The sequence below is a fragment of the Vicia villosa genome, linkage group LG6 (assembly GCF_029867415.1).
Source record: "Vicia villosa cultivar HV-30 ecotype Madison, WI linkage group LG6, Vvil1.0, whole genome shotgun sequence".
Taxonomy (NCBI): Eukaryota; Viridiplantae; Streptophyta; class Magnoliopsida; order Fabales; family Fabaceae; genus Vicia; species Vicia villosa.
In genome coordinates this window covers 132,142,792-132,207,951 of record NC_081185.1, presented here as the reverse complement: position 1 = coordinate 132,207,951, position 65,160 = coordinate 132,142,792, and the positions used below count along the sequence as shown (strand labels likewise).

At 35.1% G+C, this 65,160-nt stretch overlaps 5 protein-coding genes and 1 long non-coding RNA gene across 6 annotated transcripts; 3 read left to right on the top strand and 3 right to left on the bottom strand.

The window, feature by feature from the left end:
* Positions 1 to 20,065: 20,065 nt before the first annotated feature.
* On the bottom strand, positions 20,066 to 21,469 carry LOC131614698 (SCF E3 ubiquitin ligase complex F-box protein grrA-like). Its single transcript, XM_058886258.1, has one exon. The coding sequence runs from the start codon at positions 21,467 to 21,469 to the stop codon at positions 20,066 to 20,068; it is 1,404 nt and encodes a 467-aa protein (XP_058742241.1).
* Positions 21,470 to 23,258: 1,789 nt separating this feature from the next.
* Positions 23,259 to 25,289, bottom strand: LOC131612414 (uncharacterized). The gene is made up of 3 exons (XR_009287374.1): positions 24,768 to 25,289; positions 24,266 to 24,367; positions 23,259 to 24,178 (listed from the first exon to the last, which is right to left on the bottom strand). It is a non-coding gene; the product is annotated as an uncharacterized LOC131612414 (long non-coding RNA).
* A 2,200-nt stretch (positions 25,290 to 27,489) lies between these two features.
* LOC131614697 (uncharacterized mitochondrial protein AtMg00810-like) lies at positions 27,490 to 28,260 on the top strand. The gene has a single exon (XM_058886257.1). It carries the CDS (start codon positions 27,490 to 27,492, stop codon positions 28,258 to 28,260), a length of 771 nt encoding a protein of 256 aa, XP_058742240.1.
* Positions 28,261 to 29,879: 1,619 nt separating this feature from the next.
* Positions 29,880 to 31,664, top strand: LOC131614695 (uncharacterized). Its single transcript, XM_058886256.1, has 8 exons — positions 29,880 to 30,017; positions 30,137 to 30,190; positions 30,253 to 30,324; positions 30,441 to 30,708; positions 30,794 to 30,906; positions 30,993 to 31,092; positions 31,436 to 31,515; positions 31,605 to 31,664. The coding sequence occupies exons 1-8, from the start codon at positions 29,880 to 29,882 to the stop codon at positions 31,662 to 31,664; spliced, it is 885 nt and encodes a 294-aa protein (XP_058742239.1).
* An 11,274-nt stretch (positions 31,665 to 42,938) lies between these two features.
* LOC131612413 (MDIS1-interacting receptor like kinase 1-like) lies at positions 42,939 to 46,540 on the top strand. Its single transcript, XM_058884206.1, has 2 exons — positions 42,939 to 45,841; positions 45,974 to 46,540. The coding sequence occupies exons 1-2, from the start codon at positions 43,198 to 43,200 to the stop codon at positions 46,390 to 46,392; spliced, it is 3,063 nt and encodes a 1,020-aa protein (XP_058740189.1). The 5' UTR covers positions 42,939 to 43,197; the 3' UTR covers positions 46,393 to 46,540.
* A 720-nt stretch (positions 46,541 to 47,260) lies between these two features.
* LOC131614694 (uncharacterized) lies at positions 47,261 to 48,772 on the bottom strand. The gene has a single exon (XM_058886254.1). The coding sequence runs from the start codon at positions 48,770 to 48,772 to the stop codon at positions 47,261 to 47,263; it is 1,512 nt and encodes a 503-aa protein (XP_058742237.1).
* Between the last annotated feature and the right edge of the window lie 16,388 nt (positions 48,773 to 65,160).

The window sequence follows — 65,160 nt, the reverse complement described above, 5'->3', positions numbered from 1 at the left end:
AATCACCTTGAAAGCTTACATAAACTCCACAAAAGACCACCTGCAAGGATCGAATTCATCGGAACTGTAATTTGAAAGTCTAGAGTACCAACAGTTGCAATATTCTTTGCTAGAGGACCAAGTTTTACAAACCCTGCAATCCTTAAACTTGATGTCATAACTCCAGGCGTCAACATCATTGCTGCATGACCTCAGAATCTTGGTCCAACATGCTTACCAGAATAAAAAATAAGAATGAACTTCTCTATCATGTCAGGTACCTCAATATCATTTCCTCATGTCAGCGAAATTGTACCTCAATGTCATGTCTTTATGTCAGCAGAATTGTGGCTCTTCAAATTAGGAATATACCTGACTTCAGCCAACAACCTTATTGACTCATCATAGAGCTTGAATCTCACAGATTCAATACCTGCAATCTTACAAGATTTGTTGTTTCCTAGTAATATAGACCCACCATCTTGATCAGATAGTTCCTCGAACAAGTCTTTGTTCGGAGTCATGTTCCAAGTGCAACCCGAATCCATAATCCACTCCTTACTAGAGTCACTGCTCGAAACCACAAGAACATCAGAAGATTTGAAATCATCTTGAACAATGGTTGCATTTCCATTGTCCTTTCCTCCATGATCTTTCAGGCGTTCAGGGCACACCTCCTTCTTACAATGATAGCATCGAATACCAGATGCTTTGCCACTATAAGACTTCAACTAACTTTTATCCGTCTTCTTGTCAAACTTACCATACTTTCACAAGAATTTGCCTTTAACGGTCAAACCTTCACCAACAGTCGAAGTTTTATACTCCTTTCGTTTGTTCAAGTCCTTAGCATATAGGGCTGGTTGAACTTCTTCAATGGTCAGGGACTCCCTTCCATATAGGAGAGTTTCTCAGAAGTGTCATACCTTAGTGCCATTGGGGCAATCGTATACTTTGCTAACTATACAAGACCTGATATAGCTTTTGCAGTAATTTTACTAGAAAGATTCAGTTCATGCCCCACAAAAAGACATTAGAAAGGAATAAAGCATATATTTCAATATCCTCGAGGTACACCTGATCTTGGTTTGTTTTATTCTAACAATATAAAACCAGTTTTTCTTGGTTATGCAGATGCAGGATATTTGTTAGATCCACATAATGATACATCACAAATTATATATATATATATATATATATATATATATATGGTAACACTGCAATATCATGGAGACCGCAAAAGAAAACACTTGTAGCAACTTCTTCTAATCATGTTGAAGTAATTTCCCTTTATAAAGAAAACAAAGAGTGTAAATGGTTATGATCGGTAAGTCAACATATCCAACGAGCGTATGATTTACCAACTGATAATAATCAAATAATTTTTTATGAAGGCAATGTTGCATGTGTTACCCAGTGTAGCAACCTGCCCTAAAAATTAAGCTTTTAGAGTCGCCACCTATTCTGAAGGGCGAATAGGAAACCCTACGCAGTATAGAGATCAGGGTAAGATACTATATTCAGGTCGAGGGAAGGTGTTAGGCACCCTCAACCCTTTCCTATGGCTTTGAATCTAAGGTCAACAATTTTATGGCTAAGAGTATTAAGGTAAGGTTTATGCTTTCGAGGGTTAAATAATTAAGGGAAATAAATCGGGAAAAATGAGATTTAGAAGGAAGGGGACTCGCCTTGTTGCCAAGTGCCTACGTACCTCCTTATGGAGGATCAGAGTCAACGTAGTTCGGGGAGGGTTGTACGCCATTAGAATTGAATTTGATTAGAAATGTTTTCTTAGAGGCTTTTTGAATGGCCTTTCGTAGCTTTGAATAAGGATGAAAATCCGTGGTTTGATATTGTAGTTTGAAAGGTTTGAAAAGTGTTTTGAGGTTTGGGCGTACAACCCTGATTTGATTTAGCACTATTAACCGCAACGATCAATAGATTCAATCGCCATAGTTAACAGATTAATGATTTGCACCATTACCAATTCAAATCGATTGATTCGATTATCACTAATAATGAATTAATGTATTTTATTATTTTTGTGAATTTTATTTTGTATTGTTACCCCTCATAACCGATTAACACGATTACAAATAATAACAAATTAAATTTAGAACAAGGGAGGATTAATCATCACAATCAATAAGATAATTGCAACCATTTAATCAAATATAATTGAATTGCATTTTAATTAAATAATCATTTTAATTAAAATTATTGTTGACCATAGCGATTAATCGATTTAATCGGCACGAACAACAAATTGGTATTTTAATATAAATGTCACATAATAATTTATTTATAAAAAATAATTATTATTATATAAATAATATATTAAAAAGGATTAATTAAAACATGTAATTAATTAAAATTAATTTGGTTTATTAGGGTTTTTATTCAATATGGTTGTTAGTATAGTACATGGTATGGTCATCAGATTTGGAGGCGTTAGATCTAAGTTAGTGGTGGCTGGATGGTCCAGATCTGACGGATCATGGTAGGGACTTAGAGCGTATGCACATAGGATCGCATGGAACAATTCTGAAAAAAATATACAAAGGGCCAGGGATCGAACCCTGGACCCTTAGGGTACTCACGAAGCACGCGCGCCAACTCAACCATTGTCACTATGCGTCAATAAAACACACCAATTCAATTATAGAAAAAACAAGAAAGCTAATAAAACAATGCGCGCGAAATTCAAAATAGCCAACCCGGCATTGACAAATCATCATCTTCCCCAGCACACCTGCAACAAAACTGGAAAATTCGCTACGAGTTCGCTACGAATTCGTTCGTAGCAGAAGAACTTAAAAAATAGCGAACAGCATATACTCCCCAATAAATATTTCGCACCTGTCCTATCCTCTTTGTTTCCATCGTACGAACGTGTTCATGCTATTAATTCAACCTAATTTCACCTCTATTGAAAAGCCCCAATTATGAACCCTAAAAGCTTAAATCGGTCAACAATGGCAAATCACATATAGAGCGCCCAGAAATCCAATTAATCGTGCCCACACGTTCGCAACATCAAATACAATCATAATATATCATCAAAATTCTATGAGGATGCGTGCAACAGCCTAATCGATCCAGTTTTTAGAGGTACATACCTTGGCTAATCGGAGATAAATCTGGGGGTGTTGAAGTGGTGTGAGTATCCAGACACGTTCTAAATCCTCCAAAGAAGCTTTTGCAACCTTCAAATTGGATTGAAACTCCCTAATTCTCTGAAACCGATTTTGAGTTTCTTGAGGAAATTTTGCGCCCTTGCAAGCTCTTTTCTGTCCAGATTTTGTAACCCTTATTCATGTGCATAGCCTCACTTACTTATAGACTTCTATTAGGTCACGAATTGGAGGCCCATTGATCAATAGAATCTCCTTTGCCAATCTTGGAAATTTGATTTATTCTTGATTCATAAGTTACCATATTTGGCCTATTTTATATCAATCTTTTCCCATTTAATTATGCACGAAAATTAGAAGATATTTGATCATAAATATTAATTGGAAACAATCAAAATGCATCTTTTGCCAAAATATTTGATTTTCTATCTTAATTAAATCATTAAAAATGAAATAAAATTCTAAAAAATCAAGTAATATATTTAAATTCGTGGCATATGGCTTTGGGTAGCATAAATATCTTGTGGACTAAGTTTATATCATAAAACCATAGGCCCATTTGCAAAATTTCTCAATTTGAACCTTCTTTTTTCACATTTGGTCCTCCAAAAATCACCCAACTTTGATCAAGCATATCTCACTCAATTTTTTAGCTATGAGGGAGTTCTAATACTTTTTGGAAACCTCAAGAGGTCCTCTATAAGCCACTTTGGAATATATTTTTCATTTGGAGCTTTTATCTTGATCATATCCTCTTTGGGAAAAAACTACTTTTGGAGGATGCCTGAAAATGACCTGTAATCTTTTGCATTGTATCTCTCAAATGAATCATTTCTAGCCCTGGCTTGTGAGAGACAAAGTTGTAGAGGATCCAATTTCCTTCAAAATAGGCTTTGAGTGAGGAATTTTTGATGTTCCATGTGAAAGTTATGCCCATTCAAAGTTGGGTTGACTTTCTCCTAAGAAACCCTAATTTGAACCTTTTTGTATTTGTTCATCTCTGAGTTTCTATTAATGGAATCATGATCAATCCTTGATCAAATGATGGTTATGCACCTCTATACTTGATATTTGACCAATGATCATAGGTTTGAATCATGCTTTGATTGTAGTTGACCTTCAGGTTTGAATCAGTTGACTGTGGATCTTGGGAGTGTTTGAGCAAAGCTTTGGAGTTGAATCTTGAACTTTGAATCATTGTGAATGGAATATGGAAGGCAAATTTTGGGGTATGACACCCAACTGAAAGAAGGTTACATAAAAAGTGACAAAACCAAACATATTGCTCCCAAGTTTTTCTCATTCACACAAGAACTTGAAAGAAACAAAGTGGTTGATATTCAGTATATTCATTCAAGTGATAATATGACAGATCTCTTCACAAGGGCACTTCCTACATCAGTTTTCAAAAAACATGTACAAAATATTGGAATGTGTCACATTCGACATCTTTAAAGAACAACTATATGTGTTCTGTTGAGGGGGGCATAATGTTATACTCTTTTTCCAGGTTTTTATTCCAATGGATTTTCCTAATAAGGTTTTTAGCGAGGCAACTTAAGTTCCCATAGGATTCTCCTTAACAAAACTTCAACGGAGCACTGTGATAATAATTTAAGAAAATTATTATTATTATTTAAAATTATTTAAAGGGGGGGTGTTATAATAATTTAAGAAAATTATTATTATTATTTAAAAATATTTATCTATCTATCTAAATAGTCAAATTTAAAAATAGTAATGACAAATTACTGGTTATGTATAATTTGTCAAAGATAAAATAGTAATACCAATTATTTACTTAGTATAATAGTAATATTTCTACTAGTATACATCCCTTTTGATCATGTAAATACACCAATTTACTTTGAAAGACATAAGTGTTATCATTCTTCTTTCTTTTTCATTTTCTTTTAGTTTGATACTATAACTTCATTAGTAACTAATATCATCATATTAATTCACAGATATTAACTAAGTTAGATTCAAATATCTGACTTTTCTCAACAAACAAGACTTTGTAACTCATTAGTCACATATTCAATATAATTAACAATTGTGTTTAAATTAAATTAATCATTTAATGTTAAGAGTCTCACATTGGAAAATATATGGCCGACACATGTGCTTATAAATGGGGGCAATCCTCACCCTAAGCCGAATTTGTAGGGATGAGTTAGGCCCAACCATATTTCTTAACATGGCATCAGAGCCTCGTTTAAGATCCAGTAGGACACCTATTATGGTTTCTGCTATTGGGTCACCCACCATTTATTTCCACGCTCCAGTTATGTGTTCCTGGGCGTGAGGGGGTGTGTTAAGAGTCTCACATCGGATAATATATAGCCTAAACATTTGCTTATAAATGGGGGAAATCCTCACTCTAAAAGCTTGTTTTGTAGGGATGAGTTAGACCCAACCACATTTATTAACAATAAATAATATTCACTCTTTCTTAGTATGATTAGTTATGATGTATGAGCCTACAATATGACATCAACGTGTAACCCTTTCTTCTTTTTCTAAATATTGTTTACATGTTTTTTTTCCGCTGTTACTAATATATTTTTAAATGTTTTAGTACTATGAATCACATATGCAAAGAGAAACTCTTATTACACCCCTTGTATATCTCACACACCATGTGAGTTATATAAAATGCCCTCCTGCTTTCGCAGATGTACCTCCGGAAGCACCCTTTTTTTATTTAATGTTGTTTTGTCGTAGATGTACATACAAAAGTTTTCGTAAATGAATCTACAGAAGCATTTGATGTTATATTTGCGCTAGATTCTTCCTCTCCCCATTCTTCACTTCCAAACAAGTTGTTTTCTTCCTCTCGAGTTCAGTCGATAACGTCAACATCAACTACCAACACATTTCAACAAGTTCCAAACTCCATTTAATCGGTAAATTTTTGACGTAGAAATGATTGAGTAGTGTAAGAAATATGGTTTAGAGATAATGTAGGTACTGTTTCAAGTGTAAAATGGATGACCAATCCATTAAAAAGGGGGGTTTTAACCCTCTGCAACAATGACCATGCGCCATTGTTATGTTTTGGAGATTTCATAACCTTCCGTAGATGCATCTACGGAAGCGTGGAACGTTGGGTCATTCCGTAGGCACCTACGGAAGAAACCCATTTTTTGAAATGTAAGATACTTCCGTAGATGCATCTACGGAAGGTTCTAATATTTTTTTCTTCTTTTTCTTGTTATAACTACGTAGTAACTAACTCATTTTTATTAAATCACAATGCAGACATTATGACCGACCATCTATGCAAAGTTATACATGGGAGGACTGCACAGTGTAACACCCCACTTATACTCTTATACGAAAATCAGAGTTTCAATTTTGACATACACATGAGATGTTACACTTACAACTTGAAACAACGACAATTAATCACATTTAGCACATAGATACATAGCACAACATACTTGGATGAATCTCAAACAATCTGTATTAGTCTTTTTGAAAACAAGCAACTTATTATTACTACGCAGCAGAATCACAATATCATAATATCATATTCATCTTTAATTCACTAAACTCTGTTTATTCAGCAAAACAACTTCAACTTTTAATTCAACATCTAATGGTAATAACAACGGATGAAACAACAAAAGAACGACTATCGTTCATCTCCCGAGTGCTACGTATCAGAGCAATTACACTGACTCGACTCACAACAACTAAATCTTCACTCTCAACTATCACCTGCACGTTACCAGTATAAAGGCAATCACCAAACAACAAAGGGTAAGATATCAAACCATATAAATAAAGTTATGATATACAATATATTCAAGTTATAAGTCATAAAATCATCACTTCGCGGTGTAATTTGTTGCACTTCAATTCACATCGTTATTCCAACCAAAACGATACACGTCACAATATTACACATGAATTCATGTTCAAGTCAGGGCAATTCACATAAGTTCATACATCAAGTCTCACAAATTCATAATCATACAAAATGAAATGCGACTCTAACAAATGCACATGCATGTGGTACCCAGGGTTTCAGCCCCCATCGCCAATTGCCAGTTATTAGAGACATCAAAATAGGCATAAGCCTTCGTCACTATTTGTTAATACAGGCCGTCACAAAAATGCATATGTATGTGACTCGATGAATGCAACATCACATACACAATCACAACAACATCGTCACGAGGCATACGCCTATACCACAATTATTATCAATAATTAGAGGTAATACATCGTCACATTATTTCCTGCACTTCGCAAATATTCACAAAATAGTCACTTCACATAGTCACTGGCCATAGGCCTACAACATTGCGTCAACACGTCACAACAATTTCCATAGCAACATAAATCAATACAATCATTTCACGGCAATTCATAAAATTAACAGCATCACAATATTGCAATACATCACCACAACAAATCATTGACAACTAATCGACACAATTAATTTAGCGGCGATTCACATATTTTCAACAAGTGTTCGACATCACAATTCCATCAAAACAATCGACATGTGTTCTGTAACTATTTGGACTACTTTTTACTAAAATCAGTTAGTTGATATTTTTAGCTAAAATATATTATCTCTATATTTTTCTACTTCCGAAATCGTTTCTTACTTAGATTTTTACCAACCACTTGATTTTCTGTTATTCTGCTATTACTTGTTCCTAGGGGTGGCAAAACGGACCCGGTCCGCGGGAAAAACCCGTTTTACCCGCACTTTTTCGTGGAGCGGGGCGATGTTTTAGGCCCGCTCCCTTTAATGTGTTCGCCCCGCCCCGTTTTTTTGAGGGCTTTTGCGGGCATGAGTTTTTTCATACAATTTTATTATTTTTAAGCTTAAAAGGTTCAATGCCCGCAGGCTTTTCCCGCCCCGCCCTCACTTTTTTGTGGGGCGGGGTAATGTTTTAGGCCCGCACTCTCAAATATGCCCGTCCCGCCCTGCCCCGTTTTTTCGCGGACTTTTGCGGGGCTGGCCTAAACGGGGCGGGCATGCCCGTTTGCCACCCCTACTTGTTCCTGTCAAAATTACTAATACTACTAGTTTATGCTGTTTTTATTTATTTGATTCACTGTTACAAAAATATTTACTGTTAATAAACCAAACTGCTACGAAATCTACTTCTACTAATATACTAGAACTGTTATTTTCTGGTACTAATATAGTCTCTACTACCAATATACTACATTTGTTTCATTCATTATATAACCACATAATTAAAATTAAGTGGTACTATATCAGTTTAATTAAAGCTACTAATCACATGAATATAAGTCTTCCTGAAACATGCCATTCCCAATATTCTAGACTACGTGACAAGAAGTAAGGAAAATAATGTCTCTTGCAATTATTTTATTTCCATCTGGGACGGCTAACTTAGGCCCTGGGGCGCCCACCACAGCTGGTGTTTACACTTTTATTATTGGTGTTTAAACTTTTGTATCAATGATATTAAAAGAAATTGTTTACATAATACACTTAACATTTATTTAGCGTGTTTATACCATTAAAAAATATAATTTTTATTTTAGATATTTAAAAACCAATTTAAATTAAACAAATATAAATAAATTTATATTTAAATCAGATATGTTTTTACCTCTAAACTTATTCAAACTGTACCCGGAAACACTTCTACTATTGATGTTCAAATTTTTGTATTAATGATATTTAAAAATTTATTAATTTTAACTAATTACTTAATAATACATATTTATATTAATATAATTTCAAAAGATATAAAAAGAAGGAGATACAAAAACTGGGGCACAAATATATAATTTTCTTTTTGTTTCTATTACTTAAAGTAATTGAAATGGTGGTATATATGTAACAATAACCATAAAAGATACTGTTATATCAAAATATATATTCTATTATTAAATGGATGTATTGTCAAAAATATCCTAAAATTCACTATTGTGGCAATACTTAAAATAGGAACTAATTAATATTTAAAAAATAAATATGTATCCTCAATATTAATTGTATGATCCAATTTGTCTTATAGATATTATTTTAGAAAAGCAACGTGAAAAGATAAAAATTAATATTGTAATGGTTACATGTGTTGAGATCTAATAAATTTAATTAAGATTTGTAAAACGATTTAAAAAATGGATAACCTAAAAACATAAATATTATTGAATGTGTTTTGTTGTCATCAAATTTTTAATCAATCATTAAAAACTAAACCAAATATAAATAAATTTATTTTAAAATTGAATGTATTTTTTGTTTTAAAATTTATTCAAACCGTACCGCAAACACTTTTATATTGGTGTTTACACTTTTATTATTTTATTATTGGTGTTTAAATATTTGTATCAACGATATTAAAAAAAATTATTTACATGTTATATATTATAGTAAACCTAATATTTATTTAGTGTGTTTATTCAATTAAAAATATATAATTTTTAATTTAAATATGTAAAAAGTAATTTAAATTAAACAGTATAAAATTAGATTGGATCAGATTAAATTTTTAATCAATCATTCAAAAATTAAACCAAAACGTAAATAAATTTATATTATTGATCCACAAACACTTTTATTATTGATGTTCAATCTTACCCATCTTTTTGAGTTGGGTAAATAAGAATTCACTTTTTTTATTATTATTATTATAATTGTTACAAGTTGTATGGTAACAACTAACAAGTAACAACAGACTTCTAATTGACAACACACTTATATATAAGGAACACGAATAGTTATGCCGATTATTATATATAATAAACTTAATATATTACGGCATGTGTTTGTAAATAGTAATGAATATTTTCAACAATGCACTCACGTGTAATATTATAATATAAAAAAGGATAAATTTTGGTGTGGCTATAGCCCCACTGTGATTCATTGTGCACCCGCCTATGCTTACAAGAACCAAATTTGTTGGTTGTCCTATGATCATTCTTAATAAAAAGCTCGAGTTATTGAAGAATCATCTAAGATCCTAGAATAAAGATGTTTTTAGAATAGTAAATTCATCTATAAAAAGGATGAGGAGGAGATGATGAATATCCAAAGACAATATCAAGCTAATGGTCATAATGAATAGCATAGTGAGCTAGAGATTAAGGCTCAAATCAAGCTTGATGAAGCTCTTCATAGACCAGACTGGTTTTTGTAGGAGAGAGCTAGAGCCTAGAGTTAATTGGAACTTGGAAGGAGATAGAAATATTACTTATTTCCACAAAATTGCCACAATTAAAAATACTACCAAGACCTTTTCTATCCAGCAACTTGCAGGTCACATTGTCCAATAGTACAAAAATCTTTTTTGTACTAACTTCTCTATTTTGCAAGACCACTTGTTAGTGGATGCAGTTATTCCTCAACTCATTGATTAAAAATGTATGCTAATTAGGAAGATAAGTAGAAATAAAATCATAAACACACTCAATTTTAATTTTTACATAAAGAGATTGTAGGGGGAGGGAAGTGACCATCTTTATAAACCATTTTCAGCAATACTTAACCTTATTTTATATATAAAGTTTCAAAACTATGGAAGTGACCATCTTTATAAACCATTTTCAGCAATACTTAACCTTATTTTATATATAAAGTTTCAAAACTATTGAGCTTTGGTCGATAGATAACTTGGTGGATAAAATAAATAGACAGACTCTAATATCACTAAATTTATATAGGCTTTATCACTAACTTACAACTATGACTTTATAAACCATTTAGTGAATTATGTCACAAAACAAATCCATATATATATGATAACAAACTAAGACATAAGAACAAATTTATTTAACAGTTTGAAATTTCATGGATGATTTCAAATTATTGATGATATAAGGGACTTGTTCATAGAGTTTTAGACAGGCCAACTTTCTTATTTACAAGTAATATCATTATTTACAAGTAATATCATTTATAGAATTCTACTACTAACATTATTCTTTCTGTAAATTCATTTCAAATGGCTTATTTCTTCTCACGAGCATCAGCATAGGCTTTCTTTTTCACTATCAGTTCCTCTTCTTTCACCCTCAGCTTTTCTTCAGCCTTCCGAATTTCCTCCAATTTGCTACCAATATCCATGGCTTCGCCAATGGGAATGGAGGGAATGCGAATCCGCATTCCGCTGAAGTTCATGAATTCATTAATTAGTCTATTAATTAGTCGTTTGAAATTTTGTACATATTATCTAAATTTTGTATGAAGAAACTAACATTAGGTTATTACTTACCTACGAAAAACGGTTTTAGTGTTTCCGTTTTTCATAACCATGTATGAGATCTGCATATTTTGAATATCCTATACATAACAAATATAAAATAATCAATAACATATGCAAATATTATAATTAAAGAAATATAAAACATATATACCTAACCTTTTTCAAATGCTTAATATCAAGCTTTATTTTGCCGATTTCTCTTGCATGAGATGTCTTCTTCTTTCTTTTCTTATCCTTCTGTAAAAATAAAATTTAAGCAAATCAAGAAACTAACCAACAATATTTAAACAGAATCAAACCTGATATAATTAAAGAAACAACAATCAAAGATCTACAAAACAATTAACATATACAAGAAATGTGAACTAAGTAAGAACTACAAAAACATAATTGATCTAGCTGCAGAACCATAAACGTAAAGAAGAAATGTGATCTAGCTATAGAAAATAACAATCGAAATAAATACAACAATACAAGAAACTAGATCTAAGAAAACATAGAAAGTGAGAAGAGGGAAGAAGAAGATGAAAGATTAACCTTCTTCAACAATGAGAATGGGTACCGAGGCATGGCAAAAATTGCGAAATGAAACGTTAAGCAGAGAGGAATACTCCTTGGAGAGAGAGAGAAAAAGTGAGAGTGAGAGAGACTATTGGCGCTATTTTTCTAATCCACACCTAAACGTAAAAAGTGAGTGAGTTTTTGATGGATCAATTTGGTCCGTTGGATAAATCAATGCAATGTGTTAGTTTGTTGTGTTTTCATTCAATTCTGCATACATTTTTTATTCTTATTATTTCTGAAACTTTTTTTTTAAAGATATTTACTTTTAAATCAAAAAAATATATAGCCAGTTTAAAGCAATTTTGTTATTTTTAAATATATTTTATAAATTTTTTTAACAAAATGATTTTAAGAAAAAAACATCTAAAACACGGATTGGTAATCTGGTAAAAATCTAATTCTTAAAAAACAATTTTAGAAATTAGAAAATAAAAAATTTATTTAGTAATCTAATTTAAAAAAATTGTTTTATTAAATAACATAAAATATAAAAGATTTAACACACTTAATTTCTTTTTCATTTTGACAATAAAATAATAAACTCTTTAGCAAATAATTTCTTAATAGTTAAGGATAAAGCAATTGAGAAATGGGGTCAAAATTAGAAAACTTTGGAGACCAAAATCAAATAATTGAAATATGGGAATCAAAATCAAGCAATTGAGAAATTTGGGGGTCCAAAACTACATTTAAGCCAAGATAAAATAGTAATTTTAATTATTTACTTAGTATAGTAATAATATTTCTACTAGTATAACTCCATTTTGTTCATGTAAATACACATCAATTTACTTTGAAAGACATAGTGTTATCATTTTTTTCCTTTGTTTTTTAGTTTAATAGTATAACTTGATTAGTTTTTTTTTTTTTAGTAAACAAGATTTCATTCATACGGAGAACTAAGGGTTCTCCAACCTGTTTACAAAAGGAACGGCAAAACGCCTAAACACAGAAATTACATCCCAAATATAATTACGATAAGAACCATAGGGGTTCTTTGACAAAATCGTAAAAGGAATAATTGGAGTGTGTAATTTCTCTGCAAAAAGACCACCTCCAAGCCAAAACTTTGATGTTCCAAGCTAAATCATCAAAATTCCAAACCTCTTCCCTAAAACAAACCACATTCCTACCTAACCAAATAGCCCACGTCGTTGCCAACCAAATAATATATACTTTCTTTACATCTACCTTCTTAGATATACAAAACGAGTGTCAATCCATAAAACTCGATAAGCTCTCTTTTTCCTCTATCTCACTCTTACCAATCCACCCCGCTATTTTCCTCCAAATATTCTTTACAAAAGAACAAGCAAAAAAAGAATGATCTCTATTTTCCAAATCCCTCCTACAAAAGAAACACTTTAAGTTATCCAAAGAGAAAGGAATACCTCGAAGCGCCAATTGATCTTTTGTAGGAAGCCTATTAGCCAAAAGCCTCCACGCAAAAGCTTTAATCTTGAAAGGAACATTCGACTTCCAAACCAACCCCTTCGCCTCATGAAATCTACATAAGGGACCAAACGGAACGCGCTTACTAGCATACTCCGAATAACACGAGGCAACCGAAAATCCTTCACCACTATTGAGGCTCCACTCCACCCTGTCCTTGTCCTCCCCCAAATCCCCGAAATCCACCAACAAATTCTGAAGCTCCTCCCATTCGGCCAAAATAGCTCCGGAAGATAACAAATGCTCCGCTATACCAAGGTCCCCCCACAACCATTTACCATCCATCCAACCACCCATCGCGGCAACCGCCACTCCTTTCAACGCTGATGCCTCAAAAAGAGCCGGAAACTCAACCTTCAAAATCTTCCCATCCAACCAAACCGCCTCCCAAAAGGGGGTTCGAAAACCATTATGAATTGAAAACCTACACAAAGAAACAAACGGGTCAAGAAAAAATTCGGTCCCAATTTTCAACATATCCTTCCACCAAAAGGATGCCCTCCTTGTATCTTTAACATCACCCACTCCTCCCAACAACTTCATCGAGAGGTCACCATAGCGAGATTTTAAAATTTTGAAACTAAGAGAATCCGCACCTTGGATGATCTTCCATCTCCACTTGCTCAAAAGAGCCACATTAAAATCCTTGATATTTTTCACTCCTAACCCCCCCTTCTCAAAAGGTTGAGTAACATCCTTCCAACAAATCCAATGAATACACCTCTTCTCCTTCCCACCTCCCCAAAGAAAATTACTTTGAATTTTCTTTATCTCCTTCACCACCTTTTTGGGCATCAAGTAGAAAGACATGGTAAAAACGGTTAGAGAACTCAAAACGGACTTCAATAACGTTATTCTACCTCCTAGAGTGAGGAACCTATTTTTCCAACCATCCAACCGCTTTTTCAACTTGGAAATAAGCGGACTCCACATTTCGTATTTTCTCGGATTAGAACCCACCGGTATTCCAAGAAAGGTAAAATTACTCTCTTCTACCTTACAAGCAAGTGAGTTTGAAGCGGCCTCCAAGAAACCCCTACCCACATTGATGCCAATCAATTTGCTCTTATTATAATTTATGCCCAACCCCGACACCATCTCAAAAGCCTTAAGAACCACTTTAATGGCCCACACTTGCTTCCAAGAGCCTTTTCCAACCAACAAAGTGTCATCCGCAAATTAGAGAATGTCCACTTCACAACTCCTATGAATAGAAAAGCTCTCAAACTCACCCATCTCCATAGATTTTCTAACCAATCCCGCAAGACCTTCCGCCACCAACACAAAAAGAAAAGGCGAGAGGGGATCACCTTGCCTTAGACCTTTGCCCGCCTCAAAATTGGAAGTGGGGCTACCATTAACAAGGATCGACATATTGCTCTTAAAAATCAATTTTTCCATCCAACCTCTCCATTTAACCCCAAAACCCATTCCCCTAAAAAGATACCTTAAAAAGTTCCAACTTACATTATCATACGCCTTTTCAAAATCCACCTTAAATAATAAACAATATTGCTTTGTCTTCCTTGCATAATCCACCACTTCATTCGCAACAAGCACCCCTTCGAGCATTTGTCTCCCCAGAACAAAAGCACTTTGACACGGAGAGACAATGGAACCAATAATCTTTTTTAATCTTCCCGCCAATAATTTTGCCACTACTTTGTACATACACCCCACCAAACAAATAGGCCTATACTCGTTCAAAGAGAGGGGATTAAGAGATTTAGGGATCAACGAAATGAAAGACGAAGTTACCGCCTTTGAAAGAGAACCCCCATTGTAGAAACTCTCGAAAAACCGAACAAAATCTTCTTTAATAAAACTCCAACATTTCTTGATAAAGAGAAATGAAAAGCCATCCGGACCCGGACTCTTAGAACCTCCACAATTCCAAATGGCCTCTTTAATCTCTCCCTCTAAGAACAGACTTTCAAGAGCCGCCACATCCGCCTCCCCAACCATGTTAAAAGGAATTCCTTCCAATATGGGTCTATGATCATCCAATTCCTTAAACTTATTGTGAAAATGATTCACAACCTCTTCTTTTATCTCTTCCACCGAATCCAACAAACGCCCCGAGACAAGAATAGGACCAATATGATTCACTCTCCGTCTATCTTTCATCACCTTATGGAAAAAACCACTATTTGCATCTCCCTCCTTTAACCATTTCAATCTCGATTTTTGAATTATCATGTTCTCTTTAATCCTCAAGTTCCTCCAAAACCTAAAAGTAGCTTCCCTTCTCCCATTTACCACCTCATTCAACGCAATATCATCCGTTTCTTCCAACTTTTCATCTCCAAGATTAATGTCCCTCACTCCTTCATCCACTTCCAAATCGAACCTCCCAAAAACCTCCACATTCCACTTCCTTAAAATAGGTTTAAGAAGTTTCAACTTCTCTTTTAGAACATAATCTCCCCTCCCCTCCACCTCTAGGCTTTTCCACTCCTTCTCAACAAACGGCAAGAAAGAATCCAAGGAAAACCATTCATTATTAAATCTAAATGGTTTCGGGCCCCAATCCACCTTGTCCACAATCAACCAAATGGGACAATGGTCGGAAATGTCCCTCGCGCCAATGAATTGACCAACCACACCCCATCTATTCACCACCTCATCCGATAAAAGGAACCGGTCGATTCTACTCATCGACTTACCATCCCCACTATACCACGAGAATTTCTTGCCCTTACAAGGAACGTCCACCAAAGCGCTTTTGTAAATAAATTCGGAAAAAAGATCCACCTCGTTAAGATTTACCACCACGGACCGCCCCTTCCTTTCTCTACGATTTTTGATCGCGTTGAAATCTCCACCTATGATCCATTCCCCATCCTTAAATTTCTCCTTCAAAGACAACAAATCCTCCCATAATTTCCTCTTTTTCTCAATGACACACGAAGAGTACACGTTTACAATATAGTACCACAAATTATCTCTTTTAACTTTGATGCCCAAATAACCTTCCCCTTTGAAACTATTCACCACCTCCACTTTACCATCCCTCCAAAGAGTGAGCAAACCCCCCGATAAACCGTTTGAGTTAGAATAGGAAAAACCTATGTCCGGCCCACTCCAAAAACTCTTACCAAAGGAATCCTTGAAATCTTTAATTTTAGTTTCTTGTAACAAAAATATATTGTTTTCCCTTTATTAATTATAGAACTAACCCTCCTTCTCTTTAAAACACTACAACCTCCCCTAATGTTTAAAGAGCCGATGATCATGTCAACCTTTTTGAAGACTCCTTCCTCTCTACCATCCTCACACTGCTATAACTCTCAAGTTTCTCAATCCTTCTTAACAAAAATTCCCTTCCTTCCGTCTCGGCAACCCCCAACGCTACAATGGCCTCTAAAAGCTTTTCCCCCACATCCCCATTAATGAACTCCGATTGTCTACTATTACTCCTCCTTATATCTGATTCCTCTTTATGAACACCATAAACCTCTGGACTATTTCCGCCAAAAGAGTGAATGGAATCCGAAACTGCACTTGGAACAATCTGAACCTGCACTCCTTTTTTCCCCGTCTTCTTAACCCCAGCCTTGTTTCTCTTGCCTTGAGATTTCAAAACCACACCTTTACTACCTCCGCCAGCCTTAGAACCTCCTTTCACCACTCCAATTTCTGACAGACTTTTAAATTTCACTTTCTTATGCTTAAAATTACTCCCAGGCACCCCAAGAGAACACGGTACTACTGTTTCAATGCCATCCTCGGTGACAAACTGAGAACTCCTCTCCTCACCATCTCCCACCGATATCTGCCTCAGCCCCGTACCAACACCACCCCTCTCCTTCAGAGATATAAGAGCCAAATCGAAAGAACCTGTATTTCTGCTCCCACCGCTCTCAGCCAAACTCCTCGTAACTGAACCATTATCCTCCTTCCGATTCGAATCAAACAGGGGCCTGACTGCCGAGCCAAACTCCTTCACTAATTCGCTGCAAGAAATCGAAAATTGGATTATGGAATCTTCGTCTGACTTCATCCTTTCTGCATCACAATCAAAAGGAACTGGAATGGGTGTCGTCTCCGCTGGAACACAAAAATCCTCTATCAACGATTTACCGCCAGCCGAGACTACATTAACGCACCTAGGATCACGCTTAGGAACAACAACCGGGCAAATAACAGTGTCTAACAGACTACACTCTGAATTATCAACCCTTTCTAACGCCCCCTCGTCATCAAGCAAATTATCAGACCACACATCTTCGGATTCTGAAGAGTCGGAGACAGAGGTTTGAGATTTCTGCGTACCTGAAATGTTTCGAATCGAGCCAATTGCGTCCTCCCTTAGCACCAACGTAACTTCCTTCCCGTCGATCTGCACGATCATAGACTTCATCAGTTCATGTGATAGTTTGACTCTCGCCATAAATCTAGCTGTGTCGTAATTGGACCCCGCCGCCGTTGATTCATCCACACAGATAAATTCCCCCATCGAGTTAGCCAACTTTACAAAGAAATCCACACACCACGCGTGCAACGGGACACCGTAAACGCTCACCCAAATGACCTTGTCGTCGTCAATGTCTTTCTCATTCCACCTTCTGACCTCCGCGAACCATTGTTTCCACCACGTTTCGCCTTCCCCTATTAAGTCCTCAATCACACCCTCCTCTTCCTCTTCTAAAAGACACAAGTTGCCCCCCATAGGCGTTATCTGGATATCAAAGACACCCTCCATCATGAAGTGAGACTGAATGTTGTAAGTCGAACTCGGTATCGTCACCACCCCCACGTAAGCTTTCTCCAACCTCTTCCTGTTATCTGACTGAGAGGTAAAACAGAACACATGATTATCACCCACCTTCTCGCTGCCCTTCTCGATGCCCTTAGCCAAACCTTCATTCAAAACCTCCACATAACGCCTCTTCAGTGACCCAACAGAGATGCCTTGATGCACTCCCGCCGCCGGTCGATGATGTTGCGTCATTTTACCTTGTCTGTGAAAAAACTTGGTCTCCGTAGGTGACGCCTTCCTCGCACTAGACCGCTAAAACCTCGGAAGATTAGCATAAATTTTCTTCCCCATAATCATCACATTATCACAACGAACCGCCAACAATCTACCGTCTTCAACATCTTCGAACCTAACAAAACCAAATTTCTTCCCCAAATTATTCTTCCTCGGCGAGATTGCAACCTCCACCACATTCCCCAAACACCCAAAAACCTCGAAGAACGATTTTGCTGAGTGAGAATCCGGAAACTCGGAAAAGAATATGGACGTAATCTCAGCATTCTTATTCCTGCTAACACCTCCTCCCCACGGGAAAACGTCCCACCGCAGACCAAGCGCCTTGAATGATCTTCTTCTGAATGTTTTCCAATCACCACCTTGATTATGAGAAGTTCCGGCCATCGGAAAGTCCACTCAGCCCTAACCCCCTTTTAGAGAGAGGGGGGAGAGAACATTTCTAGAGAGAGAATTTTTAATTAAGGTTTGTATAACTTGATTAGTAACTAATGGTGTTTGAATTACATTAATCATTTAATAAATAACATTCACTCTTTCTTAGTATGATTTTGTTAGTATGATTAGTTATGATGCATGAGGCTACAGTATGACATCAACGTGTAACTTTTCTTGTTTTTCTAAATATTGTTTACATGTATCTTTTTCGTTGTTACCAATACCTCTTTTTAATAGCATAATGATATCTTTACACTAGCAATGACACTCACACCGTATATTTCTACAGTTTTGTTTTTCTAAAACATTTAATAATTATTTTTTTCTTTTCTCTAACACACACCAAACACATATATGCTGTATTTCTTTACGGTGTAGATGTAATTTGTTGGATTTTTGAGGTAAGGATAGCACCCCTCTTTTTAATATTTTAGTTCTATGAATCACATATGCAAATGTGAACATGAGACACAACACCAACACTATTACATAGAAATGATTGAATAAATGAATCTGTTTAGAACAATAGAGTTCAATCCTCCTCTTTGACGATTAATTATTTGGAATAAGTATAATAACTCCTCCCATTTCCAATCTCACTCCATCCTAAGACCTTCTTGATAAATAAAACATGACATATTATATAACTGCAAAGTCTGAAATAAAATAGTACAATTCTTCTATCATATCATAAAGCTTACAAACTCTAGTGTTTTTTTAGTGCAATATACATAAAATCTCCCTGAAACCTACCTACCTTTTTGACGTAAAGATGGATATATTTTCAATCCTAAATCCACTAGATTTCCTAAACAAAAACACCCAGTTGAGAATATGAAACTCATAACTGCAAATGTTGGTTTCATTCATTCATATTTGATAGTTAAATTCATATTAAGCCAGTCAGTCTTGTTTTATATGACTACTACATCATTTGATATCCTTGAAAAGAAACACCAATATTACACAATACGAGTATTTGAGAACCGCCTCTCATATGATGTTCATGCAGAATTACAAACACGCACCCACACATGTCATCATATCTTGAGAGAAACTAGACTATTATCACTATATGTCTGAGTAAAGAAAAACATCATATAAACATCATTTGAATTTCATATAAAAATCTAACTATATTTATATGACTATCATCGATAAAATGACAATTAAATACATCTTATAGAAACAAAACAAAAAATATTTAAGAACTAAAACTTCAGCAAATAAAACATCCATAACTAGCAAATAAGACAACCCCAATGAAAAGAGTTTTTTTCTTTATGTCACTAAAACAAAAATGTGGAGCAATAATCTATTTTTAATGATGGCCTTGATGAACGCATTGAGACAACATCATCATCATTCACTTTATCACAGCATCTCAAATCAATCTCCTCCAGTTGTGTGCAGTTTTCAATCACGCGCGTGACTCCCTTTACTGTGACATATTTACAATATATCAATAATAGTTGTAAAAGTCCATAACAACTCTTTGAGATTTCATAGAGTGTTTTATCGTCAATGTTTGTACCACACAAGTTCAACATCTTTAGCTGGTCAACTACAACGTTTATTTTAAGTTGTCTCACTTTTTTACAGCCGATCAAACTCAGATATCTAATCTTACAACATTTATTTAGAACTTGACAAATACCTTTATCAGATATGCGATCGCAATTACTCAAATCAAAAAGCTGTAAATTAGGAAAAATTGAAGCAAACAATAGGACGATCTCATCGTTTATAAATGAATTTTCAGCCAAATGTAGAGACTTTAATTGAGGGTTGACTTGAAAATCTTTCAAAATATCAAAATTTTGTACCCTCTTTCTCTTAACATATATGCGTTCAATTGTGATTTTATCAAGTGAATGACAGTTCTTAATGATGGCAAACAAAGCTGATTCTGTGAGCTTGGAACATCCACTAAGATTTATAGATATCAAATCAGGAACAAGTAAAGACAACTGGGAAACATGATGATTATTTAGAAAATCAACATCTTGAAGACTCAAATGTTGTATCTCATGACACTTGGATAATAAACCATAAATTCCATGGTAACTATAGCCGCGACAAACGTCAAGAACAAGCCTCTTTAAAGGAAGACCTCCTTTTGCAATAGAGTAAAGCAAATCATCGGATATTTTGGAATACCGAAACTTAAGAGAATTCAAACCCTTCAAACTCATGAAGGAATCAATGTAACGTGAAGAAACATAGTTTGTATCCTTTAGCTCAATTCCGAAAATAGATAATGATTTCAATGTTGGTCTGTCACGGAGAGCCAAAGCAATGGCTGCATTGTTGTCGAGATCATGAGAGGAGGCGAACCAGAGGTCAAGAGAATGAAGGTTGGAGAATCTATGAAAAAAACGAGGGAGAATGCAAAGTTGTGGATAATAAATTCTGAGAGAGAATATGAGACGGTTAGTGATGGAGAGGAATTGTTTAGAGACGAGAGATAAGGAGGATTTGAAGTAGAGTTTATTTTTGTCTTCGGTTTCGTCTACAGGATTGATGAGGAATGAAAAGACACGCTCCCAGCAATCATCTGGTAAGCAAAATTCAGGTTGTGTAGAAGAAAATGATTGTTGTTGTTGTTGAAAAGATTTGACACAAATTCTCTTCTTCTTTCTCAAAGCAATGACAGGTTCCGATAGTGGTTGAGAAGATCTCTTCTTCTTCATATTGACGACGATCTCAGGGGGGTGAAGTAAAATAAGAATGGAATAAGGGTTCCACTCACTAATTTAAAGCGTAAATATCAGGTTAAATACTAAACAAAGGAATATATGTTCACCCCCTTATATATAGTGGATTACCGCCGCCACTAATTTTTCTTTTATTGGAATAACCTTTTTTTTATTATTGCATGGTCCCATCAAATTATTTGACGAACCTTTAAATCTCTAAACCCACCCAAACCAGCTGGCACCCCTAATTTATTATCATTTGTTTATCATTTCTTTAAATCTTTAATTATGCTCATGATTTAATGAAGGTGTAAATTTGTTTACATTGAGTGCATATCAATTTAAACTCTTATATTTTATATATTATAATTGTTATTATTTTAATAATTCATACTAGAATAATTAAATAAAAATTTTAAATTAATTATGTCAAATGATAATTGAAATAAAAATTAACTATTGAACCATTTCAATAAATTGTTTCACTTTAATAATAGACAATAACATCTATTATTAGGATTCGCTTTTCACTTGCTGTGTTAAGTTATTATACAATATTATTTCATTTTAGTATTAAATTCAAATTACCTTGAAAATATTTGTTAAATAATAAATATTCTCTTTTCTCCTATTATTAAATAATATATTATAACATAATCAATTACTTTTAAATCACACATTAATTATTAATTTAAAAATGTTACTAATTTAAAAGTTATGTCTTCTCAATAAAATAAAATAACGGATTTTAGTTAAATTTCCGCAAGAAACATGTTACTCTATGCAATGGTGCTATAGCACGCTACTCTAACCGCCACCTGACAACATTTTGTACTAAACAATGTATCTCAAAATAATAATGTGGTTTCTCAAATTTGGAAACACACTTTTTTTCTTGAAATGTTTACCATCCTGTAAATCAAATACTTCCAAGTACCAAAGCCAATTTCAACAAAATTTGAATTTCAACTTATCACAAAAGCCATACGACCAGTACCATGTCCAATTTCAACAAAATTTTAAAATAAAATTTACTTATAACCTAACGACTACAGAATTATGGATATGTCTAAAATCTGTAACACTAGGAAAAAGTTAGATTTGATGTCATAATTATTTCACATAGTTACTACCAAGCACACTTAGTGGCATCACCAAGAAAAAAACAAGAGAGTCATGGCAGAAAGCCATAAAACAGTCACTGATATCCGCGACGCCGCTGCCATGGCTGATGGCGTAGTAACAAGCAGCACATGACAAAACTGAGCATCATACCTCATCTGGAGTGATTGGAACATCATGATTAACAGCCTTGGTAGCAGCAAATGACAAAACTAAGCATCACACTCCATTATATGCTTATGATTTACCTACTAGATCCTTCAAGATAAATGCATGGTTTGTTCTCTAGAATATATATTTGCTCTCTGGTTATTACAGAGTATATAATGTAACTCATGTCAAATTATTGTATCAAACATGACTATTAAGTTTCTAACCATATCTAAAATGGAAATCCTTTTGAAACAGTCATGTGCACCACACTAATAAAAGGCCATATACACAGATTATCGTAAGATGTCGAGTATTTACCTTTTTCCTCTGTGGATACATCTCCTCAAGAAGATTTAAATCTTTTAAACATTTATTTAAGGTAAAAATAGAATTACATGAGATGGTCCCTGCTATCAATTGGCAGCACATCCAATATTTACTGGGATTTATTTCAGTTTCTATCTTATGCATAAACAATGGTATAATCGAGTTATATTCAAAATCAACATAAGTAAACTCATTGTGGGATTTCAATAAACACCTTGTTTACAAAAATCACCTAAGTTTATACTCAATCTAACTTAAAATCATCTAATTTCAGAAATGAATAGGATGAGAAAGTAACAATATTACCACTTCAGCAAAACAGGATCAAAATCTGCATAGAGTATCAAAACAAGCCATGGATCAATACAAAGTTCAATTTAAAGAAGAGACAACATGTACAAAATCAGGATCATTGAGAGTAAATGTTTATGTACATTGAAATTCTTCACAAACAAGCAAGGAATTCAGTATGAATCACCTTCAGGTTGTTCAAAGACCACTACAAAGCCACATGCTCATTTCAAGTCCAGTTTAAAGCACAGATTAACACAACCCATCATACATGCACTATAACATATTTCCATGTATGTTCATAAGACAACATATGCTAAGTTTCATAAGAGCAATGATGTGCATCCATGTTGCAAAACAGAATTTCAGCATAATTCTACATTCAAACATCATTCAGTCCACAAACATAAACCAACTTCACTCCAAAAAGGGAAACAATTGAAACTCAAAACAAAGGAACAAGTCCATTTCAAACATTTCAGTACACTTATTAGCAACTGAAGCTCTGCCTCTTAAACATCGTTAAAATTCCATTAAAGCCATGAAAGTTAAAATTTCATTAAAGCTGAAATAATGAAAAATGGTTAAAATAAAATGATACTACCAATAAATAACTTAAAAAATTAACAATTGGAGTTTAACAACCTTATACGTTTCATGTATACCTCAACTGACATAGTCAAGTTCGCCGGTCTTAAAGGCATCATCTTGAATCAGATATGTTGTCACGCTGTTTTAAATATATCATAAACGTGCAATTGAATAAGAACCTAACCAGTTTCAAAAGAGGGCATATGCAAATCTCTGAACCTACAAGATACAACTACTAGCAGTTAAGAAACCACTACAACAGAGACATAAGAAACCCTAAAACATAAGACATTCAAATACACCAACCTGCCATTCTCACAAAATCTGTTCCAGTGAACCACTTCAGAATTGGAAAATCACTTCAAATTGAATCATCATTATAGTTGATGTGTCCCTTGATTAAGCTTCCTGAGTTCGATGCAATAGCACCCCAAACAAATCAAAAATCGAAAATGTCATATTCAATTCCACATGGTTAACTACAATAATAACAAAATCAGTATACTCAAGCACTTCTAATATGTTAAAATCAAGTATACACCTAAATTCAAGTATACACCAGACACACTTGTATAATCTAAAAGCTAATCTAAACAGTACCAAAATCTAAACCTAAACTCCAAGATGGAAATGCATGTCAATTAAGATTAAATGTGTTGTTCTGTTTTGTGTTAACCTTTTTTTTATCATTAGGTATTCGGTATTATAACAATCAGAGGCTGAAATAATCATGATTCACCTAGTGTAACGCTCAGCGAGAGTGAAAACGAACAAAGGAAAGCGCAGAGAGCATAGGTCGGAGACTTACCTGAAAGGATTTGAGTGTTTCAATCGTGCAAGCGAGAGGAAAACGATCAGCGGATAGAGAAAGATGAACTCAAGCTCTTGAATTTGCGACTTAAGATGAAGTCTCGAAACCCTAAGATTTGCAAGAGGAAACATTGCAAGTTGACTAAATGAACATCAAATAAGAACATCAAATTTCAATTTCCGAGATGAAACGGAGAACCAAAACCGCTGTGAACCCTAGGGGTATGTTTGGATATCACAAAATGAACGGAACAGAATGGAATGGAGCGGAATGGAATGGAACGGAGCGGAACGAATGTACCATTCCATTGTTTGGAAATTTTAGAACGGAATAAGACAAATTATTCATTCCGCCCAAATCAGAGGGGAAGGAATATGGTGGTAAGTGATGGAATGGAATGAAATCCATATCACTCCTTTCCGCTCCGCTCCATCAGTTTTTAAATTATCCAAACAACGGAATATCATTTTATTCCATTCCATTCCGCTCCATCCGATTCCATCAATCCAAACAAAGCCTAGAACGCAAACCTTTCCCTTTTTTCTTTCTTTCTCGAAATCCTCTTTTGCGTGTAAAAGTAGAACGAGAGAAGACATTTATTTTTTTTACTAATTGTCTTTTTAGTTTATTTATAAATTTAAAAATAAATACTGATTTAAAAATATATATTAGGTTGATAAGAGGAAAATGAGGTTCATCAAACACGAGCTACAAAAATGTGTATGGCCAGCTAACTCCAAAAATGTGTTACGATTTCAAGAGACCTAGAGGTATTCTTTTAAATTGGTGGCGTTGGATTTGGTCCAAATCAATTCCTCCTTCAAAATCGTGTATGGTTTGGAAATTGTTGCACAATAAGATAGCCACAGACGATCAATGGAAACGAAGAGGTTTTGCTTTCCCGTCTAGGTGTGATCTTTGTAAAGAAGAAGAAGAAACTTCTCACCACTTGTTTTTTCTCTGCAAGTTTGCTTCTCAGATTTGGGCTTGGGTCGGTTTGATGCTTCGGCTTAATGATTTGATCCATAGCTGGGAAGATGTGAAAAAGATTTTCAACAAGAAGGCAGCAGGACAGTGTAGAGCATTACATGGTGCTATTATTATTTTTGTTTTTAATATCATTTGGCAGGCTCGAAACAAGGTACAATTCCAAAACATTAGCACTAGTGTTTCTTATTACATCTCCTGTATTTTGGATGCGGTCTCCATAGCTGGAAATAGCGCGGCTGGATCTCACTTGGATATGCAGGATTTCATAATTCTAAAGAGTTCGCGTGTAATCATCCGGCCTCCCCGAGCTCCGCGAATTGTTGAGGTTATTTGGGAACCCCCTCCGATGAGTTGGGTTAAAATCAATTGTGATGGGGCTACTGTTGCTCCTTCGGGAAACTCTGCTTGTGGTGGGATTGTGCGTAATAGTGAGGGTGGGTTTCTTGGTGCGTTTGCCATTCGGTTAGGTATTTCTTCTTCGCTCATTGCCGAACTTTCCGGTGCGATGTTTGCAATAGAGTTCGCCCGTGAGAATAACTGGAAATATCTTTGGTTGGAAACGGATTCAATGGCGGTTGTCAAGGCTTTCAAGTCTCCGTTTTGGGTTTCTTCTATTATTGAGAATATTCGTGAAGATTTTGTAAAGAATCGGCTCGGTTTGTCATTCTTTAGGTTCGTCTCTTATTGATAGAGTTTTGGTCTATGTCCCCCCTATTGCTTTTGTATCAATCTTCGTTTTTTAATAAAGCTTCATTTAAAAAAAAAAACTACACCGTATACAGAGAAACAAGGTCAATCGGAGCCAAAGGCGGAAAGGTTGATTGGAGAAAATATATATTATTATATTAACAAATAATTTATTTTCAGGTTTTAGCTCCTCGTAAAATTTTTTTTAAAACAATCCTCGTAAAATTACAAGGATAAAACTGTAAATTATTATTAAAATTCCCCCCCTCCCCTTGTGAACCAAACATATTTTTAAACAAAATTCATCCTCCCCCTCCCCTCTTTTGAACCAAACATATATATAGCTACATAAAATCCCTCCTCTCCCTTTCTCTTCTTTTCCCTCAATTAAAATCTCAATCCTCCCCCTCCCTCTCATTTGAACCAAACAAACCCTTTAGGTCAATTTTTTTCTCGAAAATCACTCCTCTAAATTCTTTTTCTAAATTTTTTTCGTTCCTTTTCATTCAAATAAGTGATTTTACATATATTTTAGTTTTTTTTTGTGATTTCCTCGTCTTAGTGTGACGTTAAGTTGATGGTTGTTTTATTGTGACATTATCTTGTTTTCCTTTCTTAGTACGATGTTTGTTTGCTTCTAATTGACTGATTAGTTTTGATTTAATGCATATTCTATCAAAAATTTTGACATCGTCAATGTTGCAGACTTGGAGTGGCATACATTTTAAAGTTCAAGTTATTCCAAATACATTTAAAGAGTGTCTGTTTGAATGGCTATCTAAATGAAGAAGTGTATGTTGAACAGCCAAAAGGTTTCGATGATCCATCCTTTCCAAATCATATGTTTAAACTAAATAAGGCATTGTATGGTCTGAAGCAAGCTCCTCGAACTTGGTATGAGAGGTTGACTGAGTTTCTCGTCAATCACGGATATAGAAAGAGAGGAATTGATAAGACACTCTCTGTCAAAGAGAAGGATGGAAAACTTATGATAGCTCAAATCTATGTGGATGCCATTGTCTTTGATGGGATGTCAGATTAGATGGTCCAACATTTTGTCATGCTAATGAAATCTGAGTTTGAGATGAGTTTGGTGGGTGAATTAACCTACTTTCTTGGATTACAAATCAAGCATATGGAAGACTATATTTTTCTTTGCCAAGGAAAATATGCAAAGAATATTGTGAAGAAGTTTGGGTTGCAGAATGCTAGTCACAAAAGAACTCTTGCTCATACACATTCGAAGCTATCCAAGGATGAAAAAAAGTTTAGTGTTTATCAAACTCTATATAGAAGCATGATAGTTAGCCTCATCTACCTTACGGTAAACAGATCAGATACTACTTTTCCTGTTGGAGTATGTGCTAGAAATCAAGCAGAACCTAAAGTAAATCATCTCAATCAAGTCAAAAGGATTCTGAAATATGTGAATGGTACATGTGACTATGGGATACTGTACTCACATAACTCAAATTCTATTTTATTGGGTTATTATGATGTTGATTGGACTAGAATTGTTGATGATAGAAAGAGTACATCTGGAGGATGCTTCTTTCTAGGAAACAACGTGATCTCATGGTTCGGCAAGAAGCAAAATTGTGTATCTTTTTTCACTACTGAAGTTGAGTACATAGCAACAGGTAGCAGTTGTTCTCAACTTGTGTGGATGAAGCAAATGTTGTCAAAATACAATCTCCAAAATCCTATTCAACATAGTAGGACTAAGCATATTGACATCAGACATAATTTTATTAGAAACCTTGTTGAAGACAAAGTCATATCTCTTGAGCATGTGAATATTGAAAAAGTATAAGACTATTGTACTGATAAAGTATAAGACCACATATATTAAAACTGATATTCATTAAAGTATCTTCTATAAAGAAATTTAATGAATACAAATTGTGTGAGAAATTTACAACAAAAGTGTCTCCGCCTAGTTGTACGGGCGCTAGTAGGGATGGGCAAAACGGGCCGAGTTAGACGGGTTCCGGTCCAAAATCCTAATCGGCCAAACCACGGTTGATCTATTGTGACCCTATACCATCCAATTTTTCTTACGGTTGATGGTTTTTCAATTTTATGGGTTACCGGGCCGGGTGAGACGTGTAAAGTTTCAGAAAACATGATACTGGTACCATTTTTTCAATAATATTATCATCAATTCTCATATTTGTAAATTTTATTAGTCAATACAAAAAAATTAATATCATTAACTCGTTAGTATTATCAAGGTATCAACAAACTTAAAACGTTAACACAAAAACAAAAGAATTTGAGATTTCATAAGAAGAGAAAATAAAAAACAAGTAAAAGACTTTGCAAATTCAGATTGTCTTTTATTTTCAAATTATAAAAGATAAGAAATAGAAAAGGAAAATCAGAGAAAGAGAGAGAATGGTTGTATTCAAGAAAGAAGGCGTACTAAAATATTAATATTATATATAAATGTCATAAAAGAGATACCCAATCATTAGTAATATATATAAGGAGAGATATTCTTACTTAAAGAGTAAGTGTTGAAGAGTTACTCCAAATTATTAAAAATTATTTAAAGTCGTTAAATTAATAAAAAGCAATAGTTGATTTGGAGTAACTCTTCTACACTTAAATTAAATTAACAACATACTGTAAAATTTTGGAATAATCATTTGAGATTAAATTGTACAATTAACTGAGAATTTCATTTGTTTGTGTGATATATATATATATATATATATATATATATATATATATATATATATATGAAAACGTAAGAATAAATAGTTAAATTAAATCTAAGATTTTGTTGTTTTAAATTAAATATTACAGTAATTGTTTTTGTTGAAATATGCTTAAATTTCATTCTTTAGTATTGTTTTTTTTTTATAAAAGCCAGAACAATAAATAAATATTTAATCTAACATATCATTGATTTTATAATATTATATGTCTAGCAAATGATTCAAGAATAATCTATAATATAAGAAAATTAGTTGTGATGAAAAACACCAAAACAACATTTTGCCTTTGTCCTCCACCTCATCAAATTAAGGGAATTTTGTGTCCAAAAAAAAAAATTTTGTAACCATTTTGTACTTTTAGTTAGAACTCAATCATAGTTACTTTTATTTGTGTACAAAATTTTAAAATTTCTTGCTACATAGTTCATGTGGGACAAAATGTAACTGAAAAAAAATACATTTTTGTAACCTAAAAACACTTTTACCAAGATTCAAACTTTCCCTACCCCCAAGACCAAGATTTTCCGCCAAACTATCTCACTTCCATAACACACTCACGCCACCTTCTTTCTCTCTCATAAAAACCACCTTTTTCTATTCCTCTATCTCTTCTGACTCTTCAACTCCACCTTCAACTTTCTTCTTCTTTAGCTTTCTTCTTCTATTCCTCTTTCTCTCTCATCAAATCAGTGCATTTTCTCATTTCCATATGGAACAACCGTTTGAAAATGTCAAAGACATCAATGAAAGCAAGGAGCTCTGGAGAATATCAGTTTGTGTTCATCACAAATGGAGTGTGGTATCAAGGAGTAAGGAACATTTTAAAATGATTCTAGTTGACAAGAAAGTAAGCATCTTTTTCGCTTTTTTATGCCGACTGATTACAATAAAAGCTGAAGGCTTTGATATTTTGATGGTTTGCATGATGTTATTTATGTTGCTGTAATGTGTGATTTTTATTTTTAGGATTTACGTGATGTTGTTGATAATTCTCTTATATGTGGTTTTATTGTTTATGAGGTTTCTATTATTTTCTTTGCTTTTATTGTTTATATTGGTGTTATATGTGGTTTTAGTTTTAGGGTTTACGTGATGTTGTTGATATATTTGTTATCTGTGTTTTATCTGATGTTATCTATGTTTTATTTGTTCTGGTGTGGGGCTCATGTCTTCTGGTTTATTGTTTATGAGGTTTCTATTTGTTTTATCTGGTTTATAATATTAGTTTGGTCTTATGAAACTTATTTATTTTCTGGTTTTTTTATTCAAGGGTTCTGATATCCATTGCAAGGTCCCAACTTCTTTAAAACAAGCTTTTAATTATGTGTTAACTGTTGACAACACTTACACAATAGCCAATTTTCATGTCTCTTTGAATGAACTGTTGTTCAAACCCTCTAAACATAAATATGTCTTGACTTTTATGGGTGGCACATCAGTTGGTGACCAAAATAAACATCAAATACCACCAAAATCGCTCAACTTCACACCATTTACTGATATTCTTACTGGAAAATGGAAAAAAGATGTCTTCATAGGTATGCAGACATATTTACATACTATCACAAACTTTTATATATTATGTATAAATTCTAATGTTTTTTCCTTTCATGGTCTACGAAGATCTGATAGGAATGGTCACAGATATTGGATACACACAAATTCACGCCGGTTCCAAAAAACAACATATCAACTTGGTTTTGAAAGATTTATGGTTTGTTCAGTTCAATAGTTTTGTATCTAATACTTTTATTTTTATTATACCTACACTCACAAGTTATCTTCATCTTTTATAAACAACACTATCAATTTTACTCTTTAGGAGGGATATGCCTTGCAGTTTCATGAATACCAGCAACAGAAAAAGGATTCACCTACACCAACGGTGATTGCTTTGCAATATGCCAAGGTCAAAGAAGAAGGTTGTTATTCTTAACTGATATTGAAGTTTTCTTCCTAGGTTAATATATTGCATTTTTTTAAGTAACCATGATCTACTTTAAACTAGGGAAATACCCATTATGTGTTTCAAACACTTTTAATGTCACAAAGTTGCACATAAATGGTGATCTACCTCATATTAAGGAGTTTTTGAATAGGTTTGGGGATATGTCATATATGCATTATTTTTATTCCTTCTTATACATTATAGATACTCCATATTGATTGTATTTTTTATGCCAATTTACTTAGCATAACAACAACTTCGTTGGTCGGTACATCAAGCCAGAGTATGACTTTCACAATTCTCTCAAGGTTCTGCAGGTTCTCAACTGACCCCATATGAAAAATTTATGTACAAGACTGTTCTTCTGCCTCTAAGTGAAATTGTCAAGCTGAAAAACGTATGTACTTACACCCTTTTCCGTTTTATATGTCTAATACTCAACAACATTTATAATTTTCTATGATGATCTTGAATACTACCTTTCAGACCAATCCTTGTGTCACGGTTGATAAGATTCAGAAACTCATACCTGCACATGGAGGCTAGTTTTACCAAGCTTGCCATGAATGCCCAAGGGTATCCAAGGGTGATAGCCACCTTATGTCTGTGGTGCTGACCACAATACTGAAACAGAGATTTTTAGGTGAGCCTCATGATTCTCCAACATAGTGAATATGCTTCTCATTCAATTATTGATTTCTGACGGGATTTGTTTCTTATGTACAAAATTCTAATTGAAGCTGCCAATGAAGGATTTCAGGCAACATTTGTTCTGTGGGACAGGGAGTGTACACAAATGTTGAACTAACTGCTTCCCAAATGCGCAACACCATAATTGAGGTCAATTTCTAACATACTCAAAATATTAATAAAATTAGTAAAGTACTAAAATAAAATAATATAATTAAAAAAATAGAGAGTTACAATGAGTGCATTAAATTCCTCTCTTAGAAATCGTAACATAATGTTGGGAGTGACTGACATAGCTTTATTTTCTAGTTAGTGATGACAATTTGTCACCATGATATTTTATCAGTAGTTTCTAGTGTTTTTAATATATTTAGAGGAGAAATACATGGTTTAAATATGAATTTTGACAATATTTGATACAGAAGAAAAACTTGTGAATTTCCAGATCATGTTACATCATGACGTATATATAGTAATTTAATCATATCTTGGACTTTTTAACTCTGATTAAGGTGGGACTAACTACAAATGAAAGTTAACAAAACATATATCAATTGGTTCCACCTATTCATAGATCATCATAATGAAAGGATTGTATTTCTTGGAAAACCTTGAAGTATTGCATCTATTTGATCTCTTTCAGATATATGATCACCAATAGCTAGTAAGGAATTAACTATTGCTTGAACTCAAAGAGCATGCTTAGAAATTGAACGATTACCTTCTTGCTTGATTTTAATCATGATCTTAATTAATGAACTTGAGTTTTCATTTGAGAATTGAAATACTTGTGCACCTTGTCCAAAAATGCATACACATGTTTACATGAAAGAACACGAGGTAGCATTGCTTCAGAGGTTGTTGTTGAAAGTATTTTGGGTAAATATTTTCTAATATATCGTATCCACAGAGACTGAGTCAATAGTACTGCCGTTCTATATTCAAATTATAATGAGTGGTAAAAAGCATTGGTTTTGATTATTTAGTCTAAAAGTGCGTATAAGAAAGTAATAATTAATTGACTGAAAGCTTAAAGAGTGAGTAACAATGGTGATGAATATGTTGAGTTCTAGGGTTCATCAACCTATTCATATGCAATGATCAATTAATCCACAAGTGAACCATTATATAAGATATTATCTTCATTCATCCTCAAAACTGACCTCATGTCTAAGATCAATTTAGAACCACCTCTACCAGTACGATATTCGATCTCTCAGAATAACAATAGGGATAAAGGGAATTAAACACAATTATTTATGAAAACTTATTCATAATCCCATCTTTGAAAATTAAGAACAAGTCAATATAAAAACCTAGGACAAAAGTATGAACCCTATCTCTCGATTGATAGTTCAACGATGATATAAAATAAAAGCAAGGTTCTTTATTGATAATAAAACTTAAACAATTGTTCACAGGAATTAATCAAATTTATTGCATCTTCATAGGTTAACTACTACCTTAAACTCAACACAATGGGGTTTAGCCCTCCATAGACATGAAGAACACACAAAACTTCATAGAGGGATTCATCTTAATCAAGGGAATGTCTTCGATTGATGTTGAATTCTCCATCGAATGTTGTTTTCAGCTCTAGAATATGAACGCTCTCTGAAATTCGCTCACCAAAAATCTCTCCTTTATGAGGATTAGGGCTTCTTTTTATAACAAAGTTTCTTTTTAAGAAGCTCCCGCGGCGCGACACGGGTTAGCGAGGCGCGAACTGGGACCTGAAGGTTTGGCGCGTCTCGCCCAGTTTTGCTGCGGCTCAGCCTCTATTTTATCCCACTTCTTTGTGATTTTGCATCTCCAGTGTCCTTACGCCTTTGCGTTTCCTCGTCCTTGCCTTCCAGCCTTAATACCTACACAAATAACACCCAAAGTGATTCAATTTTCTCTACAATTAGCATCAAACTCCTAGAGTTCAATTCTAAACATAAAATCACTAAAAATCATACAATAAGCTCGACTTCAGATCAAATGGTAGTTATTTTAAAACATGAAAATACTAATAATTCACTCCTAACAAACTCTCCCCAACTTAGAGTTTTGTTTGTCCCTAAATAAAATTACTCACCTTAGTGAATACAACAACACATACCAACAATCATGCAACAAGTTTTTCAAAGATTTTTTTCAAATGGCTCAATTCAGTGATCAAATCAGATACTCTTCATCTCCCTACAAACTCAGAACATGCACATGAAACAAATTTTGAAAGGAAATTACCTCCAGAAGTTCAAAACACTACACAACCGCAGTTGAATCAGCACTAATCACTCTCATCAAAAAGTATGATGAATAAAAAAGGGGTTAAACACTCATCCAAACAATTAAATCAACAAGTATTCATATCATACGTTCACCGTATTGTTAGCATCAAGTCTTGTGAAATCTGAGAATCGGAAGGTCTTTATAGGGTTGTATTGTGGTTTAGATTCAAAGAAAAGAGGATATTCAAAGGTTGTTCCTATTATAGGGAAGCATCCTATTCACAACTCATTCCTTTTTCTTTAGGCCATTACTTTATTACCCGTTCATCTTTTCCTTCGTAGCTCGATATTTTCTTTTCTTTTCTTCAAACATTTTCTTTCTTTCTTTTTTTTTTTTCCAACTTTCTAGGTTCCAACATTGTCTTTCTTTTGTTTTTCTTTATTCTCAAGCTACGAATTTCTTTTGTTCTTTGCAAAACACCACCTGTACTTACTCTTCTTTTGATTATGAATCTGCCCAACTTGGAGATCAACCTGTATTCAGATTCTATGAATACTCCCCTACTTTCTATAAAGGTAAAAGAGAAAACACATCACCAAATTTTATGGTTGATGGTCCAAAACAAAACTTTTTATTGAGATCAAAAATTCACCAGATGTTTTTCTTAGTGCATATTATGATATTTATCTTGACCTCAATCTCAAAGAATGGTTAGAAAAGGATCACACTCTCACAGAAAAAATAAGCTTTAAGATGGAATAGGCTAAAAGAAACTCTCAATTTCAAACAAGTGCCTAAGTCATTTTCACAGATTTTCACAAAACGATGCGACAACCGTTTTAGCAAAATACAAACATGTCAAAGTAATTGATGGTCTCCTGAATATAGTAAACAATGGAAAGCTTTCATCACAATGGTTAAGGCTAAGCTGATCCAACAAAAATTGTGTATCATAAAGAACTTCTATTGGTATTTACTAACAACCTAAGTTTCATGCACACACTAAGAGTCAGAGTTCGAAAATTCATACCTACCTTGTCACTTTTATTGAAAAAGAAAGGGAAAAATTAATTTTTCAAAAATTTCCACTCACTACCACTTTCATGCATGCTGCTCCATTGTTGGCATTCTCATTGTTTCACTCGAGCTTTTCATTATGTTGTGGAAACTACTCATTCTGAACTGGGGATAAAAAAACAAATACTAAACAGAAAATTGAAAAATGCAAAAGAGTAAATCCACCCCCAAACTTGAACTAAACATTGACCTCAATGTTTCAGAACAAGCCCGAGAGGGTTGACTCACAAAGGGTATTTCCATATCAATTGCTTCTTCCTAGCTTTCACCAGAAAGGTCCCCTTATTATTTCCTGAAATAAAAATAAAAAAAACAAAATAAAACATTAGAAGTGTGGGTTACCTCCCACGAAGCGCCTCGTTTAGCGTCGCATGGCTGGACGGTTCATGGTTGAATCATCAACCATTGTCTCGTTTTCTTGGTACTTTTCTTACCAATGTGAAGCCCTAAAAGTATTTAATGTTTGCTTGTTTGGTTTCTTCATCCTTAATTCTTACCACTTCAACTCGCGATCTCTCTTCCTTCATTTGTTTTGTCCTCTCCTCAAGAGAGATAACCTCCTTATCCGTTAATTTCTTCTTCTGTGAGAATCTATCCTTGATGAATTTGACACATTTTGGCTTTAACTCTAAACCTTCTAAAAATGGGATGGTGATTTGCAAACGGCTAAACATTTCCATTGGCTGAAAGTAATGACTCTCATTCCCTTCTTTGTTAGGAACTTGTAGAGGAAGTAATTCCAATGAGAATTTATGCTCCTTTGCATTACTACTCTTCTTCAACTCTAAGTCCACCATATTCTCTTTTGAAAAAGTTTCAACTTTTGAAGTTTCTAACTCATTCACGACTTCTTTGATTATATCCTCTTTTTTTGTTCCTTCGACTAACACATCATCTACTTTTTTAGGAGGTCTTGGATAAGGTAGCTTCATTAAGAGCTCATACTCAACTTCTATATTTTTCTTGATGTTTATATACTCTATATTATCCTTTTCAACAACATCTTCCTTGTCATCAACTTCCTCCTCCACTCTCTTCTTTCCAACATCCTCACCAATCACTTTTACACTCCTTATAGAAGTAGTATTGCAAGTTTCTACACAAGTCGTAGGGTTTTGAAAAGTTGAGACTTGACTTATGTTTTGCTCAGTTAAGAATTTGGTAAGTTGAACATCTTGAGTTTCCCGGTTTTGTTGAATGGCTAAAGAGAATTGCATGAATTGATTCATGGTTTCCTCTAACTCAGAGGGTCCTCTTTGATAACCTTGATTATAGTGTGAAAGCCTTTGTTGTTGATATTCATGGTTAGCCATATGATACTCCATCGCATCTTCCGGTGTGCACCATCCGATATCATGAAACTCATTAACTTGAGGTGTGAACTGTGACACACTTTGAAGGAGATACTCCATTTGTTGAGTTAGGATCTCGTTTTGAGCATGAATCGCAACATTTATATTTGGGTCCAACATTCCGACAAACAAAAATCTACAAAACTAGCAACCAAGTGAAATAACAAGATAAAAAAATAATAATAAAAAAAAAATCAAAATTAAAAGACTATTGCAATAACAAAATCTAAAATAAAGTAACTAACTAAAAATCTAAAATAAAGGAACTAAACAAAAAATCTAAAATTAAGTAACTAAACAAAAAATCTAAAATTAAGTAACTAAACAAAAAATCTAAAATTAAGTAAATAACTAAAAATAATACTACTATTGCAATGCGTGCAATATTGACACCAGTCCCCGGCAACGGCGCCAATTTGTTGAAAGTATTTTGAGTAAATATTTTCTAATATATCGTATCCACAGAGACTGAGTCAATAGTACTGCCGTTCTATAGTCAAATTATAATGAGTGGTAAAAAGCATTGGTTTTGATTATTTAGTCTAAAAGTGTGTATAAAAAAGTAATAATTAATTGACTGAAAGCTTAAAGAGTGAGTAACAATGGTGATGAATATGTTGAGTTCTAGGGTTCATCAACCTATTCGTATGCAATGATCAATTAATCCACAAGTGAACCATTATATAAGCTATTATCTTCATTCATCCTCAAAACTGACCTCATGTCTAAGATCAATTTAGAACCACCTCTACCGGTACGATATTCGATCTCTCAGAATAACAATAAGGATAAAGGGAATTAAACACAATGATTTATGAAAACTTATTCACAATCCCATCTTTGAAAATTAAGAACAAGTCAATATAAAAACCTAGGGCAAAAGTATGAACCCTATCTCTCGATTGATAATTCAACGATGATATAAAATAAAAGCAAGGTTCTTTATTGATAATAAAACTTAAACAATTGTTCACAGGAATTAATCAAAGTTATTGCATCTTCATAGGTTAACTACTACCTTAAACTCAACACAATGGGGTTTAGCCCTCCATAGACATGAAGAACACACAAAACTTCATAGAGGGATTCATCTTAATCAAGGGAATATCTTCGATTGATGTTGAATTCTCCGTCGAATGTTGTTTTCAGCTCTGGAATATGAATGCTCTATGAATTTCGCTCACCAAAAATCTCTCCTTTATGAGGATTAGAGCTTCTTTTTATGACAAAGTTTCTTTTTACGAAGCTCCCGCGGCGCGACACTGGTTAGCGGGGCGCGAACTGGGACCTGAAGGTTTGGCGTGTCTCGCCCAGTTTTGCTGCGGCTCAGCCTCTGTTTTATCCCACTTCTTTGTGATTTTGCGTCTCCAGTGTCCTTACGCCTTCGTGTTTCCTCGTCCTCGCCTTCCAGCCTTAATACCTGCACAAATAACACCCAAAGTGATTCAATTTGCTCTACAATTAGCATCAAACTCCTAGAGTTCAATTCTAAACATAAAATCACTAAAAATCATACAATAAGCTGGACTTCAGATCAAACGGTAGTTATTTTAACACATGAAAATACTAATAATTCACTCCTAACAGTTGTAGATAAGAGACAAGTGACCAAGATTGATCTTGAACTATCCAAGATTCATATTCTTTATAGTATAAGCCTGTTAGAAATCCACCAAAACCTATGATGAATTTCTATCAATCTTGATGAACAAGATTGTTACCACCACACGATAACAATGAAAATAAGAAAGGAAATTTAAAGAAGAAAAGAGATTAGGGTTTCTGTAGAGTAACTGCCCACAAACTGTGGAAAACTTTGTTATTCAGTTGCAACTGTAAATTCCATGAATACAATTCAATTGACTTCAATTGATTACAAAATAATGAGGGTTACTCCCTATTTATAAATTTAGGTTAGCTTTCTCCATAAGCCAAAGCCCAAAATATCTATTTTGGAACTAAATCAAATATAATCCATTTTAAATCTAAATTAAGTCTATCTAGATCTAAAACAAATATGTGTGTAACAAACTGTTCCCACACAAACATATCCTTTCGACACTCCCTTGTCTTTGTCGAGCAACCTGCTTCCACACAAGGAATTACTTTCAACAACATCTCAGTTGCCACATGAAAATCACACCACAACTTCTCAGTTACCACGTGAAAATAACGTCATAAATTGTACCAATGCTTTTCGTGTACGCTCGTCAACAAAGTCACCCGATATTTTGTCCGAGTCTCTTTAACCATCTCGATCATGAGTAGAGTAGTTGTCTCCCCAACCTCTTAGCGAAAATAATAAAATTAAATTTAATTAAAAATATATAATTAATCAAAACATAACTTCAAAAAGTGGTAATAATTACCATGCTTCGAGAATGTTTGTAAGTACTTATAATTCCAACTGCACTAAGGTAATATATTAACTATAAAAAAATCTATAACATATTCTCACATAATATATAAACTTATATAATAAAAATGTTAAGATAAACATAATTATTTTATTTTTAGCCAACATATTATTCTTTTAATAACTTATATATAAACATATTTTTAAGATAAACATATAAATAATGTTTTTAGTAACTTATATATAAATATAAATAAATTCATTATTTTTTCTTTTTTACAATTTCAACATAATAATATCATTTATATATATATATATATATATATATATATATATATATATATATATATATATATATATATATATATATATATATATATATATATATATATATATATATATATATATATATATATATATATATATATATATAAATATTCTATTTTATAAAAAATTATATATAATAAAATTTTATCTATATACATAATATTATATAAATTTTGTCTATAGATATAATATTATATTTTTTACCAAAATTTTATTTTTTACCTTTTAAACATAATAACATACTATTTCTTTTTTACCAATATATACTATAATTTTGTTTAACATTAATTTTTTTTACCATTTAAACATATTAAATAATTTAATTTCCATTAAATAATAAATATTCTGTTTTAAAGAAATAATAATATAATATAAATTTTGTTTTACCTAATAAAAAATTTAAATATTCTGTTTTAAAAAAATATTCTGATTTAAAAAAAATTAATATATAATATAAATTATATTAAATATTCGATATAATTTTGTTTTACCTAAAAATAAATTTTACAAAAAAAAAAATACATAATATTTAAATTAAACTAATATTAACTACTTTTTACCATTAAATAATATATATATTCAGTTTTTTTAAATCATATATATATATATATATATATATATATATATATATATATATATATATATATATATATATATATATATATATATATATATATATATATTCTGTTATATAATAAAAATATATAAATACATATATTTTTTCATTTAAAATTAATTTATAGATATTAATTTCGTTTTACCTAATCACAAATTTTACAAAAAAAAAAATCTACAAATCAACCAACAATCCAATTGATATATCAAATTTAAAATTGAGAAATACTTCTTCTTCGATCTCCTTCAATCTTTTTGTCCAATCATTTTCTAAATCTCTTCAATATTCTTCAATCCTCTTCACTTCAATATCTTACTGAAAAAATTAACATAAATTAAATTCTTAAGTCAAAATAAATTATACTTAAATGAAAATATAAAATACAATTGAAAAAAAATTATGAAAGTATGATATCTTTAGAGAGATAGAAGAATGAAAGTGAATGAGAATGAAAATGGAAATGGAAATGGAATAGAGAATAACGTTTTAGTAAAACATAACAATGAAGACAATGAAAATTTCAAGATTTTTATAGATTTTTATTTTGAATTTTTCGAATACACATTGCGACATGTAATACATGACACAACTCAAAATTTGAAAATTTCAAGATTAATCCTCCCATGTGAATGTTTTATTCTTTGTTTTTTTTTTTTTTTAATTTTAATTTATAAGTTGCAATGTGATTAGCACGCCACAACATATTTTTTATTAAAAAAATTCGGACTTCCCATGTGTTTAGGTTCCTTTTATTATTTTATTACTAAAAACATGTAGTGACGTTGTAAGCACGTCGCAATTGCCAATTTTTTGTCACATTGTTGCCAAGTCAATAATTCACTAAGCAGAGAAGTATTTTTCTTGTAGTGATTAATTATATTTGAATGAAATATCATGTAAAATAAAAAAAAAATTGTATATGAAACATTTTGCTACTTTTTTTAGGAAGGTGTTGAGAAATGTGTGATTTGTGTGGAGAAACAAATGTGAGTTATAAGTCGCACATTGTTTATAAAAGTGGAGGTTGAACACTTTATAAGGGAAAAAACTCATACATCTATTTCCTTAGGCTATGTTTGAGAGGGTTTTGAAAAATAGGAGGATTGGAGGAAAAGAATAGAAAATTTTAGTTTGGAGGGTTTGATTTTCTTCGTAACATCAAAAATCCTCTAATTTGAAGGAACTCAAAATTTTATTAAAGGAGAGTTTTGGAGGGCTTAGACAAAATGTTCAAATATAATTTTTGTTGTTATAGTATTTCAAAAAGTAAAAATACCTTATTGATAAACATTATTTCATCATTCTAAACAAAATCTTTTTTTAAAAAAAATGTTAAAAATTTATCTATATTTTAAAAAAAAAACAATTTTCGAAGCCCTTCCTTCTCTTCTCCTCCAAACTCTCAAACACAGCATTAAGGTTTTGGTTGAATATGTGGTGTTTCTCTCAATTGTTTAGGTGAATCTTTGATCTTTAGGTGAATCTTTGACTCAATGTAAATAATTCCTTCTCATGATGACCCATCAATAATATCAGAGTCTGACTCGAATAAGGGACCGACTCCTTATATCGTAAGTTTTCGTGACATAATAGTCAGACGACATGTCATATGAGTTCTAACTCCCACGTTATTTTAAAAAAAAAATGAAGATTTAACACTTTATAAATATTAATGAGGAGATTCATATATCTATCACCTCTATCACATTGGATAATCAAAAGGATGCGTGTATCTGATTTCCTTGTTAAGGTTTAGATTAGGTGAGGAAGGCACATGATATATACGTGCTACATGTGCAATGATCCCAACATGGCATCTCTAATATGAAGTATTCTTTTTCTTTCCATTTTTCTTTAATTTTATGAAAAGCTGCTTCCAGTTTTCCTTCTCACAATGTGAATCTGGACATAAGCAACCAAATAAATTCATTAAAGTTTTTACTAAAAATAAAATGTATTAGAAAACAACACTACACAAGCATAGTTGAATATTAATTGAAGTCCTCTCTCCAATAATGAGGAAGGATGTAAATGAGACTTCACCAGGAAGCTGCAATTTCACATGGCTTCCATCTGTATTACTACATGGACAGATATATCATCAGATGTGATCTAAAGAAAATTAAAAAAGAAAAAAAAAGTTGCAGTAACATTTCTTAGTCTACACCATGTGTGCATGTGACTATTTTTAAAGGAAGAAAAGGGAACAATGAAATTTATTTAATATTAAATGACAAATGGAAGTTGGTGGGATCAGACCATGATTGATCAACTTCATTACTAATTTTCATTTTCTCTTATAGTTTATTCTCCATTATCATTAACATGTATATACCTACATATATTATACTTGCTTCTTCATCTAAAACACTTATTTTTGTGTACTATATGGATAGTAGAAGTGTCTTATTTTCAAGTTTCTTTCGCCTTGTAACATGGAAAGATTCCTTATTAAATTCACTATGAATAATTAATAATATATTTATGTGGCTTAAGCCATCAAGTGGATGATAGATGATGCTTCTTGTCTTTACTTTAATCTAGTTGGACCACTATTCCTTCTAGTCATAGTTTGAAGCATTTATACATTTCTTATATTCACGATCGTTGGATTGAGATCTAGCGGTTCAAATTTCAAATTATATATTTATTATTTTAAAAAATTAAAATTTATATAAAATATGAATTATTTATGCTTGCTCCAACAAAGCATCATTTCTAAATCTTTGTCATACTTAGAAGTTACCCTTTAATCAGATGCAACTTTTTTGTGTGTGACTAGAATCAGATTCAGATGGAATTTCAAATTCTACTTTTACACTCATATGGTAATATACTAATAAAACATACTTAAAGTGGATGAACAAAATAATCAAATATATGAGAAAAGATGCTTTAGACTATGTTTGTTGTCTGAAAACAGGATCAGAGTAAAGTTCAAATAAGGTTATAAAGTTCCCTTAACAACATAGCACTGTAATTGTATGGTAACTATACTCTTTTTTCTCACAGCTGGTTAAATCTTAATTATAGATCACTCAATTGATATATACCTGTGAACATGTTTGATGAATTCTTTAATTTTATATTCTCTAATTCCTTACAATCATTTAAGCATGAATGTAGTTACCGTAAAATGGAATTCAACATAAACTAATAGGAGATAAATTTTTAATCACTCCTAAGAAAAAACAAGGATAACTTATAACTATAACATGGAAATTAGAAACTAAACCAACAACATTAAGAGTCATACATATTCTTTCCCATGTTTTATGTCGGATAAACTACCAATAATTCCAAATCTTCACCTGTCATTACTTCATAAACCTCTCTATTTCTTAAATTTGACTCTAACTTATCATATATAGTTTATTTTTCTATCACATAATATACTAAATCACATACATTAGGTGTAAATTATGGAGAACTGAGCCTTAAACTATGAAAATGCAAATGAAAACACAGTTTTTCATTTTCTTCTGTTACATTGTCTATTTTTGTTTCTCTTACAGTTTTTCTGCTGCTTCGAAGAATGATGAACTATCAGCTTTGCTTTCGATAAAATCGGGTCTTATTGATCCCTTGAACACTCTTCATGATTGGAAGTTGGATTCACCTCATTGTAACTGGACCGGAATCAAATGCAACTCGGCCGGAACCGTGGAGAATCTCGACCTCTCTCACAAGAATCTCAGTGGTATAGTATCCAACGACATACAAAGGCTTCAATCTCTTACTTCTCTTAACCTATGTTGCAATGCATTTTCATCAAAATTACCGAAATCTATATCCAATCTCACCACACTGAACATTCTTGATGTAAGTCAGAATTTCTTCATTGGTGAGTTTCCATTAGGACTTGGAAAAGCGTCGAGATTAACATCGTTAAATGGCTCGAGCAATGAATTCTCAGGTCCAATTCCTTTGGACCTTGGAAATGCAACTTTGTTAGAAATGCTTGATCTTAGAGGCAGTTTCTTTGAAGGTTCAATTCCGAAAACATTTGGAAACTTGCATAAGTTGAAGTTTCTTGGTTTATCTGGGAATAATCTCACTGGAAAAATTCCTGGTGAGCTTGGAAAACTTTCATCATTGGAGTATATGATTCTCGGATACAACGGGTTGAAAGGTGAGATTCCATTCGAATTCGGAAATCTCACTAGTCTTAAGTATCTTGATTTAGCAGTTTCCAATCTTGGTGGTGAGATTCCATATGAATTGGGAAATCTCAAGTTATTGAATACACTTTTCTTGTATAACAACAATTTTGAAGGAAGAATTCCATCACAAATTGGTAACATGACTTCTTTGCAGTTTTTCGATCTTTCTGATAACATTCTGTCAGGAAAAATTCCAGATGAAATAGGTCTGCTGAAAAATCTGAAGCTTCTGAACTTCATGGGAAACCAGTTATCTGGTTTTGTTCCTTCTGGCATTGGGAATTTGCCTCAATTGGAGGTTCTTGAGCTATGGAACAATTCATTATCAGGTCCATTACCGAGCAACCTTGGCGAAAATTCACCGTTGCAATGGTTGGATGTATCGTCCAATTCGATCTCTGGAGAGATTCCAGAAACTCTTTGCAGCCAAGGAAATCTCACCAAGCTAATTCTTTTCAACAATGCTTTCTCCGGTTCAATTCCATCGAGCTTATCGAAATGTTCTTCACTGGTTCGTGTCCGAATTCAGAACAATTTTCTATCTGGATCAGTTCCTGTTGGTCTTGGCAAGCTTGAGAAGCTTCAAAGGTTAGAATTAGCTAACAATAGTCTCACTGGTGAAATTCCAGATGATATTCCTTCTTCAACATCTCTTTCTTTCATTGATCTCTCAAGAAACAAACTCCATTCTTCTCTACCTTCCACTATTCTCTCCATTCCAAATCTCCAAGTTTTCATGGTCTCCCACAACAACTTAGAAGGTAAAATACCAAACCATTTTCAGGATTCTCCTTCACTTACTGTTCTTGATCTCTCGTCGAATCATTTATCCGGAGCCATTCCAGAAAGCATAGGTTCATGTCAAAAGCTAGTAAATTTGAACCTGCAAAACAACCTTTTGATTGGTGAAATCCCAAAAGCACTAGCTAACATGCCTACAATGGCAATGCTTGATCTTTCCAACAACTCTTTGACCGGTCATATACCTGAGAACTTTGGTTTATCGCCAGCTTTGGAAGCATTTAATGTTTCATACAACAAGCTCGAAGGTTCTGTGCCAGATAATGGTATGCTAAGAACTATAAACCCGAACAATCTCGTTGGAAATGCTGGCCTATGTGGTGGAATCCTCCCTTCATGTGACCAAAACTCGGCATACTCCTCAAGATATGGAAGTTCACATGCAAAGCATATTATCACAGGGTGGATCATTGGAATATCATCAATTCTAGCCATTGGAATTACAATCTTGTTAGCAAGATCTTTATACGTAAGGTGGTACACCGGTGGATTTTGCTTCAAAGAGAGATTTTATAAAGGTAACAAGGGGTGGCCATGGCGATTAATAGCATTTCAGAGACTTGGTTTTACAAGTACTGACATTCTAGCTTGCATCAAGGAAACAAATGTGATCGGAATGGGAGCTACCGGCGTTGTTTACAAAGCCGAGGTACCGCAATCCAATACAATTGTAGCAGTGAAAAAGTTGTGGAGATCAGGAAATGATGTTGAAGTAGGAAGAGGCAGCGATGAGCTTGTTGGAGAAGTGAACCTCTTAGGGAGACTAAGACACAGGAACATTGTTAGACTATTAGGATTTCTTCACAATGACACTGATTTGATGATAGTTTATGAATTTATGCATAATGGAAACCTAGGAGATGCCTTGCATAGTAAGCAAGCTGTTAGACAGCTTGTTGATTGGGTTTCAAGATATAACATAGCTCTTGGAGTTGCTCAAGGACTTGCTTATCTTCATCACGACTGTTATCCGCCTGTTATCCATCGTGACATTAAGTCAAACAATATACTGCTTGATGCAAATCTTGAAGCAAGGATAGCAGATTTTGGTTTAGCGAAAATGATGATCCGGAAGAACGAAACCGTCTCCATGGTTGCTGGATCCTATGGCTACATTGCTCCTGGTGAGTTACTAGTTTCCAAATCTTATTTCATCTGTGATTAAACCTACATTTTTCTTGCCTACACGCAGATGCCGATTCTTTCATGGATTTTTTTTATACATTATAACATTTGAATGATTTATGAGTTGGCAGAATATGGATATGCATTGAAGGTGGATGAAAAGATTGATGTATACAGTTATGGAGTAGTTTTGTTGGAGCTTGTGACAGGAAAGAGGCCACTAGACGCGGAATTCGGAGAGAGTGTAGACATTGTAGAGTGGATTAGAAGGAAGATCAGAGACAAGAAATCTCTAGAAGAAGCATTAGATCCAAGTGTAGGAAACTGCAGGCATGTTATAGAAGAAATGCTTTTAGTTTTAAGAATAGCAGTAGTTTGCACTGCTAAGCTTCCTAAAGACAGACCAAGCATGAGGGATGTGATAATGATGCTTGGAGAAGCAAAGCCTAGAAGAAAGATCAGTGGAAACAGTGAAACATCTTTAGCAGCTAACAACAATAACAAGGAGATGTCAGTTTTTAGTACATCACCAGTTAGTGGTCTTCTCTAGGAACCAGATTGTAATTTTGTATTCAGTGATGCATTGTTTGTGTTAATGGCCATGTTAAAGTGTAATGATTAATTCATGGAAATAAATTTTCTTTGTATCTTGATTTTGGAAAAGATGAACAAATAGAATGAAAAATGCATAGGTAAGAAAGGAAAGGATATTGCTGAATAATATCTATCTCATTCTTATTGATTTTTTTTTTTAAAATTAAAGTCTCGTGAAACCAGTTCAGTTGGTCTCTGTGCAGAGACATTGAATGTAGGGGCAGTGTGAATAGCCTGAAGCAGATGCTGATTTGCAAATAGAAAAATTGATAATAATATGGACAGAGAAACTTCAAATACTCCCTGCTCATATCAATTGCTCCTTAATCTTTACTTTTCAGTCCTTACAATATGGACAGAGAAATTTCAAATGTGTTGTATGATGAAATCTATGATTTGTGTAAAGTTCTAGTAAGTATTTGTGTGTATTGTGTTACTTGTTGCTAGATCATTGATATCTAAAAGGTTTCTGATTACTTGCCATTGTTTAGATATAGCTACAGAATTCAAAGGTGAATTAATTACTTCAGTTCAGCTATTGATGCTTGGAATGCATGTCTTTTATTTCTTACATATATCTTAATAAAAATCTTTTGTATATAAGAAAATTAATATAATCCAATTTGAAGGAAAGAAAAACATCAAAAGTTAAAACTTCATATAAAAAAACTAACTATATTTAAATTATTATTCGACAAAATGATAATTAAATAGAAACAAATCTAAAAACTAAAAAACATGTAATATTTAAGAATCAAAACTTCAACAAATAATACATTCATAACTAGCAAAAGACAACACTAACAAAGAGAGTTATCTTTATGTCACAGATACAAAATTGCATCAATTTTTTTTAATGATGGCCTTGATGAAAGCATTGAGACAACAACATCAACATTCACTTTATCACAACATGACAAATCGATCTCCTTCAGCTGTGTGCAGTTTTCAACCACATCCATCACTCCCTTTTCCGTGACATACTCACAATATATTAATGATAGTTGCAAAAGCCCACAACAACTCTTTGAGATTTCATAGAGAGTTTTATCATCAACATTTGTACTAGATAAATCCAACACCTCTAGTTGGGGAACTACAAAGTTTATTTTAAGTTCTCTCACATCCTTAAAGTAGGTCAAGTTCAAATATTTAAGCTTACAACATCTACTTAAAACTTGACAAATACCTTTTTTAGATATGCCATCGCAAAAACTTAAATCGAGAAGCTTCAAATTAGGAAAAATGGAAGCAAACAATATGATGGTCCCGTCGTTTATAAATGAAGTGTGACCCAAACGGAGAAACTTTAATTGAGGATTGGCTTCAAAATCTTTCAAAATATCTGAATTTTCTACACTCCCCCGTTCATTATATATGTTTTCCATTGGGATTTCATATATATTTTCCATTGTGATCTTACCAAGTGAATGACAGTTTTTAATAAGTGCAAACAAAGCTGATTCATTGAGCTTGGAACATTCATTAAGGTTTATAGATACTAAATCAGGAAGAAGCAAAGACAACTGAGAAACATGATGATTATTTAAAAAATCAACACCTTGAAGAATCAAATGTTGTATCCCATTACACTTGGATAATAAATCATAAATTCCATGGTAACTATAGCCGATACAATTTTCAAGAACAAACATCTTTAAAGGAAGACCCTCTCTTGCAATAGCATAAAGCAAATTATCAGATATTTGCGAACACCGGAACTTAAGATAATTCAAACCCTTCAAACTCACAAAGGAATCAATATAATGTGAAGTGACGTGGTTTGAATCCTGTAGCTCAATTCCGAAAATAGATAAAGATTTCAAAGTTGGTCTGTCATGAAGAGCCAAAGCAATGCCAACATCGAGATTATGAGAGCCAAAGCAGAGATCAAGGAAATTAAGATTGGAAAATCTATGGAAGAAACGAGAGAGATAACGAAGTTGTGGATAATAAATTCTCATAGAGAATATTAAACGGTTGGTGATGGAGTGGAAGTGTTTTGAAACTTGAGATAGGGATTTAAAGTTGAGTTTGTTTTTGTCTTCGGTTCCATCGACGGGGTTGATGAGGAATGTGAAGACATGCTCCCAACAGTCATCGGGTAAATAAAATTCAGGCTCTGCAATTATAATAAAATTGGTAGAAGAAAGCGATTTTTGTTGTGAAAATTTAACACAAATTTTCTTCTTCTTTTTCATAGAAAGAAGCGGTGCCGCAAGTGGTTTTGAGGATCTATTCAATGTGTTCTTCTTCATCATAGTGAGGAGGAAGAGTGATTTGTGAATAATCATCTTCTTTCTCTTCATATTGATTTTTTCCATATTATTCACCATGTCACCTTGATGGAATATGGATTCCCGTCACTATTTAAAGAGTAAAGATTAGGTTAAAAAAACTAACTCTCCGTCTTTTCAAATCTTTAAAAAATAGCAAGCCACATAATATTCATTAAAAAAATCAACACTCACGACTAAATGATAACAAACCAAATATTTTAATTAATAGGAATAATAAAAAAATTAATTTATTTTCTTCTAACAAAAACCTAACCTACATGTTTGGCTATTATACCTATATGTTCGGCTAAATAATAGGAAGCCAAAAATCATCACCTAATAAATAAAAATTTCGTATGTATAAAAAGTTAATGCTCCACGTTTTTAAATGACTAAAAATCTAATATATATTTTTAAGCAAAGTATTCTATTAAAGAGTAGTAAAATACTCTGGCCCAATTATATTAAAGAAACACCGACTACAAATCAAGAAAAGAAAAAATTTTCAACCATCAACAATTTAAACTAAATAAAAAGTCAGATATTTATAAAATTCTTTAAAGTTACAGATGGATTTAGAAATATCTCCTAAATCTATACATTTGGCTAAATAAATAGCAAACTAAAAATTTATAGTCATTCAAAAATTTATGATAAATAATAATAACTAATCACATAAAAGATAACCAATCAAATTATAATATATAATATTAATAATTAATTAAATTTATTTCAATCTATAATAAGATATGGTAAATAATTAATTAACTCTGCTTTTTCAAATAGCTACAAAATAGCAAGTTAAATATTTACGCTAAAAAAATAACAAATTAAATATTTTTAATAAATAATAGTAAGTAAGCAAATTAATTATTCATAAATTATAATAGTGAATTTTTATATATCCAATTCAAAAAATTAGGTAAGCATACATTCAATATAAAATGCTTTGAAAACAACGAACAATTGTACTATTTATTAAATAATTAAATATATAAAAATTAAATAGTATCATGTGATTCATCGAATGTACACTATATTCTGGATTGGGCCGACTCTTGGGCTGATGCATAGTCCAAGGCCCAATCCAAAGCTGCCGGGGAAAAGGCCAAAAGGACACCTGCCCGACAGACGAGGACAGTGGCACTGGCTGAGTGGTAGCTGCCACACGCCACTTTTGTGTCTCCCTAGAAGCTATCCTCCTTGCACATGTCAACGACAACCCCTCCTCGTAGGATTTGTCATCAACGTCTCTCTGAACCCTTCAAATTCGTGAGAAACTTTGACATGAGACTAAACCCGAAGAAGTGTACCTTCGGGGTCTAGGCCGGGAAGTTCCTCAGATTCATGCTCACAAATCGTGGAATTGAAGCCAATCCTGACAAATGTGAAGCAGACCTAGATATGAGAAGCCCTTCGTCCAAAACGGAGGTACAACAACTTACGGGAAGGTTGACTGCCTTGTCTCGGTTCTTATCTTGCGCAGGTGACAAAGTCATTCATTTCTTCACAGCAATCCGAAAAGCTAAAGAATTCGAGTGGAAACCTTCCCGTGAGGAGGCATTCTTGGTTGTGAAGCGGTTCCTATCATTTCCACCAATCCTGACCAGGCCCAAAGCAAATCCGCCCTTGGTACTATACTTGGTCGTGAGCGACAATGCAATGAGCTCGGTCCTGGTTCAAGAGGGTGAAGAGGGGGGAGACCGGTATATTTCGTAAGTAAAGTGTTGAAAGGCGTAGAACAGAGATATCAGAAGATAGAAAGATTAGCACTGGCGTTAGTTGTCACTGCCAGAAAATTGAGACATTATTTTCAGGGACAGAAAGTCAGAGTCAAAACAAACTATCTAATAAGGCAGATCTTAAAGAAGTCGGATCTCGCAGGAAGAATGGTTACATGGGAAGTTGAATTGTCGGAGTATGACATCGAGTTATTTCCCAGAACGAACATAAAATCCCAAGCATTGGCCAACTTTGTAATTGAGCTCAGCACACCCAATCCTGAAGAAAATGTTGACAGATGGACTCTCCACGTGGACGGTTCGTCCAATCTCAAAGGAAACGGAGTCGGGATAGTGCTCGAAGGGCTGGGTGACTTCATTTTAGAGTATTCTTTATGTTTCAAGTTCCAGGCTAGTAATAATCAAGCCGAGTACGAAGCATGATAGGCGGGATGAAACTCACCAGAGAGGTGGGTGTCACTCATCTGACAGTAAAAGCAAACTCACAGCTGGTAGCATCACATGTTAAAGGCGAATATCAAGCAAAGGACACTTCATTGCAGAGATATTTGGCTAGAACTCATGAGTTGGCTCAAGGCTTTTTCGAGTTTGAAATCATCCATATTCCCCGGGAGGAGAGCATCAGAGCTGACGTGTTGGCCCGATTAGCCAGTACCAAGAGCCTATGACTAAACAAAACAATGATTTAAGAGATACTTGAAAAACCGAACATTGAGCAGGAAGAGGTTATGCCCATAGATCAACAGACAAGCTAGATGACGCCGATCATTCATTACCTGACATCGGGAACTCTACCCGACGACTCCGATCATGCTATCAGGATAAAAAAAAAGGTTTCTTCCCGCTATACCATGGTGGGCGGGAAACTGTACAAGATGGGACGGTTCACCCCCGATGTTAACGTGCGTTTCTGAGGATGAGGAGCATGTAGTTCTCACATTGGGGGAAGAGCTTTAGCTGGGAAGATACTTCGAGTCAGATACTATTGGCCCACGCTACAGCAAGACTATTCCGAGTTCGTCAACAAATGCAGCAAATGCCAAGTGTTCGCGTCGGTTGTCCAGGTTCCAGCCGAGGTGTTACATTCTGTCTATTCATTGTGGCCATTTTACTAGTAGGGACATGACATACTCGGTTCGTTCCCTATTGCTCCTAGACAACTCAAATTCTTGATTGTGGATGTCGACTACTTTACAAAATGGATTGATTCAGAAGTCGTAGCTCGGGTATCCGCCGAGAAGGTACGTCGTTTTTATTGGAAAAATATCACATGCAAGTTTGGCTTATCCAAAATCATCATAACTGATAACGGGACTCAGTTTGCAATCACTTCAGTGGTGAACTTCTACAAGGACCTCGGCATTCAAAACAGGTTCACGTCAGTAGAACATCCACATGCCAATGCACAAGTCGAAGCTGCAAATAAAGTAATCTTGGTCGGGTTGAAGAAAAATCTTGAAGAAACAAAAGGGACGTGGGAGGAATATTTACATGAGATTCTCTGGTCATAACATACAACACATCATTCAACTACTCAAGATACCCCTTTCTGACTTGTGTACGACACAGACGCCATGATTCCATTTGAAATCATCACTCCCACTTGGAGACGTGGGCATTTAGACAAGAACGCCAATATAGAAGGACTCAATACCTCGACCGACTTGGTTGAGGAGATCCGAGAAGCTGTTCGTATCAGGGAATTCGCGGTCAAAGACTGACTTGCAAAGAGGTTTGGTTTGAGGGTCAGACAAAGAGGTTTCAGATGAGGAGATCTAGTTCTAAAAAAGAGACAGATCCAGCAAATAAGGGCAAGTTATCTCCTAATTGGGAAGGTCCATACCGTGTTTGTGACAAATTAAATAACGGAGCTTATAAGTTAGAGACTCTAGAAGGGGAAGAAATACTTAGGACTTAGAATGTATCCAATCTTAGGACTTATTTCACTTAACTTATATATAAACAAATCGTATAATGAATAAAATAAGGTGCACTCTTTTCCCTTGAAGTTGCAATGGTATTTAACGAGGCACCGGTTAAGTGCCAAATTGTAGTTATTTTGTGTATGTAAATAGTGGCACTTATCAATGCTTTTTGTTAATACCGTTTGAATAATTCCCCGTTTTTGTGTAAATACGTATACTTTGTGAATAGATGTATTTTCATACACTTTTATACCGTTTCATACTTTTGTTGTATTTTTGTAGGTATTCTTGCATTTTCGGAGCCTTGAGGAATAAAGTGTCGAAGACACAGCTACGAGAGCAAAGAGGAAATAATTCTGTTGTTCTGGTGCAGGGCGCTTCGCGCGCTGTAGGGCGCGTCGCGCCTTCTTTGAGTTTGAAGAACATAGTCTGGCAGAAGATTGGGCGCGTCGCGCGGGTTTTAGGGCGCTTCGCGCGTTAGGGCGGTTTGGTACATAAGTGAGATGGCGCGTCGCGCGCTGCATCCGGCGCGTCGCGCGCTGTGCGTATTTCAGTTTGTATAAATAGCTTAGAATAGATTTTTCTAGGTTTTTTATCACCTCTTCTTGACAAGTTAAGCTCTGGTCCTTTTTTGGTAGTTTAGAGGCTTAGGAAACACCATTGGGTGCGACGTCATGTGGATTGATCATGGATCTGACTCGATTTCATTGTACCGATGAGATCTTTCCGGTTCATCTTCTCTCTTCCCTTTGTTTCATTCCAATGGTGGGTGTTGTATGTATGTTTCTACTCTTATTGTAGGTATATTTTTGGATCTTGGGATCGTTTATATATTCGCTTTACAAATCATCATTGTTGTTGTTCTTGATCTTTTTGCTTAAATGCTCTGGATTTGTGTTGTTGCAGACATGGACACCATAGATCTTGATTAGGAATGATAACTGTTAGTTTCTGGGTTGCAGACATAGATTTAGGACTAACAATCGTAGTGGGTATCGAGTCTAATGCCTCCGTGTTGTTTGTGTCGGTGGAGAAATCGCTGATGTGAATAGTACGGTTGAGCTTTCGTCGGTGTTGCAGACATGGACACCGATGTGGCATCTCGAGTGATGCCCGGTGATGTTGATGCGTATTGTGAGTGTCGAGCGATAGATCTTCAGATTTAAGTATTCGACGGGTAGAACGAAATGCAATTCCATAACTATTTCTCTTAGACTATTGAGATTGTTTATCTGCTTTTATTTACTTTTCCCGCATTTACCTTTCCGCACCCAAATCATGAAACTTAGAACGCGAGATAGTCGAACGACATTTCTTCTCACCAATCTCTGTGGACACGATAATTCCCGGATGAATACTTCCAAAACTTTTGTTGCTTGCCGCTTTACCGCTCCAACAAAATGGCGCCGTTGTCGGGGATTGGTTGAGATTAATCGCATTGCGATGGTTTTATGTTTTAAGTTTCGAACTCGGATTAGCTCTTAAATTACATATCTTCACTTTTCAACTTGTTTAGTCAATTTCACCATTCATTTGTAATTTGGTGTTTTTACACATACTTGTATATACTTTTGCTTTTAATTCGTTTGTTAAGTTTTTGGGCAGGTCATTTTCTTTAGGTTGCGTTTGAGGCGAAAGCATTGGCGTACCGCGAGGAAGTTTCTTACCATTCGCGAAACAATAAAGGCGTCGAGCTAACGACGTTAAACGAGCGCTTGTTGGGAGGCACCCCAACGGTTTTATTTTTCTGTTTTTCTGTAATTGAGTTGTGTAGGTGTTAAGTGGTGGCTCACTGAAAAATCTGTCTTTTTAGACTGGTCTGGTTTTTCTGGTGTAGCGCGCGTCGCGCGCTCATGGGTGCGTCGCGCGCTGGGCAGCTTTTGGCCAGTGACCTCTTTTTAACGGGTCACTCGACTTACCTTTTTCCCACTTACACCAAGGCTTTATAGTATAGTATTTTATCGATTTATTTTTAATTCTTTTGTTTGTGTTTAGACTCAAATTTTGGCCCGATTACTTGGAGTCACATTTGGTAATTCTTCGATTGTGATAGATTCAACATGCCGGTTGTGCGGTAATGATTGTTCAAATTTGTACATAACAAGGTACTCATTTATCACTTTCTATAGCATAGCATGTTTAAGAGACTTTTCATTTGGACAATTTTCATATTAATCATTCTTTTTGCATAACTTGCTCATGACTTGAATCACAATTAGTTTCCCTTTTTACCATAAATGTGAGGTGGCTTTCCATTGTATATATATGCGAGAGACCGACATTTCTTGTTTTGACTGGATATTATTATGTTTAATCTGTCGTTTGTATTGATTTTGTGACTGCACGAAAGTGATCAAGGCACTTGTTTGATTTTGAGCACAACTACCATAGCCAAATATTCAATTCACCTTGTGAGTGTGTGACCATTCGTACCCCCTTTGAACCTTTTTGTCATTGTCCATTTTGTTTTTGAACTTGAGACATAGTTCACCCTTTTTGACGGATTTTGATTATCTTTGTTTTCTTGACCTTAACTATGATGTTTAGTTGGATTTTTACCTTGCCTTAGAAAGTAGGGAGTATTCACTTTATGTTATGGTTGAATTCAAGTTGGGGAGAGGATGTTTGCTTGCTTATGTTGTGATTGATGTGAGGTTAAGAGAAGAAAAAGAAAAGAAAAAGAAAATATGTGAGAAAGAAAGAAAAGAAAAAGAAAGAAAAAAGAGAAAAAGTTTGAAAAAGAAAATAACAAAAAAAGAGTTGAATAAGATTTGTGCTAATAAGTATTGTGTTTGGTGTGGAACTTGTGATGAAGAGAAAAGTTTGATTGAAATTCCTTTGTTTGAAACTTTGTGGAAGTAATTACTCCCTTAGGTTTAGGCAAGTTTTTGTCTCGATTAGCTTTAGGACTTACCATTTTTTTGTTAACCGAGCCACATTACAACCTTGAAAGCCCTTGTGATACGTGCCGTTGCATTTTCAATACTATTTTTAGAGGAACGCATAATTTTGTCTATTGTTTGCAAGATTGTTGGATGAGTGTTCAAAGTCCTCACCTTTCGGTGTTTTTCATCTACCGATGAGTTTTTGCTAGGCGTGATTCGTTATTGAGCTTGTTTTGTTTAGAATGTTTTGTATGAATTTTTGTACTTAGGAATCGTTTCATTTTCAAGTTGTCGTTGTAGGATAGTGGTAAGTATTTACTTTGTTCGTACGTTTTTGTTTGAACCGTACAATTATTTTGTTTTTCCAAATCTTGTTGATTCTTGATTCTTTGGATTTTTACTTTTGCAATTGGAGTGTTTGGCCCTGTTTGAGGACAAACACATTCTAGTTGGGGAGAGTTGTTAAGTGCCAAATTGTAGTTATTTTGTGTATATAAATAGTGGCACTTATCAATGCTTTTTGTTAATACCGTTTGAATAATTCCCCGTTTTTGTGTAAATACGTATACTTTGTGAATAGATGTATTTTCATACACTTTTATACCGTTTGATAGTTTTGTTGTATTTTTGTAGGTATTCTTGCGTTTTCGGAGCCTTGAGGAATAAAGTGTCGAAGACACGGCTGCGAGAGCAAAGAGGAAATAATTCTGCTGTTCTGGTGCAGGGCGCTTCGCGCGCTGTAGGGCGCGTCGCGCCTTCTTTGAGTTTGAAGAACATAGTCTGGCAGAAGATTGGGCGCGTCGCGCGGGTTTTAGGGCGCTTCGCGTGTTAGGGTGGTTTGGTACATAAGTGAGATGGCGCGTCGCGCGCTGCATCCGGCGCGTCGCGCACTGTGCGTATTTCAGTTTGTATAAATAGCTTAGAACATATTTTTCTAGGTTTTTTATCACCTCTTCTTGACAAGTTGAGCTCTGATCCTTTTTTGGTAGTTTAGAGGCTTAGGAAACACCATTGAGTGCGACGTCATGTGGATTGATCATGAATCTGACTCGATTTCATTGTACCGATGAGATCTTTCCGGTTCATCTTCTCTCTTCCCTTTGTTTCATTCCAATGGTGGGTGTTGTATGTATGTTTCTACTCTTATTGTATGTATATTTTTGGATCTTGGGATCGTTGATATATTCGCTTTACAAATCATCATTGTTGTTGTTCTTGATCTTTTTGCTTAAATGCTCTGGATTTGTGTTGTTGCAGACATGGACACCATAGATCTTGATTAGGAATGATAACTGTTAGTTTCTGGGTTGCAGACATGGATTTAGGACTAACAATCGTAGTGGGTATCGAGTCTAATGCCTCCGTGTTGTTTGTGTCGGTGGAGAAATCGCTGATGTAAATAGTACGGTTGAGCTTTCGTCGGTGTTGCAGACATGGACACCGATGTGGCATCTCGAGTGACGCCCGGTGATGTTGATGCGTACTGTGAGTGTCGAGCGATAGATCTTCAGATTTAAGTATTCGACGGGTAGAACGAAATGTAATTCCATAACTATTTCTCTTAGACTATTGAGATTGTTTATCTGCTTTTATTTACTTTTCCCGCATTTACCTTTCCGCACCCAAATTATGAAACTTAGAACGCGAGATAGTCGAACGGCAGTTCTTCTCACCAATCTCTGTGGACACGATAATTCCTGGATGAATACTTCCAAAACTTTTGTTGCTTGCCGCTTTACCGCTCCAACATCACCCATATATCAATCTGTGTTCGAAACTGTATAAACTCGGTCAACCTCGCCAAAGCTCTCAAACCATCCTACGTGAATCCTTACAAGGGGCTTTGTACCTTTAAGTCGATTAAGTCTCCGGACATCTGTCCGCAACTCGGTCAACCTCGCCAAGGCTCTCAAACTGTCCTTGGTGAATCCTTGCAATGGGCTATGTGCCTTCAAGCCAGTTAAGTCTCCGAACCTCTTTTCGTAACTCGGTCAACCTCGCCAAGTATCTCAAACCTTCCTCGGTGAATCCTTGCAAGGGGCTCTAAACCTCAAGCCGGTTAAGTCTTCGAACTTGTGTTCGCAACTCGGTTAACCTCGCCAAGGCTCTCAATCCATCCTCAGTGAATTCTTGCAAGGGGCTCTGTACCTCAAGCTGGTTAAGTCTTTGGACCTCTGTCCGCAACTCGGTCAACCTCGCTAAGGCTCTTAAACCGTCTTCACTGAATCCTTGCAAGGGGCTCTGAACCACAAAAAGGACTCGGTCAACCTCGCTAAGGTCCTTAAACGACCTTACAAGGGGCTATGCACCCAAAGTCAAAAGTCCAATGCACTCCTAAGCCTCTGGCATAATCAGCTTCGAACAGGCTAAGTAAACTTAAACCTCTAGCCTAAACAAGTCCAAGTACACTTACAGTCCCGGAAATAACAAATTACGAGTAAGAAAAAGGCTATGGGCATCATCTGAAAAACTTCTCGCCGAGGAGTCACAATGCTCTAAATACCACGCTTAATGAGTCGAGTATACGGGTTAAGTGTTACCCAAACGGTCAAAACATGCTTAGGCATATGTGCTATGGGAGCCTACACGGATGTCGAGTAAGCTACCCGACATAATTTTTGGGAACACAACACGGCTAAGTGAAATTTGCGTAACCTAAAAGCGTTTAATATCAGCTGTTAATGAAAATAACAAACGCTTGGGGCTTACATCGTATGAGTACTCCTCCAGTAAAATAAACTAAGAAAGTTGCGTAAAATCGTCATAACAAAAGAAATAAAGGGAAAAACTTTAAACTCTTTATTCATAGATTAGACGAAATACAAAGCTCAAATTCAAGAAAACAATGTAATCGCACATTGTACTTCTTAGTTCTGGCGCTTAAAGTCTTCCGAGTTGAGGTAGTGAAGTCAGTCTTCATCAAACTCGGTGTCTGAATCATGCTCTTTGGCAGCACCTTTCTCCTTCAAAGACTGTGACCTAGTCTTCATAGTTTGACTTCTCTCAGAATGAGAAACATCTGCAGAAGATCCTTTCTTCTTCACAACACAGGACTTTGACACTTCAGAGGGTTTTTTTGCCTTCGGGGTTGTCCATCGCTGAAAGAGAAAAAGAGATCTATGAAACAAAAGAACCTTAGCCTCCCTTTTATAATAAAAATGGGAAGCAAGTTTTAGCATAGGTGTTATTGAAATGCATTAAATGTCTAAAAAATAATGGAAAACAGTGCGCGCATAAATCCAATTTTGGGCCGACCTATGGCTACCTATTCGGATAAAGTGTTAACTGTAAATAAATTTGTAAGACAAATGAATTGGCAAAAGATCCATAAAATCATAAAATTAAAATGCCTCAGAAGGGCCATGTTTCGATTACATAAGGGCGAATTCAAAAGGAGGGCATAGTCACCCCATAAAAAGCATTACATAGGTGCATCCATAACAGCTGACTAACAAAAAGTCACTTCAAACTTCATCAAACATTTTCCTGGTTGAGCTCGGCATCATTAACAGGTTCATTCACGGCGGGTGGAGGAGAAGGAGTGTGTTCCGGGTCCTGTAGCTCCATAAGGTGGCCATCCTGCACCATCTTAAGGAAGTCTATCTAGGACAAATCCATTTCAGGATGCAGACACAAAACTTACTCCTAAGCATTGTCAAAGACCTCATCACCAGCTGTTAGCACTTCAATTTGAGACTTCCTCAAAGATTCCTTTAAGTATTCATTAGAATCTATCGCCGACTTCAGCTGTTCATTCAGATCGGCGATAATAGTGTTGAATTTGGAATCAGAGGACTCCCTTTGAGTCTTCAGCTCAGCAAGGTCCACCGAAAAACTGGAAGCTTTATCCTCCACGACCTTCAAACTATTTTCCAGCTTGGATATCTTATCCGACTGGAGCTTCTGGTCTTTCTCAAGATCATGGGATTTTATTGCATGGTCATCCCCGACTTCAAAGAGACCCCGAGCCAAAACCATACTCCTCATGAGGTAAGAGCTGAGGTTCTGGAAAAGTTCTTGAGGATCCACCGATTTAGCTCTTTTGACATCTCCGTCAGCATTCAGATGGTCATCAGCATATTTGACTCCATCAAAGTCATTTGACCAGAACCTGAACTCCCCAAGATTACCACCAATACTCTCACCTTGGCCTTGCATCAAGGCAAGAACATCCAAGTCTTTTTGACAGGCATCATCGTTCATAACAGTTCGAGCCTTCTTTGGAGTAGGTTGGTGAAGTTCCTTAGGTATGTCTTCAGCAGACACCTCTTTCTTAGTAAGTTCCACTGACGGGGCCTTTGAGCCGCTAATCTTATGCTTTATGGTTCGGGTCTCAAGACCGGGGAGATCTGACTTGTTCTCGGATGGTCCACCAGTGCCTCTTCGGGCAGCAGGGGTCGTGGCCAGAACTTTCCTTTTCTCGGTAAGAGATAATTCAGTAATTTTATCTGCATAAAAGAAAGTCATATGAATTAGAAATGCATAAAAGGACAAAAAGCTCTATACATCCGATAAAAGGGTCATTACCAAGAAAAGCAAGGAGTTCCTTGTCAGGAATGGGAAGCAAAGATTTAATTTTCATCATATGAAAAGAATCTAGAACTTTCAGACATCTACGTTCCACTTTGCTCAACTTCTTATGCGAAAAACCACATATAGGGACAAGGTCTTTAGTCCAATAGTAAGGAAAGTGGGCATGACTGTCAACAACATAGAGGACTTGTGGACAAGTCGAATCGCCTTTCACCCTCACGAACTTACCCTTATAGTCCTTGTAATTGCTGGTGAAAGCTATCGGTAAGCTTCAGGAGGGGATGCCGCTTATCTGGATCCAACTTCTTTTCTCTAAGCCCTTCACTTCAAAAAAGGAGAAAAACAAGCCTATTGTGGGTACAATCGAGATAGCCTCGTAAACCCTCTGAAAGGCCTTTATAAATCCCTAACTATTGGGACGAAGTTGTGAGGGTGCGGCGTTCACAATTTTAAGGATGTCTAATTCAAAATCCGTGAAAGGGATCTTCACATCAAAGGTCTCTATCACATTCGGATAGAAGTACAACAAGTCGTCCTTAGAGCTCGGAGGAAGAAGGATAAAGACTCTCTCTCCTAGTCCACAGGGTTCCAAAACTACGCCGTCTTCATTCTCGGTCGAGGATATACCTCTAAGGGAAGAAAGCTTTGCAATCTCAACTTCGTCAAAAGAGCTCATTTTGTAGCTCATAACCGCATCGTCAAAAGAGGCGGCAGTCTGCATGATAAACTCTACAGAACCTGAAGAGGAAGAGGAAGAGGAATCAGAATCATTATAAGCCTCATTTAAAAGTCAATTCATTTATTATTTGCCTAAACTCTCCTCCATATCTCTCAAAAACGAGTCCTATAACTCTTTCCTCTCGGTGGCGTTGGTGGGATTGGGAATGTCAAACATTTTATGATACTCACCCATGCTTACCATATGTCTATACACCTATTTTGGAAACAAACTAAGAGATTAAAGGAAGTAAAAGGGAAATACCTGAGGTCAAGTACTCGTTTAAACTTGAGAATCGGGAGAGGAGAGAGCATTATTTGTAAAAGATTGCTTACGGAGATTGATGAAGGAAGATGATGTCAAAAACGAGGGTTTATATAGGGTTTAAAGGCAATGATGAGGGCTAGTTGAATAGTTGCCTATTTAAGCTTACTCCCCATAAAAGCCATCATTGCTAGTGCCTAAAAATCCACGAGACACGCGACCTTCCATTCACGCTGACACGTTGCAACGACTATAAAAGCATTTGAGAACTTCATTCGAGTATGTCTTCTCGACAAACGAGGACTCATACTCGGGGGGCTTGTTCCATACTCAGGATTATTATAAATCCGTGACCTGGATCGAATATTGTGTAAAAAGGCATTTGTACAAATCAGCCGAGGACTATTCCTAAGAGGAGCCGGGTATACTAGTCGGTCAATGAAGTACAATTGAGTACCAGCAGAGGCCGCATACCAAAGGGCACATGGAGAGTCATGATGCATCCCGGACGTGACGCCTAGCTGTTACATACAAGCCGGATATAACTGATGATTGAATTTGTCATCAATAATCTCGTATTAAAGATAAAGCCAACGCCTGTAACGAAAGAAGTCCAAAAGACACCTCTTTAACGAGGTTCTAAAGGCCTAATAAGCTATAAAAAGGGGCTCCCGCCAGAGGGATAACCAAGACACTCCTCTTAGAACAAAGTGTATAGTACACTGCTTCCAAATCTCCAAAGCTACGCATAAACATCATCTTGTTTGCAATTTCCTTTACCTTTAAGGCCAAGCTCATCCCACACATAGTTTTTACACAAGAACAAGATGCATGGTGGATGGTGCAAGAGTTAGTTATATTTATGCATGTATGTACATGATAATCCACTTATATTAACTGCAGTAAGATTATCACAAAGCAGGGTAGGAGACTGAAACGGTACTTGAAGTTCTTGAAGAAGCGACTCAAGCCAAATCAATTCATACGTAGTATGTGCAAGAGCACGATATTTGGCCTCCAAGCTAGAATGAGCCACCAAAGGTTTCTTCTTTGAGCTACATGAAACAAGATTCAGACCAAGATAAATACATGAGCTAGATGTGGAAAAATGATCATCAAGATCACTGACCCATTCAAAATCACTGTAGGCACGAAGTGAATGCTTGCATGATGGTGTTATTGGAGAAATGATAAATTCATATTCAAAGGTGTTATTGAGATATCGTAGGATGCAGTTCACAACAATCCAATGAGAGTCAACAGGAGGAGCTATGTATTGACAGACATTCTCTGTTGACACTAAAGGCAATATCAAGACAAGTAAGGGTAACATGCTAAAGTGCACCAACCATGGATGTATACATGAATGGATCGGAAAGAGGAGAAGATTCATGTTTGTTGAGTTTGTATGTGCTAGGCATGAGAGTAAGAACACCATTGGTATTTCTCATATTGACTTTAGCAAGTAGATCACAAACACATTTCGACTGAGTGAGGATAAGGTTGCCTGAAGCTAAACACTTGATTTTGATGCCTAGGAAATAATTAGGGGATTCCAATTTCTTGAGAGCAAACTTAGCATGAAGGGAGTTAATAAGATGATGAATGAGCAAAGAGGAAGAACCTATGATCAGAATGTCATCCACGTATACTAAAGCATAAAGAGAAACACCTCAATGAGAATATATGAAATGAAAGTGATCATATTTGATATGATATTTGATATGACGAAAACCAAACTGAACAAGAGTCAGAGTGAGCTTCTCATATCAGGCACGAAGTGCTTGTTTGAGCCCATAAAACACCTTCTACAATTTACAAACGAGAAAAGAATCATGTTGTTCAAAGCATATGCAAAATCACGTAACTTTAATCTGTTAATAACAAATAGACACCAAAATTAAGACATACACCATATTTTGTATTTTGATTAATACGATCTACCTTTTTAGTTTATTTATTAATTTTATGAAAATTGGAATTTGTGCTGAAGTCAAAATGAGGATGAAGATCTACAATGTAAACACGCGGTGTAATACCTTTGGTGTCATTAGCAGAAAAAAAAATTAAAATAACCAGGTTTAATAAAAATAATACAGAAAAAACCAAGTTTTCGGGAAAAATACCAAACTGTCTAGGTTTGGGACCCCAGACAAGTGAATACGCCAAATGAAATGGCGCAAGCATGTCACACAAGCCATATCATTTGGCACATAAGGCAACAAAATTAGGGCAAGCAATTGCTAGCCATATGGTTTGGCGCATTAGGCCATTCCTTAACACATAGGCGCCAAATGGTTTGGCTCCTATGTGTTCCCCCTTTTTTTTTTCAAAATTAACCCTATTCTGGTATTTTCGCGTACCGTTTTCTATTCCGGCCTTATATTCGCGGACCGTTTTTTATTCCGGCCTTGTATATTCGTAAAAACGTATGATAAATCGAGTTCGTTAAAGTTTCTCTTACCCTAAATAATGGTTGCGTTATCGATATCGGTTTTTTACTAAAGCTCAATTTATTGATGAAAGACCGATGAACGGTTACAAGAGTTGGTAAGCGAAACTGATACATTGCATTAAAAAAAATACAGATTATACTAAACTTGCGACGATGTCGAGCCACGATTAGGGCATCTTTTTATATTGTGCCCCACCTGACGGCAAATGCTGCATTTTCGTTCCATTTTGTCGCGGACGTCCATTTCGGTTCTAATCCGTGTACTATTGGGACGCCCTTTTTTCTTTCGCCGCATTGCGTCATTGTGCCAAACCACCTCTCCATCATACTCAGGCCAGTAATCCTCCTTGGCCACCACAGGAAACGCAACACTGTAAACTCTGAGCAATGTTTGAGTCTTGTAAATCGGAGACAGTAGTGATATAGCGTCGCGGTGGGCATACGCACATGCAGCTATGACGTGCGAGCAAGGCATACGAAAAGCTTGAAACCTTCCACAGTCGCACCAATCTTCGTCAAGAAGAACCCTATATTGTTGCCTTGGCAGTCCCTCATTGTGGTCAATTGTCTCGCGCACACTGAACGTGCGATTGAATCGGTCGAAAGAAGTCACTTGATTAGTGTTCGCTTTTGCCGACTGCTGTTGCATAAATTTCATGCAACTATCGCTTAATAGTTGACCAGCTTGCCTAACATCACCCCATCTCCTGCCTCTTGTTGAGAAGAGTGAAGCCATCCTAAAGTATGTGGCCTCCACCAGTGCTGTGATTGGAAGGTTACGAATGCCTTTGAAAACGCCATTCATGGATTCCACGAGATTGGTTGTCATATGGCCCCATCGCACGCCATTGTCGTAAGCCCTTGTCCATTTGTCCCTGGAAAGATTATCTACCCAAGTACCTGCCTCTGGATTTGTCATTACAATCTCACTCCGATAATGCTGGAATGTGAGTTGGGTCAATGCATAACCAGCATTGACTAGGGCCTTTCTTAGATGTCTGTCCTTGATCTCCCGCATGAAGTTTTGGGCAATGTGGCGAATACAATAGACGTGTTTTGAAGGGGGGTCATGCCATCCGTTCGCTGGATTATTGTAAGCACTCTCTATGGAAGCGTGCCTATCAGAGATTAAACATATGTTAGGTTGGGGAGCAACATGTTCTCGGAGGTTCCTTAGAAAGAAACTCCAAGCCGCCGCAGTTTCACCTTCGACGATAGCAAATGCCACTGGAAATATGTTGATGTTCCCGTCTTGTGCAACCGCCATGAGCATGGTTCCTTTGTATTTGCCGTATAACCATGTCCCATCAATTTGAAGTATGGGTTTACAGTGTGCAAAACCTCGGACGCAAGGTTTGAACGCCTAAAAAAGCCGATGGAATATTCCGTTTCCTTGGACAGGGTTTCCATCCGGGGCATGCGCGGGCAGTGTCTCTAGAATCGTAACAGTGCCAGGTGCGTAACTATGTAGCGCATTGAGGTATCGGGGAAGAATTTTGTATGACTCCTCCCAGTTGCCGTAGACTGTCTCAATTGCCTTTGTTTTTGCAACCCACGCCTTTCTGTAAGATGGAGTGTAGTTGAAGGTTGTAACGATGTGTGATATTATATTTTTAACCTTCAGAGACGGATCAGAGCTTATGAGAGGCAAGATCTCCTGACATATAAGATCGGCACTGAGTTTTGTGTGATCCTGGGAATTGTTAGGGTTGACACACGTGTGTTTCTGCGTAATCGACCCTATTTTCCATGCATTACTTCTCTTCCTATAAGAGGCCAACAGTCTGAACCCGCACTCTGGATTTTTACAAGTGATTACATACCGTTCCAGGTTTGAACGGTCTACTTCAAAATCAACGTTGTTCGCCATGTGCCATTTTTTTATTCTTCTCAGACATGCCTCCTTAGAAGGAAACTTGTCTC

Coding starts and splice junctions, on each gene's coding strand:
- LOC131614697 (XM_058886257.1), top strand. CDS start 27,490: ATGGTCCAACATTTTGTCATGCTAATGAAATCTGAGTTTGAGATGAGT.
- LOC131614694 (XM_058886254.1), bottom strand. CDS start 48,772: ATGGTGAATAATATGGAAAAAATCAATATGAAGAGAAAGAAGATGATT.
- LOC131614698 (XM_058886258.1), bottom strand. CDS start 21,469: ATGAAGAAGAAGAGATCTTCTCAACCACTATCGGAACCTGTCATTGCT.
- LOC131612413 (XM_058884206.1), top strand. CDS start 43,198: ATGAAAATGCAAATGAAAACACAGTTTTTCATTTTCTTCTGTTACATT. Junction 45,842..45,973: donor CTATGGCTACATTGCTCCTG/GTGAGTTACTAG, acceptor ATGAGTTGGCAG/AATATGGATATGCATTGAAG.
- LOC131614695 (XM_058886256.1), top strand. CDS start 29,880: ATGGAACAACCGTTTGAAAATGTCAAAGACATCAATGAAAGCAAGGAG. Junction 30,709..30,793: donor GAAAAAAGATGTCTTCATAG/GTATGCAGACAT, acceptor TGGTCTACGAAG/ATCTGATAGGAATGGTCACA. Junction 31,516..31,604: donor AAATTGTCAAGCTGAAAAAC/GTATGTACTTAC, acceptor ACTACCTTTCAG/ACCAATCCTTGTGTCACGGT.